The sequence below is a fragment of the Adiantum capillus-veneris genome, chromosome 11 (genome assembly GCF_014529385.1).
Source record: "Adiantum capillus-veneris isolate H3 chromosome 11, ASM1452938v2, whole genome shotgun sequence".
NCBI lineage: Eukaryota > Viridiplantae > Streptophyta > Polypodiopsida > Polypodiales > Pteridaceae > Adiantum > Adiantum capillus-veneris.
The window spans coordinates 137,367,538-137,439,626 of NC_140941.1; the positions used below are offsets into that span (position 1 = coordinate 137,367,538).

The window sequence follows — 72,089 nt, forward strand, 5'->3', positions numbered from 1 at the left end:
GCATGCCCAGCTCTCCAATAGCGACGAAGTTCTCCCTTGCAGATTTCTGCTTGATTCTCTGACGATGCAATTTGCCAATTGCGGCATTTAATCTTGTGTTCTTCTTGGGAGGAAGGCTTAATGCACTTCACAGTATGACGGATCATGGATTGCTCCCAATGGAACACACATGATCGTTCCTTGGCAGGGATAGCCATATTGGGACCTCCAAAATAAGCGGTTTTGACTGCTATCCAATTTGCATTTGCTTCATCAGTCATGAAACCTCTAAACTCGGGCTTATCATACCCTTGGACTTCAACCACCTTATTGAGCATCCTCCAAAACTCTATTTGTGCAAACTTATTCTCCACAATAAATTCACATGTTGCAATTGTTAGAAGTTCACGAACAAACGGATCATAAACATGTGCAGACATTGTTGGCCATCCATGCACACGATGCACATGATCAAAGTGCACCCACATGTGTTCCAAGTTTCCACCCGGGCGCATTCGATTAACTAGATCAACCCCACTTCCCGGACCAATGGTTGACATCTTAAATACATGTGGTTGTTGTCCATCTCCAAGTTGGCCAGGAAAAAGAACATCGTGAATGTATGGATACCTACTCTTGCTCTTTAGATCAAGCACAACTTCTAAACCTTTTGCACTTATGTTTTTTTGATCGTTTGGCACATTCCAAGCATTCAAGAACGTCTCCTATCAATCATGTAAAGTTCCATTTTTTCACGTCATGTTCGAGTTGGCCATTTTTTTCTTCAAATTAACTCAGATATTTTTTATGATAGACAGTCACTCTTCTTATGATAGACAATCACCACGATATTTGGGAAATTTTTGAAAATCCAAGCAGCATTTACGACATTTATGACAAAATATTGAAGGTCTTTAAAGAACTTTGAATATTTGAGAGTTTTTTTGGGAATTTTATATAAATCAAAATTGCAGCACAGAATAGTCATGAGCGACTTGCAGAACTAAAAAAAAACCTATGTTTAGTGTATTCCCACCTTCAAATTTATAGATTTACCTCTTAATTTTTTTGTGAAGGTGAGAATACCTACAAAATGCTAAAAATTAAATGTAATTTCGTGTAAAAACCTTCAAATTTAGTCCATTTAACTCAAGTGCTTCTCATATGTAGGTTTGCCAAGTTTTTAAACAAAAAAAATTTTGTCGAGAAATGCTTGAGGCGAGCTTCAACCCCCATTGCATGACAGAGAGAGCATGACAGAGGGCACACGACAGAGGGCACGAGGGCTCATTTCTTCTCTGTTGCAAGTAGCACGCGCCGGCGTGCGCTGGTTGTGATAGCTACCGTCTCTTTCCCCTGCCGCCGTCGAGCTGCCAACACAAGTGCAAGAAAAATAGAGGACTCATGAAAAAAATCCAATAGAGTCACCTCTATACGAAGATCAAAATCTCAAGCAAAACTGAGCAAAAACAATTCATAAACCAACAAAGAGTATTGACTAGGCATAAACGGACATATATTGATCAAAGAAACCGTTGAATGACTATCAACTTGGCATCAAAGCACCTATAACCATCTATACATATCCTATGGTGAGGCCATGAATGGGGTTCTCCAACAACCTAATCCATCTCACACTTGGTAACCAGGCCCCCAATGGTTGGCTTCAAAAAATCTCGCGCATATTGGCGGTTTATAAAAGCTTCACTCACTTGGGAGTCTATTGAGGCATCATGTAGCAAGTGTAATGCGTCCCACTCCCCAAACAAGTTCTTTATGTCTTGCATCCTCAAGATCTTGCTTCTATGTGTCTTTTGAACTTTTTCGCTTGGTTCCCATGCAATTCTAAGAAGTCAATGTAAGGGGTTTTTACACATCTTTATCGTATAATCCACAACCCTTTCCATGCCCATAACCTCAATTGGAAGAGATCTATAGTTACTTCACTCATCAAGTTTTGATATTGTATCTTGTTTCTCAACACAATATCAGAGCAAGACTCTTTTTTAAGATCCTTATCTTAAGCACTTAAAGCTTAATCTCATTTTAGTTATTTATGCCTTGAGCCCCGATCAACACACCAAGCCAAAGGAAGGTTCATCACCTTAAGCAGGGTGGCCTTCACAAGCTCTTGCCTATCATCAACACCACGATCGTCCTCTCACAACAAAGTTGTCAATCATCAATGCCGTACTTGGTTGCCATGGGTGCCTCCTACAAGGCGAACTGCCTGAGTTTTCTCTTTTGTGCCACCAAGTGGGCTTCCTAAAGGTGCCAAATCATTCCATTCATGTGCCTTGTGAGCTCATACACACCCACAACCAACATTTGCGTAACCATGTTCTCTGCTTATTGTTATAGAGACTAAAAGTGTCTCTCTTAACCTTATAAGAGGTTCTTTTTTTTAAAGGTTTTCAAAAGGATGTTCTCTCATGCATTTTTTCTCAATATGACCAATAGTGGACTTCCGAAATATGGCATTACAATTGAGAATTTCTCCAACAAGGTTTTTCTATATATAAAACCAAAATTTAGCTTTAGGCATATGGAAAACCATCATAAATGACAAGCTTGAGCTTGTTCGAGGTGATCCACAATGGGTCAAAAAAAAAAAGAGTCTTCTCTTGCACTCATTTGTCTTTGCTTAGCAAAAAATATTCTTTATCATCTTGACCTAAACAAGACAGCAAAGGAATCATGGCAAAATTTGGAAACGACTTTTGGAGGTAATATCAATCACTCCAAACCATTTCATAAGATGCAACATTACAATATAAAAGTTCAATCATGTGAAACCCTTAAGAATCATCTAGAGACTTTCAGTCTATTATTACAATAGTTATCTGCATTCAAAGCTTCCCGTGATGATGATGATAAGAAGGGGGTAAGAAGGTTGTGCTTTTGAACAATCTTACAAAAGAGGATAAGATCGAAACCGTCACAACACACATGACTGCCATCCTCTTGCAGAAAGATAGGAGAAAGACTTTCGAGATTGAGTCCTCCACAAAGACTTTTCTTACCAAGGGAAAATTGAAGAAGTGCAATTATTGTAAAATATTAGGCCATACAATTGATACTTATTTCAAAAAGCTTGAGAAAGAACAAGGTCAACATCATGCATAGTTGGTTTCTACAAAAATTGAAGGTGAAGACAAAGATCTTAAAGCATAGGCCATGAAAGTGCAAGTTTTCAAAGACTCACACGATAGTGAGGATTCTTGGGATTTCTAAAATCTCCCCAAATATCATAAAACTTCTTCATTTATATCTGCATATTCATCAATAACCTGAAAAAATTTGCCCATTGAGATTTACTTTGACCTTGTACATGCTCATGTAGATGGATTTAGATAGTGTCCCTATTCCTACTAGCATCAAATGATAACACCACCCATGTACTGCTTTCCCTAGAATTTGCATTGAGTTTAATTTATGAGAACGCTTTTCCTTTACGGTTCTTTTCCCTAATGATTTGTATTTAGGGGGAACTATGACTAGCCTCTAGCTAAGCCAAGGCTATATGTGGCCCAACTACTAAACACGAGAACACATGATTCTAAGCCATATTGGCTTTTGATCAGCCTCTAAGCCATGCATGTATATTTTATCTAGTGTTATGTTGGTGTACCGTCACCTCTGAGCCATGCATGAATAGTTATGTTGGTGCACCATCACCTCTGAGCATATGGAGTCCATGCTAGCTTTCCCATCTTTTCTTTTCCACTACAATCTCCTTTTTAGAGCTTTGTGTCATCTCATAGGCTAACTCACCTCTAAGTTAACAAGGAGAATGTAAGGTGTGTGGAACCCTCTTCTACGAGGTCACTATCACTCAACAAAGTGAGTGATGTCATTCTGCATTTCATGTTGGCTTTATAAGCCCTCACTTGTACATTCTTTGAAATCAATTAGTCCAATCATTGAGCTCCAAATACTGTTTCTTGTTTTTTATTTTTTGTATATTCTCTCTCTCTCTCTCTCTCTCTCTCTCTCTCTCTCTCTCTCTCTCTCCCCCATCCTCAACACATTATAAAGACAAACACGAGAATTTTTTCTTATGTGCAATTTATTTTCTCTAGCAAGCCTTGGAGGACCTTTCAAATCTAGAGAGTTCTTTAATGACCCTCCACATTGGAGTTGCTTCTAAGATGTACATCGTATTTGATGTGTGGTGGAGTTGTATTGTGAAGTACTTAGCACTAGTTCTATGATTGGACACTCACGTGTCGTGTTTTTCCAACCAATTGACATAATTATTTGGTGAAGCTAGAAACAAGATTTATAGGTCATGTTCATGCCTTAGGTTAGTTATGAGGTAAAGAATATAGTCAAACTTTTAATTTCACAAAATTAATATAATATTAAGATTATGGTTTTATTGCAATTCTAACAAAATTTCCATAAATTGAATATCATTTCTTATAAGAATAAGAGTTTACATAAATTTAAAGGTTTGTGGATAGGAAAAAACGACTTATAATCACTCTTGCTTCATAGCTTAGTTTTTAGACCGAATTTTTGCTAGAATCTAGAAACTTAAATCTTGTAAATGATGACAAAGTGAAAAAATTTGGTCTTCAAAGCCACTTTCATTAACATGACAAGATTATGGGACTAATTTTAAGGTTTGTAATGTATCTATAGGCCAACACCCATCCAAAACAAACATTGCTATGAAATACTTGATGAGAATGGGATTGTGCTAGATAAGGTGGATGATAGACATATATTATGCACACAAGTGAGTGTGTGTAGGCTAGATTGTTATTCAAACAAATTAGGTTCCAAGATAAATTAACTTGGACTCATAAACACGACCTTGAGTAGTTGGCTAACCCATCACAAGCTCACCATAGATAAGAGGCATGTAATGCAAATTTGGAATGATTGTTTATTTATGAAAGGAGCTTTAAGTAGCTCTTCAGCCTCACACCTTTACACGTGGGATAATTCCACCTCTTCTCTCATTCACTCACACTCTAGTGACTCTAGGACAAAGCCCATACCTTACAATCCTCCCCTTGGGGCTTGTACTAGGACAATACATTGAAGACTATATATCCACTAAGGATGACACATGGTATCCACACATGATGTCAATACATATCCACAAAGGATGACAAATAAAAAAGGAATCCTTCCCTTGAAGTAGAAATCTCTGTCTTTGAAACATGCATGTTCTCCCCCCTTTTCTTCATTCCACTCTTGGATTCTTCTAGACGCACCTTGTTGGTGCCAATGATGTCCATGTCTCCATAGCTTTGTCTTAAGCTTTATTAAAAAACAAGTGCAATGCTAAAAAAAATTGATGCGGATGCTAATGTTTCTGTTGCCGATTTGCCCTCCCCCTGAAGTGAATTTTTGAATTTCCCCATGGTGCCTTGAAGCGGTCTTTGCACTTGGAGACTCTCCAAGGCCACTGTCTAGAACTACGTACATCATAGAAGCTCTTTTTATTTTGCCTTGAGTGCATGCAAATATGGATGCAAGAATTTGTACAAGACGCAAAAATAAAATTTGTGCAAAATCATGTAAAATAAGTGAATAACACATGGACACTTCATGATAATCCTTTGCTCCTCCCCTCGAGCTTGTGCCTTGATAGGCATCTATGATGATAGGCATGTTATAACATGCCTTGATAGGCATGTTATACATAACATAAAGTTGTGCTTATTGAATCCTTAAAGTGGCCTTGATGAAGCTTGAAAAGCTTTTTTTGAGGCTCTATCTTGAGTTCTTGAAGCTTCGAGTGTGCTTGGAAGCTTTGGAGCTTGTCCAGATGGACATGAAGATGGATTTCCTTCATGAGGATCTTGATGACGATGTCCACATGAAGCAATCATAGGGTTTCAAAGTCAGACTTGAAAAGCCTACAAGGGTAGAATTGTTGTGTAGATTGTGTAATGCATTGCATCGCCTAAGCACGGCTCAAGGCAATCCTACATGAAGTTTGACAAGTACATATAGTCCAAAGCTTATGAAAGGGGCCAGGAAGATCATTGCTTGTATACTTGAAAGTTGAAGGATGAGTCACTTATCATCTTTATACGCTATGTTAATGATATTCGCATTTCCAGGAAGTCTAAAGATGAGATTGCCATCTTGAAAAAGTCACCTACCACATGTTTCTTTGAAGGATTTAGGGGATGCAAGTCACTTTCTTGGTACGTATATCAAGAGGGATAGAAAACATGAAATATTGGAGTTGTCTCAAGGAACGTATATCCACGAGGTCTTGCAACATTTGAATATGCATGGGGGGAAGGCTACATTGAGTACTCGAATGCAGGTATATGAAAAACTTAGCAAGAATGATGCGCATCTTTCCAAGTCTAATGCTGAGAAAGCAAAAATGTCCAAGGTGCCATATTCTTCAATAGTTGGCAGTCCTATGTACGCCATGGTAGCCAAGAGACTGGACATGGATTTTGTAGTGGAAGTGGTTAGCAGATTTATGGGGCAAATCCTGGTAAAAAGCACTGGGAAGCAGTGAACCACATCTTGAGATATCTGAAAGGTACAATAGACAAGTGCTCACGCTTTGGGAATATTGATGCATCCATTGTGGGATACACGAATGTGGATTATGCGGGTTGTGTGGATAGTTGAAGATCCATGTCTGGATATGTTTTCCTATTTGTTGGAGTAGTCATGTCACGGAGATCGTGTCTTCAAAATTGTATGTCATCTTCCACCGCAAAGGCAAAGTATGTGGCAGTTTTTGATGCTAGCAAGGAAAGCTATGTGATTAGCTTGCTTAGTGGGAGAGATTGGCATTACTCCAGACTCCAGTGTTGCATTGTGATAGTTAGAATGCGATTGCGTTAGCAAAGAACCCCGTGTTTCATCCTAAGTCCAAACACATAGAAGTCTATTATCATGTGATATGTGACATATTAGCTAGCAAGCATATTGAGCTAGTGAAGGTTCATATAGATCACAACCCTACAAATGCTTTCATAAAGAGCCTACCCTCAGATTGGTTGCACATTACATAGAGATGATGTGTGTAGGGTGAATCCACTTGGATGCTTCATAATTGTACAAGTTGTACATACATAAGCTGATGGGACCATGTTGGCCTTCAAGTGGGAGATTGTTAGGGTTCAGACCAACTCGCCAAACACCCATCACACTGACCGTACTAATTTATCTATTCCAACCCTCATGTTGAGCTTCACCAACACTTTATGTCTGCTCTTCTTCTCCCTCTCACTTCACACACACTGCGCACCCTTCATGTCATTGCCTAGTGGTGTATCATATACACTTTGAGATGTGTGTTATGTTCCTCAACTGAGACAAAGTTTGATCTCAGCGAGGCAGCTCGCACATTGTAGGTGTTAGATACTGCTGAGAGAGCAGTCTTTCTAGGTGCATTGGGGATCACTAGTGATTATTGCAAGGAGCCTAGAGTGGATTGGTCTACCTTTTGCATGTATTTGAGGTACAAGACGGTTTGATCTTGATTCTATTGTAGACATGTGGACCTTGCCCTTGTGAATCTGCTGATGGGACTGGTTGGGTTTCAACAATTTTTTGTTGTGTCTTGTCTGGATAAGTATGGGCTAGATCAATGGGTTGATATGAAAAAGTCCCTCGACCACTAGATTGTTACGCTGACTTGTTTGGTGTATGCTTTTTATGCTGAAATTCTTTAGCAGGGCCTCTATCTTTTGCTTCTTGGTGTTGTTGGTGCCAGTATTTCTGATGTCCCTAAATCAACATACGCTAGTGTCCTCTCGCAGTGATGACGATTGCTAGATCCATCATTGCATAGTCGTTTCCTATTGAGTACCCGACTCCTTTCCAACAATCTCACTGTGTCTCGCTCCAATTCCTACTACCTTAGTCCATACTTTGTCAGCATTGGGGTTGGGTGGGATGCAGGTTGCCCAATATAGAAATTGCAAGCATACCATACTTTGAATGAACATATTTTGGTTTTGAGTCTTTACCTTTGTTGTTTGTTGAACAAGACTGCCCTAAAGAAAAGTTGCAAGATTAGTCGTAGCTTTAGGGTCTTTTAATCTCTTTAATAGCATTCCAATCGCTTTTCAACTACAAAGTTTGGGTTGTGTTTTAAGCTAATGGCTTTAGCAACAAACTTGTAAACTGGCCCAAATTTTAGAGCTGTGACTAGGACTCCTTGAGCTCCCTTTTTGTGTTTCTTAAGGGCTTCAACATCTTCGTTTAGAAACTAACTTCATCTCATAAGTGAATGCCTTGGCCTTATCATGGTATGGCATTTTGAGAATGTGTTCGAGAACCGCTGCTGTGACTTGAATCTCTTGACCATTAATCTCAGTAGAACTATGTTACGGGTCAAATGTCAATTACTTGCTTGGCCAGACTAGCATCAAATCTCATTCTGGTGGCTTTGAGGACCACCTCTAAGTCCCAAATCTTGAGAAGTGCATGCTCATTCTGATGGAACACATACTTTCCAATTTTAGTGTGAGGTACAAATTCTACCTTCTTAGTAAGAAACTGTGTGGCTTCATCCACACTCTCTTCCATTTGTTCTGATAGTTTTTGTGTTTTCAGCATAGCTTTTTCCTTTGTTTTGTGAAGATGAAGAAGCTACTATGGTGGTTGACAGAGAAAAACCTGATAGTTGTTGGGTTTCAGGCCCCATGGTGGGGTTGTGGCCGGTGGCTGCCCTCTTACATTCTTTGTTCATAAAGACAATAAGGAGAGTGAGAGTTGATTCTCTTATAAGCTCCACCAAAACCCGATTCTTCTCATCTTCCCCTTACCCTTCTCTCCATCCCTTCTCTTACTCACCGCACAGCTTCCACAATAGCTTTGGAGTGTTGGGTTTATGTTGGAAAGGTGTAGTAGCAGATGGTGAAGACTGTGAGGGTGTGGAGCTTGTTGTGCATGTTGTAGATGATTAAGGTAAAGGATTGTATGCAGGAGAAGTAGAGTGCACGACAGCTTGAGATAGAAGTACAATGCAGCATACCTTTCGCATGGTAGTCTTTATACGCGCCATGAATGCTCCACGATGTTTCTCTCTTGGTTTTAGCACCATCATTGGCCACACATCACTCATGTATTTGTGAAGCCACCTACTTAGTACCTGACAGATTCTACGCTTGATTAATGATTTTTTATAACCGTTAGGGTTGTCAGACTTTATTGGTGTTGATTGTGTTTGATTCAGAGTCTAAAATTCTCATCAGGCTTAGTTAATGTTTGGCGCAGGGTTGTCATACTTTATTGGTGTTGATTGTGTTTGATTCAGAGTTATGCTCTCATCAGGCTTAGTTAATGTTTGGTACATCTCTTAAACTAGTCTGTGTAGAATAGGTCCAGAGGTTCATCTTTTGAGTCTGGCCGCATGTCTAGTGTTGGTTCCTTTGGGATTTCTTCTGATCTGGCATAGTATAATTTGATCTTGGACCCATTGCAAACCCTTAGCAATAGTAGTCCTGACAAGTCCCTTAGTTTGACTATGCCATTAGAGAATACCTAGTCCCAGTTTTGACTGATATAGCAACACCAGGTCATCCTTCTTGAACTCCCCGACCTTGATCTTGTTGTCGTGCCAATACTTTCTCCTTTGCTGGACAACCTCCTGTTCCATCATTGCCCTTTATCTGATCTCATCTAGCTTCAATAACGCATCTAACCTGTTATTTAGATTTTGATTAAAGTCCATATCGTATTCAACTGCCAGTCCATACTTTCTCCTTTGCTGGACAACCTCCTGTTCTAGCATTGCCCTCTGTCTGATCTCATCTAGCTTCAATAACTCATCTAACCTGTTCTTCAGATTCTTGTTAAAGTCCATACCGTATTCAACTACCAGTCTTAGACTAGGAACGACAAACTACATTGGTACTACTGCCTCTATTCCATATACCATTTTGAAAGGTGCCATTCTAGTTGTAACCTTATAGACAGTTCTATAGGCCCATAGCGCTCTCTAGAGTTTGGAATCCCACTAGTGTGGTTTCTTTTGAGCTATCTTTGGAAGAATGGTCTTGATAGTTTTATTGCTACTTTCAGTCTAGCCATCGCACCTAGGATAGTAAGGTGTAGATTTTTGGTGCTACAATGAGAAAATATCAATCAGTATCTGAATGATTTCATTGATAAAGTGTGTTCCCTATTCTGAGACAATCTTGATTTGCCATCCATATTTGCATATGATATTTTTATACAAGAATGTGGTTGTTGATTTGGCAGTGTTGTCTGGTAAGCCTTGGCTTCAACCCACTTGCCGACATAACATGTGACCATAACAATATACTTGTTCTTTTTCGGAGTGACTTTGTTGAATGGCCCCATGAAATATAAACCTCATTTCATAAATATCCCAGTGGATGTACTGGAGTTAATGGTGTCATATCAGCTGTTGTTGGCCTTTGGCAAATATCACAAGTCTTACAGAAAGCTTTGATGTCGATCATCATGGTCTACCACCACAATCCTGCCTAGAGGATGTTTATATATGTAATAGCAATCGAGAAGTGTCCTCATCCATCTCCATTGTGAGCTTCAGTGATTACCTACATTCATCCTTTTATTGGCACACATCTACGAAGTACACCATCAATTCCTAATATGTAAAGTGCTCTAGCAATGATTGTAAACTTCAGACTTCTTATGATCAATGCCTTCTTCTTATTTTGAGACCAATCTTTTGGAAAACTTCCCAGCTGAAGGAATTCATAGACATCTTGCCACTCTGGGTTTGGTTCCTCCTCATCTGTAAGTCTGAAATAACTCAGCATCTACTGACTCGTCTCTTAATGATTTTTATGAACAACTCTTGGTGCTTTTGGAAAGGAAGTTTGCTCCATAGTGTGTTTTTCCAGTCTTATGGAAAATATTCAATTCAAAATCCATTAAGAAGATCATCCATCCGATTAACCTTCCTTGTATAATGACCTTATTGCTCAGAAACAACAGAGAGTGGTGATCTACATAAAAGTGAAATAATTTACCCAGTAGATAGTGTCTGAATTTAGTAGTAATGAATACCATTCCTAGTGCTTCTCTCTCAGTAGTAGAGTATCCATGTTTAGCTGAATTGAACTTGGGACTAGCGAAGTAGAATGGGTAGTCTGTCTTCCCATCAGGTTGGGCCAGTATAACTCCCATTGCCATGCGAGAAGCATCTTCATGTACATAGAAAATCACATCCCAATTCGGTAGGCACTGGCATTCTGCTGATCGCATCCTTTAAGCATTGGAAACTCTGCTCACATTCTCTAGTCCAAATAAACTTGTTTCCTTTCTTGGTCAATTCATATAGAGGTAGTGCCTTGGCTGCAAACATGTGCACAAACCTCCTGTAAAAATTGATATATCCCAGAAAGGAACTCAATTCTGATATTGTTGTGGGAGCTCTAGCCCGCTAAATAGACTTGATTTTATCATTAGCCATATCAATCCCATTTTTAGAAACAACATGTCCCGGAAGCTGTTTCTTTCAGACCATAAACACTAACTTGAAGGGATTTAGATAGATTCTCTTTTCTCTTTGCACCTCTCGAAGACCATCTTATAAATAATAAATGTATTTCTTCAGACGAGAATATGGTAAAGTCATCGACAAATATGGTCAAAAACTTATGCAGAAACTCACTCAAATTTTTCATCATGGATCACTGAAGCATTGCACAATCCAAATGGCACTACAAAATACATAAAGGCTCCCCATTCAGTGATGAATGTAGCCTTGGCCCTATCTTGAGCTGCAATTTTGAGTTGATTGTAGCCATTATATCCGTCCATGAAATTATACATTTCATGGTCTGCAATCTCATCTAACATCATATCTATAAAGGGCGGTGGAAAAGGATCCTTAATTGTTTGTGCATTCAACTTCCTATAGTCCACACATACCCTTAGTTTTCCATTCTTTTTAGGGACTATCACTATGGAAAACAACCAATCATTGCTTGCTACTTCTGTGATGAACCTAGCCTTGAGAGATTATCAATCTCCTCTTTCACTTTCTTGGAGTAATTGGGGTTCATCTTGTACCTCTGTAATCTGGTTGGTTTGGCATCTGGATTTTTTCAGCGGTATCTATGTTGGCACACCTCTAGATCCACTCCTTTCAGATCCGTGTGTTCCCAAGCAAATATGTATTTGTACTTCCAGAATAGTACCTTGGCTTTCTTTTTAATCTCTAGCTTCAAATGTTTGTTGATTTTGATCATTTTGGGATTTTCTTATGAGCCTAGATTAAACTCTTCAACTTCTTGGTCATCTAGGAGTAACCAGTTTGGCCCTCTTTCCTTCTGTTTAGCCATGGATTCAACTTATTTCTCTCTTTGAATACCAACTACATAATCATTAAAGGGATTACCTAATTCTAGCAGGCTATTCTGAATCTCAACTTCTTGAGTTGTTGGGTTCCCCTCTTCAACATTTGCTTAACTGGTGTCCCCAACTAGTCTGAAATTGAATTCATCTTGTGCTGTTGTTTTGGTGGTCGTCTGTCCAACTGAACTGTCCTCTCCCTAGAGTTCATCTCCATGAACTGGTCTGTGTATCGTCTCTTTTGTCTCTCGGCTTGATCCTTATCCATCAGCACAACACTAAGGTCTATCTCTATGAGTGGGAAAATATTCATTGAAGCAAAGCATCGTTTCTATTTTCTTTGTTCCATATTTCTTGCATAGTTCCTCAGGCCTCAAAGCCTTCTTCCAACTTCTAATATTGTCAGTTTTTATATGAATCCTTCTGCTAGCCCCTTGGATAGTTAATGTTTGATTTGCATAAGCATGTATTGCACCAGCAATTCTGAGCCAAGGTCTGCCTAGCAATATCCCGTATGCTCCTTACACGTCCAATACTAGGAAGCTGGTCTGAAATTTCTCCTTGCCCACTCTGATTTGCATGTTGCTTCTTCTCTTCTCTTCTGTGTGATAAATTTTACAACCTCTGGCAATGTGCATATGATGTCATGGAGTTCCACTGTCAACTTCTGAATGCGTTCACAGACCTTCGCATAAATTTCATCTTGTTCATTCCTAAAGCTACTGTCTAAACTGGAAGATTTCTCTTCATGACTATCTTCACAGTTCTATTCCACTTTCTTTTGCTTGAGATGGATCCCCTGATTAGTCCTTCTTCAATCTAGTGGTTCTAGCCTTGACCAAGTCTGATTTGACTTGCCGTACCTCATTTTTTAAACTCTACATTGTAGCAATCATGGACTCTGGTCTAGATGTTGCCTTCTCACTCTGGTGCTCCTGCACCTCTAAAAGGCGGTAGCTTCTGAATTGTGCAAGCCTCTGAACATTCTGACAGTTTCTTAGCTAGATTTTCAGTGATTTTTGCTGCAAGCTCATGTTATTCCTACCATTTGTCTACTACCTTCTCTTTGCCCTTGGCCGTCCAGACTGCTCTTTGATGCTCCCACTTTTTGGTCTCAACAGTCTTCTTTCCCTCATTCTCATAAGGGGTTTCATCAATGATCACACCCTTACTTCTGTTGACTACCCTGACTGGCACTGGCTTTGGTGCCTTCTAGTTCGTTCCTTCTGATTTCGGAGCATTTGGACATTGGGCTGCAAAGTGTCCATACTTTCCACACGTGTAGCAGTTCAGGCTTCGTTTTGAAAAATCTCCTCCGCCCCTACCCTTGCCCTTGCCAGCACCTCGTTGGTATGTATCTATGCCAGTACATGTTCCTTCAGTACTTATGCTAGCTTCATTATCCTTGGCCCCATTGGCCCCATCTACCTTGATTGCCTCAGGGTTTGTCAGTGCAATCATTGATAAAAACTTACCTTTGTTGAAGTGATGGAATTCTGATGCCATAGTTGTTCTAAACATGCCCATAGGCTTTAAAGTAGGTTCATTGAGAACACTCATCAAACCTACGATCTCTTGACTTGCACTTCGAGCACCAAATTTTCATATATCTTTATTGATGGTCTTATTCTTGCGATTTCAACAATCTGCTTAGACATCTCCTCTAATTTCCTCGTTCCAGATCCTTTCTTCTTCCCCTTGCCCTTATCATTTGACTCAGTTTTAGATGAGCTGGGATTGGAACTCTCTTCAGTGGTGGTAGACCCACTATCACTGGACTGTCTCTTCTTGTGACCCTTTTCTTTCTTAGCTTGATGTTCCAACTTCATAGTTCTTTGTACCAAGTCATTAACTTCTTCGTTGGCGCTAGGACCTCTTGTCCCTTAATTTCTTAATTCTGAAGCCGTTTAGAAACCAAGCTCTCATCCTTTTTTCAAAAGGAGGTTCTTGTAATTGTGTGGTCAGTTCTTTAATCTTTTCAACATAACTTCTAACCAACATCTTCTCTTGTTTAATCTTGTCAAGCTCACTTAAGATGTCTTCATCTCCTCTACTATCTACATACTCTAGTCTGAAAGCTTTAATGAGCTTGTTGTATGATCTAAGTTGGCAAGGCGGGTAATGGTAATACCATTTTCAAGTTGCCTCTTTCGATGTTTGTGTAAAGTACTCCCTCCTTCATCTTCATCTAAATCTTTAAGTTCTTCATATTGTTCAAATGCTTGAATATGAACATCAAGATCATCCTTCTTTTCACCTTTAAACATTGGGAAGGAGATTTTTAGATTATTGGAATGCTTTTTGTGAGTGGTTCTGGTGAACTTGCTTCTTCTCTTTGGACCTTCTTTTATTGTAGTAATCCATGTTAGTATCCCAATCATTGTCTTTTTCAATTTTAGACACTGCATCCTCTGCTTTCTTCTTCACTGGTTTATGCCTTGATCGGTGACTTCGTTTATTGCCTTTGCTGTCTTCAATACATTTTCGGCTTCGCTGGGATCCATGGGATTAGTTTCTACGTTCAACCCGTTTGCCTGTTTTCTCTTGGAATGAATTGAGTGATGGGAATCCCCTGGATTTGTCAACTGTTCTTGGATCTGGGGGATCATCCGTCTCATTACTAGGTTCTTTTTACTTTCAGAGTCTCACTCTGATTCCTGTTGGATAGGATTGACATGGTTTGGATCATCCATGAATTGGATAGCTGGCCTTCGACCTCGTGCAACTCCTCTGGGTGGCATCTCTGATGTTTGATCGCTCTAAATCAACTAGGAGATAGTTCGGTTGTCAAGAGAAAATTAGCTCAAGCCACGTGATCGCCAAAATGGCATGACCTGCTCTATTCTAAATTGGTAGTTAGAGTTAGTTCAAACCAAACAATAGACTTCATATTAGACCAGACAAAAACTAGAAATAGAAATGAATACTGAAAGTGACAACTCTGATGTCTGATCGCTTTAACATCAATTAGGAGATAGTTCGACTTTCAAGAGAAAATTAGCTCAAGCCACCATGATCGCCAAAATGGCATGAGCTGCTCTATTCTAGGTTGGTAGTTAGAGTTAGTTCAAACCAAACAATAGACTTCAGATTAGACCAGACAAAAACTAGAAATAGAAATGAATACTGAAAGTGACAACTAGAAATAAATGCTGAAAGTAAAGAATGGAAATGGACACTGGAACTGAGATTGTATATTCATATAAATACAATTACAATGTTGAGACATGCTCAATGTGGATGTGATACAAAGTTAGAGTAACAACATAACAACGCTCAAGAAATTGAAGCAACGCTCAAGAAATAAGGGGAAGGCTCAAGCTTGTGGGCGGATGTATGTGAAACCTGCAGCATCTTACTATAAGAACCCTATTCTTCTGTCTCAGTCCTTTGTTCGGAGAATTTCAATGGGAGGATCAAGATGAAGTAATTGAATTTAGCAGGTAGTTGCGCTTCTGCGTCAATGCCATCTTCTGTGCCTTCCAATCATTGTATTCAAGAAACCTGGTGCCTCGTACCTAGTCGAATATGCTTTAACGGTCCATGTGTTGATTTGTGGTTACATGTCCATGAAACCTGCGGATTTTGATTTCTATTTGTGTTGCTGGATTCAGATACCACGCACTCAAAAATGGCAAACAATGGAAGCTCAGAGTTGCCGCGGGAGGTGCTTGCAGTGCTCCCCTCTGATCCTTATGAACAGCTGGATGTTGCACGCAAGATCACAGCCATGGCAATCTCATCTCGACTGTCAATGCTGGAGACAGAGTCAGGGAAGCTGAAACAGAGATTACAAGAGAAGGATCAGATCGCATACTCCTTACAAGAGCGTGTATCCGAGCTTGAACAGGCTCTTCAAGAGTCCTCTGTCCGCCTATCGCAGGCTCTTGATGAGCAGGTATTGCAAAACGTGTGCTTCAATGGGCATCGGACAAAGGTTTCCAACTTGTGGGATGCAAAGTGTATGAAGCAATGTGTATGAAGCAATGTGTTGCATTGCCTTCTCAATCTATCCTGTAACGAATGAGAGTTGCATTGGCTGTCCAGTAGAATCCTTAGATCGAGAACAGGTAAAAAATCTTAATGCCAGAAAGATTGTATTGGCCAATGTTTTGGGTTCTCTTGGGCAAGAATGCATTGGTACAGCAGCTATTGTGCTGAATGGAGCATTCAGATAGAGCCAAAGTTTTTATGCCCTTTCTACTCGGAGAGAGCCAATGTGTTGCATAGCTATGACGGAGTCATTTGAGCCAGGGTTTTCAGGCCTGTCTACACTTCAAGCGGAGTTTGCTGCTCGTTACAGCACGAGTATCAATATGACTTGGTAGGTTTATTCATGCAAAGGTGTAGAGTCAATGCAAGTTGTCAAAGAGCTTTAGAGGTCAAGGGCCATGGAATCAATTGAATGAGTCAGGAAGAATACATGCATATTTAAACACCTTGTGCTAGTATATTGAGAGTTTTGTTCGCTCGAGTGGCCATTTGGTGCTGCATTCAGGGTTGAAATTAGTTGGGGTTACAAAGTAATGCTCTTGCATCCAAGATCTTAAGAAGTGGAAGTTGTGATTCTCGTTGCATATATACTCAAAAGAGTGAGAGATCCTTCAGGTGGAAGGCCGAGCACCAAAATATAGCTCTTTGCACCTTCTACTCTCAAATTGCAGCAATGCATTTTGCAGGCTTTTTTCAATTATTGTTGACATCAAATAGTCTGTTACACTTACAAATAGTCTGTTACGCTTAGATGGGAATAGTACTTGCATGTGAGATTGACGAAACACCACAGATTGGATTGGATTTTTCTTTCTCCTTAAGGTCCTAGTTGATGTTCTTATATGTACTGTAAAGTTTTCTTGTTCTGACAATTTGATGTGAACTGATGGTAATTGATGTAGCTTATCATCTATGTAGACAAAGCTAGCTTCAGAGAAGAATACTCTTGCTACTTCAGTCAAGAAACTTACTAGAGATGTGACGAAGGTACATTTTTGAGTGTCATTAAGATCAGTTTTTTATATTGTATCATGCTTTTGAAAAGTTTGTTAAACTTAAGTTCACAGCTATGATTGATCCACAAGTTTTATCACTAACAGATCCCTTTCAATAAGCTGTTGATCTTGTTTCTCTCCAGCTAGAGACTTTTAAGAGAGCCTTAATGCAGTCACTTCAAGAAGATGATGATGCTTCCACGGTTAGTCCATATACTGGTTTTTCCATGGCCTTCTTTTTTTCTTGCAGTGTGCCTGTATCTATGCATGACCAACACCTGGAATGTGGGAGTTTTGTTTGTCAGATTCAAACTCAAGCGACACATCTTTTCTGGCTATAAATTTTTTATCAAAACATAAAAGACTTGAAATGTGATTAAGTTTCTAGTCGTACTATGATGAGGCGATATCTTGCACTTTCATTCATGGTTAGCTATGGCTTGTTTCAGAATATTATGTCTATGAAACTGACATTATTTCAGCAGAATCTATTTATTAGAGAATGTAGGTCAATGTGTGTGTTATCAACAATGGCTTTTCTCTTAATTGTATATCTGAATTTCCCTCTTGCAAAAGTTACGAGTGAGTTCCAGAACAACTGCGGCTTTTGTATCAGAGTATGTGTGTAGACGATTCTTGCTTTTCAAAAAAAACTTCTGTTTCATTGCAGCCATCTGCAAGTGCTGAGAAACCAACAGCAAGCCAATTAATGTCATTTGACAGCTCTTTATCAACCAGCAGCTCACTTAGTGGTGTGAATTTTTCTTCTTTTATTGCTTCTTTCTTTTTTCTGGTCCATGTTCTCAGCTATTTCCTTGAGCATATTTATTGGATTTTGGTGAATCAGAATCTGATATATTAGCCGCTAGAGGGCAGAATACAGAGTATAAGCCGGCTGGGATTGGAGTGGGGTCGTCTCGTTCAGTATCTTTGAAGTATTCTTCAATGCAAGGAGATGAAGCACAAGTGGAGTCAGGTGGCACGTTCTGCTTGTGTTGTGCTTAGGTCTATTTTGTTGCTTTTTGTTATGGGTGGCTCTAATCTGTCCCCTTGTTTCTTGTAGCTTCAAAGAGCATGCCCTCCCATACATATTCTCTCACACCACCGCGCTTGACACCACAACTTACCCCCACGGGATCGCCTAAGCAGTCTGGTGCGAGCTCACCCATACAATATTCAGCATCGGGATCACCAAAGCAGCATTCTCTCAGTGATAGTCAAACATCTTTCTCTTCATCTCAGCCAACGAGCAAGCGAACAACAGCTCCTAACTCTCCCCCGAAGGGCTCTTTCTCAGGTAATAACTGGTCTTATAGATGCAAGGATTAGAACGCTAAAATGGCTAAAGTTCCATGGAGTCACATGTGATGCAAGCATAGATAAATATTGTTGAACTCTTTGGACAATGGAGCCACATCTGTTCACATGTATACCGCAATAATTTGCTTTTGTGAGTGTGTGTGTGTTCCATGTTGTGGTGTACATTTGTGTATGGCTGCATACGTACAAATTACTATCTAACTTTGTGTGGCTGAAGAGGCTTACTGGGTTTGCAACGAAGGGTGAAAATGGCATTGCTACATACAGTGTATAATCAAAAAATAAGTTACGCAGACACGCTGACCCCAATTTCATTACCTTCAGACCGGTCTCCAGCTTTTTCTTGCAATGCTCTTGTGCTTACGTGACCGATTTGCTACATTCGATCAGTCTCAGTCTTGTATTTAAGTTTCAATTTCCCAACTCCATTCTTATCAGTTGTGTCAGCATGCACAAGGTATGTCAATAGAAAATTCATTCATTTTGAACGTGATTTACCTTGTGGATAGTGACCTTTTCTGGCACTAAATCCATACCTTTACTATGTCACAAAGATCTGAACTAGAAGTGGAGGTACCGACTCTTCTCGACTGCGTTCTCGTCTGTTTTCAGCTCAAAAGGATTGCTATTCTGTGTTCTGTAGTGTCAACATTTGACACGCGCCACCCAGATATGCCAGTGCAAGTGATAAGTTCTACTAGGAAGGCTTAGTTGATCAGTTTTGTATGGAAGGAATGAAGCATTAGAAGGTGCATTTGTAAGTATTAAAGTGCTTCTAGGTTTGGGGTTTTTTGAATTTTTGTGGTGTTCAAATGTCATGGAGCGTGTTTCCTTCGAACTAAACTGTAACCATATTGACTCATGAGCTTCATCCTGATGGCCACTCAAATCATAGCATCTGTAACTCCAAGTATACAACTTCGACTTAAATTTAATTTTGGTTTTATACAAGTTTATTCACTCTTCAAACTCCTGTCTCATTTTCTCCAGCATCACGCACTCCTCGGGTTGATGGTAAAGAATTCTTTCGACAGGCCAGGTTTGTGGGACTGCGCATTAACTACCCCTTTATACTTGTGTCAGCGACTATTGTTTATTAATGGCTATCTTTCGCAGGAACCGACTATCTTATGAACAGTTTAGTGCGTTCCTTGCAAACATAAAGGAGCTTAATGCTCATAGACAGTCAAGAGAGGTCTGTGAAATTGTGGAACCTTGTTTTCATCCCTGGATATGACCAGTGCATCTAATCCTACCTGTTTTTGATGTCGCAGGAGACATTGCGGAAGGCAGATGAAATTTTTGGAGCCGAAAACAAAGATTTATACCAGTCTTTTGATGGTCTGCTTAGTCGCCATCTTCCTGCTCAAGGGTAGATTCTGGTGGTGATGAGCTTAGGGCCTCCTTGTTATCCCGTCTGAGCGTTCGAATTCTTATCATGGGGGTTGATCATCCTATTTGCAAGATCATCCCATCATTGTAAGTACGAGGTGCGATTAGGTGCAGAAGAAGCATGTGCTTGCATTCAAGGTTGAACACCTTGCAAAATTGTGCATTAGCCCTTGTCACCATTGATGGGCCCAAAGGCTGCATATTAGTGACCAATTTTAGTAGGAAGTGGTATGGTCAAGTTCAATCTTGGTCATACAAGTAGGAAGGGTGCTAGTTTTGTCAGTTGCAGTGAGGGCGACAATTCAGCTGTGGCAATCATTCTGAGCTCAATTTATTCTTTAGGAAGGTGTGTTTCAAGGGACATACCTGATTTGTGCAGAGCTATTTATCTAAGTCCCAGGTGGTTTGAGATGGCAGAAGAAGTCTTTCATTTTGCAGAGACGTGGAAGAGGTCAAAGACTTCCGGTCGATTATTGGATTATGATCAATCAAAGGTTTTCCTTTTGTAACAAGTGCTTTTGTGAGTTGACCACCAGAATGTTGAGAAAGTAGAGTGTGCATTGTAGAGCAATTTTACTTAGAATTTGAGTTCCATATCTATGATAACAAGCGATTGTTTTGGGAGTGCTTTCCATCCATAAGTGTGTAATGTTTTGCCGCCACTTTCAATTCTGTTTTTCAAACCTATTATACAAGTTGTGAGTGTAGCTATTTGTGGCTCTTTAATGCAGCCACTTCAATTCTGTTTCTCTTAAGTTAGAGATCCGTTGGATGGATCTTTGAGGTCTCTTGGTACGGTTCCTATGACCTTAAAGAATTCTCCTCTCTTTTGTGTGTGTGTGTGTGTGTGTGTGTGTGTGTGTGTGAGAGAGAGAGAGAGAGAGAGAGAGAGAGAGAGAAAAGATTAACCTCCTATCACTCAAGTGTGGTAATCTCTTCTTCTTGTACAATGGTGGGCTACTCTACTTCGTCAGTGACAGGCCCCAAATACTTGTGTAGTAGATTTTAAGATGTTGAAGAAAGCTTTCAAGAGTCACCTTTGATGTAAAAATCCGTAAGTACAAAGTTCACTTTACTGTTGAGGAGGAAGACACATTTCAGGCAAATTGGTCACTCTACTGAGCAAATGGAGTATTAGTAAAGTGGCTGTCCTCTGAACTCAAGGGACATTGTTTCAAACAGAAGGGTGATGGCATACAAGGGATGGTGGTGCTGCCTACTCATGATAGTTATGCCTTTCTCGCTGGCACTTTGACCATCGGGACTGCATAGACTACTACCTCAATGAACAATCTAAATCCAAGGAGCTAAAAGACAAACACAATAACAAAAGTAACTTTCAAAAAAGGTTTGGATGAGAATGCTCAGCAATGGAAGTCAGAGATCAAGGGACTGATTTTCTTTGATAATGAGTGAAGGTATATCTCGTCTTTCCTGAGGTAGTCACAAAGCTGGGCTTAAAGCCCGAGGAGATGACCATAGTTGGATGTAGCTTCTGCAATACTTAGGCATAATGTAGCGTTGCTCGTTTGATCGGCGTTTGTTAGGAGCAACATGAGACTTGCCACCTCTATGGAATGTTCATAATGTAAGGAGTTTCTTGCGTTTTATCCGGATGCTTGTAGAGATTGCAGTGCCTTTGCATGACTTGACCAAGAAAGGTCTTATCTTTGATTGGGAGCAAAGAAAGACTACAACTTGAATAACCGTAGTCGAGAGCACAAGGTAACAGTTAATTTTCACTGTCGGTGTTGAAGATCACAACATAGTCCATACTTCCACAAGCAAAGCTCAGTTTGAGGTTGTTCTTCAGTGGCGAAAACTCCATTAACGTTGTGCATTAAAGATAAAATCTTTGCAGCAGACCCTTCTGGGGATTTGGCTACATCTTTTGCAACGGTCAACGAGGTTCTCCTGAAGTCTCAAGACAAGTATAAGAAGGCCACAGAAAAATATCAACGAGCCTTGAAGCTTGAGGAAGGTGATTCAGGGGCACCCACATTAAGGAACACGACTATATCAATAGACCCTTCCGAAATCACATTAAGTTTTACTGACCTACCTCCAAAGACTTTCCCAGAGGGAGGAGATCTGAACAAAAAGCTTAATCGCTTGATACCGAGTGATGCAGCCAAAATAATCAACTTTTGATCGAAGAAAAAAATTGCCTGCAATAATAAGGGAAGTAGGACAGTCATGCTTATGTCTCCCTTACCTTCTATTGAGCAGTGTCTTGTTTAAGGGGGACTTAGGTTAGCAGCATGAAAATGCTTTCAAATTCGATGGATCACCACCCTCTTTAGCACCGTAACAGAGCCAAGAAAACTCAGCTGGTAATGGTCTTTAAGAGAGTGCATGCCGAGACAGAACCCTCAACACTTTGATTCACATGGACCCCTCCCCCCCACTGCTTTCAAAGAGCACCATCTAAACCGCATCTTCCATTACCATAACGTGCGCTTAATGTTGATTTTGCAGCAGGTCATCATACTCATCTGACTTTTTCTCTTAATGCTGACATCTCTTAGCTAGCCATCGACATGACCTTCATAACACCAAAAACCTGTTGAGCTGCTTCTCTACATAATTCCAGATATTCTAGTTCATATAGTGAACGGCAAAGGATGTTTGTTTGTTTTATCTTCCCCGCCTTGGCCATGCATTTTGCAAATTGGAAAAATGCTGAACTTTGCATGATGGACTTAGTTCTCAACATACTGCTGAGAATTTCAGGGACATCAGCTACCATGCCAAGCCTACAAACTTCAGTTAAAAGTTGATTTTGAATGGCTGCACTGCTCTCACAGCCATGATTTACCATTTCCTGAAAGCACTTCTTCGCATCAGCAATGCGACTCGCATCCAGCAGAGCATCGATAATGGGGGTGTAACAGAAGGCATTAGGTTTAACACCCCTATCCTTTAATTCTAAAAGGAGTTGCAATGCTCTATCAGGCATCTTCAATCTACAGTAGAAGCTGATCATTGTCGTATATGCTGGCAGACTAGGATTCACTTCTGCTAGTACAATGCCCTTAAACAGACCCTCTGCCTCATCAGTCTCACCCCGTGAAGCGAGATTGTAAAGGAGCGCATAGCAAACTTTTGCACTGCCATAGCCATACTTGGTGAAAAGACCTTTTAGCAAGCCTTGTATCTCCTTAGTCTGAGGACACTGCCGTAACCCATTCATCAGATATGTATATGTCCATTGGTTTGTATGGCCCTCTTCTTCCATCAATTGGAAGACATCAATAGCCTTGGAGACTTGTTTACATGACAGCAATCCATTTAATATGATATTAAATGTGCGCGTGTTAAGAAAACACCAGGCTTGAACTCTATCAATAAATTTGATGGCATCGTCGAATTTTCTCTCCTTGCACATTGCTTCAACAATTATATTCATTTCCGTAGCATGTGCTCTAAGATAAGTCCCCCCTATTTCAAAAAAGGCCAAGACCGCTTTGTCAATTGCATGCACATTGCAGTAGGCATAAATTAGAGCCCTGTAAGACCTGATCGTGGGTCTAATCCCTGATTTCAGCAATACATCAAAGGACTTCTTCACATCCTCAATGCCCGAGGTCAGTCCGAACCCATTAATAAGTGTGTTAAATATACGAATGTTAAAGCTCATACCCTGTCGAATCATGCTGCTGTACAATAACCTGGCATCCCCGACTAAATTCAATAGGAAGAGTGACATCAAGAGTTCTTGGTGAAGGTCAACATTTAATTCAATACCATAATCAGGAGCTCTTTTAAACACTTCTACTGCCATAGCTGGTACTCGGGCGATCCTGCATGCTCTGATCATAATGCAAAAAGCAATAAAACTAACCTCAATACCATGCGCTTTCATTTTTGTTAACAAATTCCACATTTCATGAAATCGCTTTGCCTTTCCAAGGGAGCTGAGAGAAGCATGATAGACCGAGACATCATGGCCCATATGTTCACAAACCCATTGAAAGAGAGAAGAAGCCAGCTTTACATCTTTAAGATTGGATATAACCCTGGAAACAACAAAAAAAGAGAGTTCCTGTTGAGAGAGCTTCTCAAAAAGAAATCCATTGGTAGACTCAGACCAGCCCTTTTCCGCCAAATGCTTAGCTAGTTCCTTCTCAGTTCTTGGTTCTAGTGGACTGGGGACCTTTCTACCCATGGTTTGGCCATACGATTCTAGCTGTTCACTCTCCTCCCCAACTTCGACATCACTTTCATCCGACCTCTCTATAGCTTCATCCCCAACATAATCGCCATCTTGAATTAAGGAGGTGTGTTGCACAGCATGACCTATTTTCCTTGCTTTGTCTGCACTTTCACTGGTCCATTCAGAAGATAACCTGTTGCTACTCTTCCTCTCTATGTCTTTCTTATATGAGAGTGAAGGCTTACGTAGGTCTGCATCTCCTCGCTCAAGAGAAGGGGTTTTGGTACAATTTGCATTGCTGTTAAGCATCCGTGCATTCGTAGTGCACATCCACCGTCCAGTGCTTGCGTAACATGAATACTTTAGGCGCCCCACGTTTCTGCCAGCAGAAGAACACTCTCTGCGAAGGGAAGCTGCACTACAATCTTGAAACGAGAGACGGGCAAATGCTATAGAGCACAGTTGAAGCTTTCTGCACCGCAGCCATGGCAACATATTCTCGTGTGAGGCACATGTATTCTCAACTCCACCTAGAAATGTAGAGGGGAGAGCACATCACAAGAAGTTTTGAACAAATTCTCACAATAATTCCCACATTGTGACTTACCTCAACATCATGAGCTTCTCTGAGGGAGGCACCGCATACCTAGTCAGGTATGATTGGGGGCAGGGGACCGTCGGGCTGCACACTATAAAGATTGCAAGCGAAAGGAGTATATTAAGTGGAATTGGACATACAAAGTATGCACAAGGTGTGCAGGGGATCGTTATAGAAATTGTAAAGTAGGGAAATACAACATAAGGCTATGCCTTTCTTACTAATGCTTCACATAAGATAGTCTAAGGCTTACTATGAGATATGCTAAGCTTCACTCGAGATACACTAGGGCTCACTTGAGATACTTTACAATGAAGGGGAGTCTCCCTTTTATAGGAGAGTGGGTGGCTTCCTTTACAAGCTTCATGTAATGCGCATTCTACAAAGTGGACACGTGGTCTTCCACTAAAGAAAAGTGGACATGTGTCTTCCACTAAGGTGATTATGTGTATTCCACTAAAGTAGAATCTTCTTATGTGTTCCATTATGCTTACACTTTTTTCCAGTCACTATGTGTTGGCACAACCGTAGCATCGTGGATAACATCAGTGCTTGTGTCACTGGGAGATAGTGGAGAGGAAATAATATTATTCCACCCGTCTTTTATGATGAGATGTCATAGGATGACAGCCAGGACGTTGTAGGTATCATACGTGGAGTCCTGTACAGATTGTAGCTGGATAGGTAGTTGCTGGTGGTGAGGTTACAACTTCAGGTTGAGTTATGTTAAACTCATTAAGATATACATTGGGCCATTCATGGGGAGGAATGGTATACTGAAGTTGGTGCAGGAGTTTTGTATGATGCCGTTTTGCCTTCCATCGGAATTTAAAATATTTATTATTAAATGTGATGGGCTGCAATTTATCCAGAATATCATTGCCGATGATCATATCATAACTGGGCTGAGAACAGAGATAGTCATTCTGGCCTTACCAAGCAGTAACCATAATCTGGCTTGATTTTTTATCGGTTCTTCGGATTTATTAGCACACTTTATTAGAAATGGTTCATCTAGTTTTTTCCAATAGTTTTCAGGGACAAACCTTTCATTTAGGAGAGTTAGGTTGGCTCCTGTGTCGATTATAGCATGAAGGGAATTCTGAAACTGAGTATTCAGAATTATTGTAACGGAGACTCCTTTTAGTGGTGAGAGACTGTTGTCTCCATTTAGTGGTTCCTGAATTTCTTCTTGTTGTGAAGAGATGAACTCTTTTACCTGTTTGGTGATCTTCTTAAGGCTTTGATGATTGTTCAGAATCATCCTTGTGTTGTGACACATGGTGGTTTGGATGTCATCAATGTCTTCTTGAAGTTTTTCAAGTTTGGAGAGAATCAAACTTGAATGGTCAAAGGTTTTTGATTGGGTGCTCGTTGGAGAGAACCAATTTTCTAATGGTTGCTTTTCTTTTCTTTTTCTCTGTATAGATGATTCTCTTGAGTTTTGCTCATGGGTAAGTCTATCATCTATTTCTTGAGGAAGAACCTGAAGTGCTGTAGGATCATCAATCCATTGCTGAACCTGTCTGTCGATTGGATTGATCCATGCTTTCTTTATAGCTTCTTGGTTAATTGGCCTGATCTGTTCATCATCCAATTGCTTTGGAGGGTCAGCTTCTTCAGATATTTCAGCTTCTGAATCAGAGTCTGCAAAGCTCATATAGAATCTTCTCCAGTCTCCATACCATGCAGTCCAAAGTATGGCTACTTTAGTATTGATCCATTTAGCCTTATCTTGATCAGTTTGTGGGCTAAGAGGGTATTCGGGATCTAGAATAGTTTCTTCTTTCTTATGAGAATGATAGATAGAGGAGTCTATCTTTTCTAGCTTGGGTTAGAAATGGTAGATCTTCTGCCTGAATACCATCAATACTTATTGCTGGGGATTCTAAAATATCTTGTCTCTGTCCTTCAGTGATTTCTTGAACTGTAATAGAGACATTATTTTTAACTTTAGACTCTTTATCTTTTGTCGGTGAAGAGCTTGATCCTATCTCCTTGGTCGAAGAAGCCGGAGGTAATTTTCTTTTGAAAGGGGCCTTACGAATTACCATGATATTGGCTTTTAGAGGTTGGATATTGTTCAGGCCGCTTTCTACCATAGTCATTTCTGTGGACTCTTTTGTTTCTTCGAGCTGAGACTTCGGTTGCTTGAATAGGGTTCAGATTCTTAATATCTTCTTCAAATAGTTGATTACCTTTTGGAGTTGGCTCAGCTGGCTTTTCTTTCAGAAGTAAGATATCCCATGGAATTGGAGCAGGTGGAGTTGGAAAGAACTGAGAAGTCTGAGAAGTCTCACCCCCCCGAGAAAGGAAAGTGGTTTCTCTAGCAGTTAAATTGGCTTCCCATTTATGGAGAGCATGCTGTTTTTCTAACAAAAGCTCGCGTTGACGCAATTCCTGCTCTTTTTTACACAATTCTTTATAAGAGTGATCCTGTTTAGAACGGGATGTCGATGGAATATCCTGATGGAAATCAGAAGTTGCTTCATCAGAATTGGAAGAATTGGAAGGTGTTTTTCCTGGTGGCAAAGTTTGGAGAGGTCGAGCTTTGATTTTGCCTGAGACCAGATTACTGATGAAGTTGTGATCGAAGAGAGGCTGACTTGCTTTGATTTGCTTTAGCTTTATTTTGGTGGCTAAAGCTGGAATGACCATTCTTTCTAAAGCTGGTGCTTTAGGTTTGTCAGCTTCACGTAGAGCATTTCTAAGTTGCTTCTGATAAGTAGATGCTTCTTTAGAAGTATGTGGAGAAGAGGTCTTCTTACCTGGTTTTTCAGATTCGAAGAAAGAATCTGAATTGCTTGAAGCATAGTCATCTGATTGGAAATGTTGTGTTCCTTTGGAAAACCTTTTCCAGTGTTGAGGGTTGAAGGGAATAGGCATGAAGTCTTTTAGGCTCATGACATTCATTGCAATAGGAAAATCTTGAAAGCTTGATTCGGAGTTGAAGCTGCTTTCTTCTATTGAAGACACTTTGCTTTCAAGTTGTGCAATACTGAACTCAAAATCAGAGATATCAGAGGAGGATATCTCAGAGTAGCTCTATCCATCTTCAAGAATTATATTGTTGAATACTACTGATTTTTTCTTCTTTGGACATTCTGAAGCCCAATGACCTTGTTTTCCACAAATAAAACATTTGTTGTCATTTTTAGAAGATGTGGACTTACGTTTCTTAAAAAACCTGTGCTTGGGTTTCTTTCTATAGTTTTTCTTCTTCTTTCCCTTCTTTGAATGCTTGCAAGAACATTTTGTCTTTTTGTCCGTGCATCCAAAATCTCTGGAGTAGTAATTCTGTTTGCAGAATTTCTTTGAAGGTTTGGAATCCTTCAATTCCTTTTGTGCCTGCTTCTGCATATAGAGTTCCTGTATAACCACATGTAGAGCTTGGATTATATCTCCAAGAGTTGATGTTTGGAGATTTAGATTTTGATTATCCAGCTTCTCAATAAGGAGCTTTGTAATTGCTTTTGGTAGCTTGTGCACAAATTTTGCTTTGATTTCTCCAGAATGGTATTTCCTGCTTTATATATTAGATTTCTGCAATAAATACAAAAATCCCATATAGAGGAGAAATTACAGATCTGAGCCTCATGAAAGGCTTGTAAGGCCAGCGATGCTTGATCTTCTTGATGTCCAATGAATTCTTTGTAGATGCTCTCTATTAGTAGTAATAGAGGCGACGCATTACCAGCAGGTCGTAAGATAGAGTTTTTGATCTCTGGAGGTAACATTTCCCACCACCTTTTGAGGATACCTGTAAAACCATTTACTGCAGTTTCTACTGTAGTTTGTTGTCGCATTCGCCCAAATAGCATTTGCTGATAGATCCAATTATGCATGTATTCTAGAACAAGAATGATGTCCTCTTGTTCTAAATTATCAATGTTGTAAAAGGTAATGTCACCTACCTTTTTAATTCCTTGCACAAATTGGGGATGTTTAGAAGCTTGGGCTGCACTGGTAGAGGTTTCATCCATAGGTTCATTTTTTTCCATGTGTAATGGCACTAGAGGGATGTCGGCTTGCGAATCATCAATCTTTGACTCTTCCTGAGAAAAAGGATTATCAATTTCTATTGGAGGAGATGGAAGATTGTTAGGAATGATTTCTGCTTGAAGACCATTGTAAATTCTTTCATCATAGAAAGAATCGAACTAATCCCAATCACCATGGATCAATGCTGGACCATAATCCTTGATTCCAACTCTATGTTTTGCATTGGTCATATCCCATATTGGCTCGAGTTGGTCATCATTCCAATTGGTAGTCGATGGATTCTATGGTTACATCTTTGGGTTTTGTGGATGGAGGTTTATCTTCGTTATCAATTAGTTTGTTGCGATTTTTGTGGCAACAAGCTAGAGTGTAAAGATCTCTATCATCTTCATCTGATAAGCCACTTCGTGGCTGGTAATAAAGCTGCTCCGCAGCTTTCCAGGCTTCCCACCCCGGTTCAATGTGTGAAGAACTATCCCGTTCTTGATCAACAGTCATGACATTAAAGGAAATTTTTTTGCCAGAGTGACCAGAGAGATTATGCTTTGAGGGCTTATAAAATGAAAAGTAAGGTAACTCAAGGGAAGAGGGAACTATTAAATCTGTATGTACAGAGGAGGGAGAATTGTCAAGCATTTGTTGTAATTGAATTTGCATATGAGAAAGTTTATGAGTTGACTCAATAACTAACTTATGCAAGTCATTCAATTGCTTTTCTAGGAAATGCAACTTGACAATCTGATATTTGCTTTGAAGCAATTCAGGGCGGGGTTTTGCTTGATCAGGCATAGTGACATAAGGAGCTATAAAGATTTTATCTGTGTCAGAGACAATAAAATCTTTTCCTTCGATCATGCAAAACTGAATAGTAAAAGCAGAGGAGGAAGAGTCTAATCTTCCTATGAGTCTTAAGCAATGCTTGCAAAAGGTTTTATCTTTTTGCTCAAAGGTTTCCAAATGTTGGCAATCCCTTACTTGCATAGCTCTAGACTTTGTAAGGGCTTTATGCACAATAGCAGAAGAAATGGGCTTTTGTGAATTAATTAAATAATTAGAGTAATCTATACTATCTATATTTATTTGTACACAGCCAAGGTGAACAAACTGATAACCTTTTTTTAGGGCTTCTGCTTTGTCATGTTGGAGGATCTCAGTAAGCTTAATAAAATGCATTAAGTTATCTGAGGGAATAGATGCTACTGACCTATTATCTAGATAGACAGTGGAGGCTCTAAGTTTAAATAAATTTTTATGTTTATATACTTGATCGGGTTTAAGTTCTGGGATTTTCCATTGAGCAGAAGGTTCGGCTTCTTCTACAACCATAGAGAGGTGTGCAAAAGACTTGGTCACTTTTGACAAAGATCTGTTCAAGAATGCCATTGAATGTTTACCTGAAATTGAGTCGTGCGGTAGGAGTTTACTGCGGGAATTTACTCGAGGATTTGATGCCTGTGGCGTTACACTCTTAGATGCCTACGGCGACCGTCGGACATGCGACCACGCGACCTTGCCTCACAACACGATTTCGGAAAACACCAATTGATTCTTTGGTAGTCGTTGTTGAAAGAGAACAAACACTTTGCTAACCTTCTTGGTAGTATGAAAGATAACCTTTGCTTAATGATGGCAAGAGATTAATTAATCACTGATTAATGATACTGAAAAATGACTATGAAAATGGCTATGATACCAAAATACGCACACTATAAAGATTGCAAGCGGAAGGAGTATATTAAGTGGAATTGGACATACAAAGTATGGACAAGGTGTGCAGGGGATCGTTATAGAAATTGCAAAGTAGGGAAATACAACATAAGGCTATGCCTTTCTTACTAATTCTTCACATAAGATAGTCTAAGGCTTCCTATGAGATATGCTAAGCTTCACTCGAGATACACTAGGGCTCACTTGAGATACTTTACAATGAAGGGGAGTCTCCCTTTTATAGGAGAGTGGGTGGCTTCCTTTACAAGCTTCATGTAATGCACATTCTACAAAGTGGACATGTGGTCTTCCACTAAAGAAAAAGTGGACATGTGTCTTCCACGAAGGTGATCATGTGTATTCCACTAAAGTAGAATCTTCTTATGTGTTCCATTATGCTTATGCTTTTTTCCAGTCTAACTAAGTGCTGGCACAATCGTAGCATTGTGGATGACATCAGTGCTTGTGTCGCTAGGAGATAGTGGAGAGGAAATGATATTATTTTGGCCCGGCGGTCCCCTGCCCCCAATCGTACCTAGCTAGGTATGCGGTGCCTCCCTCACAGAAGCTCATGATGTTGTTCATTGTATGAAAAACATTGGAAAAGACTCCGTTTTCCTACATTAGAAAATTTCTAAATCTTCTTGTATGCGAGAGAGAGGAGTTGCATCCATCTCTTCTCAAATTCATCATTTACCATGATAGATAATTCGATCTAAGCTGTTCTCCAAGTAGTCCATACATCCTCAAATTTGAGAACTTGCTTAGCTAGGCCTTCCCATGACAAATGGCCTTTTTATTTTGGCATGAAATCTTGTAGCTTCTCACCTTGTAGTTTGATGTCATTGGTGGTGGCCGTGTGTGCAAATTCTTGCTTCTTTGACCCAATGTTACAAAGCCATTATGATTACTAACCAAAGAGATAAAATTCACATTATGATTATTCCGATGTAACTTGTAAGCAAGCTTTGGATAAGCTAATGATGAGTGACAAACATTTTAAACCCATTCTATCACTACATGTAACTTGTAAGCAAGCTTTGGATAAGCTAATGATTAGTGACAAACATTTTAAACCCATTCTATCACTAATCACAGAATCGGTTTTGGGACATCATAAATTGATGGCTAGTTGGAACGTAAGATCTTCCTCATTGGGCAAGAGATAACAATTACATGAAAGAGAATAATAATCATTTTCGAGTTCAAGATCTTGGACCAATCTTTAAGGTCTCTTGTAATCGTTTGTACAACATTTAAAATTCTTCTTCTTCTTCGCCTTCTCTGTGTGTGAGCGCGTGCGCGCATGTGTGATGTAAGAGGAAAACGCAATGTCTCCCAAGTGTGGTAGGCTGGTTATAGCATTTCCCACTTGAATAACATTTCAAAACTTGTCGGACAGAACTTTAAGGTATCTTACCAATGTTCATTAAACAATTCTTCTTCTTCTCCTCTCTCTCTCTCTCTCTCTCTCTCTCTCTCACACACACACACACACACACACACACACACACACACACACACACACACACACACACACACACACACACACACACACACACACACACACACACACGCACACACACAAACAATTCTTCTTCTTCTCCTCTCTCTCTCTCTCACACACACACACACACACACACACACACACACACACACACACACACACACACACACACACACACACACACACACACACACATGCACACATGCGCACGCGCGCGCACACACACACACACAGAGTGTGTTATTTACTAAAATGTCACATTCCACCCTTTGATTAGTATTCAATATGGAAGGGTACTAAGGTAACAACATAATCTTTCAATGCTAGGTGAAACTCTAATGTGTGTTCTACCCTCCCAATCTTGAATGACTCATTGAGCCTTGCTTGCTTCTCCTAATTTAAGGCATCTCTCACTCTTATAAACTAATTGCTCCAACGGTGTGAGGCCTAAGGTAGGATTGGGGGGGGGCAATGCCCTAATCTACACATGTATGGTCAAGGGGGCTCCTAAAATAGGGATCAGGGGTCTATATGGGGGCAAGGCTTGGTGTGGTGAAACTCTAATGTGTGTTCTATCCTCCCAATCTTGAATGACTCGTTGAGCCTTGCTTGATTCTCCTAATTTAAGGCATCTCTCACTCTTATAAACTAATTGCTCCAACGGTTTGAGGCCTAAGGTAGGATTGAGGGGGCAATGCCCTAATCTACACATGCATGGTCAAGGGGGCTCCTAAAATAGGGACCAGGGGTCTATATGGGGGCAAGGCTTGGTGTGGTGAAGGCTGACACCACCCAACCTTGACCCTATAAGACCCTTGGTCCCTATTTTAGGAGCCCCCTTCATTGGTATCAGAGCTCATGGGAGAGGGACAATAGGGAAGAGGCAAGGAGCTCTTTGCATGAATCATGCATATAATCAATCTCTCTCTCTCTCTCTCTCTCTCTCTCTCTCTCTCTCTCTCTCTCTCTCTCTCTCTCTCGTTAAGTTTCCCATGGTGGGCCCGCTGGGAGCAGTCTCTTGCATGGAGGAAACGGGCCGGGCTGATTGCACCAAAGCCGGCGGGAATGGTTGGATGCCTTGAGGTGCTAGATATTTTTTGCTTCTGCATGGAATCCACCCACGACCTGTAGCGCCTCCTACAAGCATCTGTGTGTGTGTGTGTGTGTGTGTGTGTGTGTGTGTGTAGGCGCTCATGGGAAAAACACCCTTGTTCCCACTTGTGTTTGATTCTCACCGTGATTCTAAACAAACAAGGCTTCAAAGCAAGACTTGACAAAGAGAAACTCTGGCATCAACCAAAGCTATGAGCCGATTTCAAGCAAGGTTTGAAATTTAAGCAATAGGTAAATTTTCAATGATTGGATGGTTGTTTGAAGAAGGTGATCAATCGCAGCAAGCACGGTAAGAGGCTCAATTTTTTTATATATGGTTTACTTTTTCCACTTTTTCCATGTCGTACATGAGCCGATAATCACAGGATGTTCAAAATTGGCATGCATAATTTGTTTGTATTCATTTTGATGTCATTGAGTCATGCAGCTATCAATTGTTATTGGAGCAAGGCTCAACGCTAAAACATAAATAGATGACCTGGTTCTTCTTTCCTCGAGTATGAGGTACACTTCAATTTCTACATTTTCTTTGTAATCCTAAGCTTTTGTATGAACCAATACAGTAATAAACCGCACTATAAGCAAGTCTACACTCCTTACAAGATGGCTCTCACGGCTTTGCCCTTGAAAGTTTATCATGCATGACATGTGAACTTAGAAGGCTATGAGCACAGTAGCTGGGAAGGATGCGTTATGTCATTAAGGGTTTGCAATAGATATTCTATTCATTTTCTCTCAACACTCGGCAATTTAAGGTATCCTTTGTCAGTGCAATCATGACATGCATTAATTGCAAATAATTTTTATGCTTTCATTATGACATATAATTCGACAAGGTTGAGTCTTTGTTAATGATCGACAAGGTCGCTTTTATTAGCAATTTGCCACACTTGCATGAAGTGTAGTTATCACGATTTGACCCTTAAGCTTTTTATCATGCACGACATGTGCATGTCTCATGAAGACTCAAAACACCATTGAGCACAGGAGTTCACCAGAGTTTGATTATTGTGATGTCACCATCTGAAGCAAGGCTTCCCATTTTATTACTGTGCAATAGTACCTTCCAAACTCCGAGCAGGTAGGCTGTAGCTTAAATTAGCTTCATAAAGCCTTCAATGTTTGTGCAAAGGTCTTGCACTAAGCTAATTAATTAAAGGGTAAGTTTATGGGTTTTAATAAGTGAAAGAGAAAGGCTAAATTTAAGGTTAGATCATCCCTTCCTTATTTAAAAAGTTGACTCTAGTCCTTTGTTAAACTTGGCTAGGTCACATGCCCAAAATAGCACATACTTGCTTTGTGTGAACTCAACAAGTGTGTCTACTTGCCAAAAGAAGTCCAAGAGAAGGGGAGGCGAGTTGTTAAGCTTAGAAAGTGGGAACAAGTGTTTGAGTATGCATAAGTTGCATTTTTAAGTGCTCACTTCTCATTAGAGGAGTCATAAGCATCCCTTTTTAAGTTTGTTAGCAAGTTTTGCATAAATTAAAAGAAAGGGGTCTTTGGGAATTTTTCTCTTCTCTTCACCCTCATTCACACACTCTCAAGTGCTAAGTGTGGACAAGAAAACTCTCTCTCTCTCTCTCTCTCTCTCTCTCATGGAAGCTCTAGAGATGAACTCTATGCTGGAGAGCTTGGCTATGATCTTCTTCTTTATCTCTACTATTCTTATTATAATAAGCTATGCTAAGAGCTTTCCCATTTAGTAAGCATATGCAGAGTACAAATTCTTTTGCTTGAAAATACTTATTTTACCCTCGTGGTTCTTTCTCCCCGCTTGAGTTTAGAACTTGGGAAGGAGGATTATACTATGGAATCTTGAAGAACACCATGTTTTTGGTTCGAGAAAAGTTCCACAAGAGCACAAGTGTTGTAATCAAAGCTCTCTTGAGAGAGAAGTATAATACAAAAGACCTTTATAAGGGGGATTGGTTCCAAGCAAATCCACTCGTCATCAAGTCGTCAATCTTAATTGTGGTATTCTCTTTGAATTATGTGCATGGTTTTTAATGTTTCAATGTGTAAAGAAATCAGCCCAAAACAACCTCTTGTCTCCTCTAAGGAAAAATCTTTCCTTTCATAAGATGAGATTTGGTTGAATTTAAAGTAAGTATCAGTTTCCCTGACACACAATTCTCAATACATGAGAATCCATGGCTATGACACACAGTCAAAGTAATATACTTGAGAATTCATGGCTATGAGCCGAATTCAATCACAAATTGCAAAATGAGAAACCTTCTCTCTCAACCGAGCATTTGCTTCTAGATTTGAGGACAATTGACGATTTTGAGTTCTTCTGTGTTTTTAACCTTTAAATTGGAAAAGATATTATGCTTTGCAAAGCAAAGTACCTTGAAGGCCATGCCAAGAAGCAAGGCTTCTACCCCATGCCAAGGTACCGATCATTGACTTAGGATCAAGGACAAAGCACACATGTTTGGAGAATTGGAATATAGGCTCATATTTTACGTATGGCAATGTTAAATTGTGATGTATCCATGCTAGTATAGATTGTGCAAGGCACTTACGATATCCACTCAAACTATTGAGGCCGTCATTATAGCCAAGGTTTTATCAATCTATTCCTCGCATTTGCATGCATGGTGTGCCAATAAGGTGGAACTAGTTCCACTCAATCATTGTTTATGCTTCCACTAATAAACCAACTACTAGGTCAAGGACATCATTATCTGCCTAATGATCATAGTGGATTCCTCTCAATGTGATGTCCACATGCACTGGACTCGCACCCTTCTTTGAGAAGAGCTAAGATCTTGTTTGTTTCCAATGTTTTTTATTGATGATTCTCCTATTGATGTTGCTGCAAGTTACCCATAGCTAGGTCAAGGAAATCATTATCTGCCTAATGGTCATAATGGATTCCCCTCAATGTGATGCCCACATGCACTCGCACCCTTCTTTGAGAAGAGGTAAGATCTTGTTTGTTTCCACTTTTTGTTATTGATGATTCTCTTATTGATGTTGCTGCAAGTTACCCATGGCTATGAACTTCTACTCAATAGAAATTGAGGCTAGTTTCTTTGCTTTTATTTGTTGCATCTCAATGCATCTACATGCACTATATATCATTGGTTATATGCACCAAGTCCATGCACTACACATATGATGGTTTCCATATGTAGAAAATAGGCATGGCCTCAATATCAAGCAACTAGTTCATGTGATAACATGATTCGTTAAAAGAGCCTCAAGGTAGGCAACCTTTTGTTTCAAAAATAAAAGAATACTCAATATGACTGACTTCTTTTTTATTTTGGGAATCTTTCTCTTCTTTCAATGGGGAGATATGATTGTTTCAAAGATCCAGTGAATAAGTGTCCAACTTAAGAGGATCTCCTGCTTAGTCTATAGCACAGATTGTGTCTATAGAAGTGGTATTTTTAGGGATATGACCCATCCAATGACAAATCACTTTATAAGTGTTGATGGTCATTAATTGGCCTCTTCACAATTGCACTTTCAAGGAAAGAAGTTTTCAACTACCAAGGGGTCGTATCTAAGTCCACTTTACCAAATTGTTTACAATCACTATTGGTAGTACGTTAACCTATGTTGGTCTTGACTACCTAATGGTTTAAGTAGTTTCCTTTTAGAATTTGACCAAGGGGTTCATATTACCAAGGCAACACGAAGGGTTCTTAGTTAAATATTTGTTTATCTTCACTACTCTCTTATTTAGTGTTTAGGAGGTCGAAGAAATACTGGAATTTTGGTAATGTACCTTTGAGGCTTGAATTTGTCCTTGAACTTCGGGTATAAGTATACATTATTTTTCACCTCATAGGAAGCATTTACTTTGATTTTATTCCTTTTATGAATATGCTTTGATTGAGCTTTAATGGTGGGATGCATATTCATCCACTTAACTCTTTAGACACTTGATAAGGTCATGTAGTAGTGAAGGATTTTGGGAAAGTGGTATACTAGGTGTCTTCTACAACCTGTAACTTTCTCTCTTGATTGTTCATTTTGATACAACCAAGGGTTCACTCCCTATTGAAATGGTTATAGGGGTACCTAGTAGGGTTTTGTTTGGCACATATTGTTAGTTACAAGGTGTGCAACATGGAACTCATGGAGTTTGGTTCAGCTAGTGTGGAACAAGATTTATGAGGGTCCCTCTCACTCCTGTCGCTGAGTGTTTCCAGTTACCTCCACACACAAGTACGAATTGTACTTGATGGATGCCATATTTTTTGACATCATTATATGATACATATTCCACATGTAGAGAATACGAGTCTTTGGGATTTACACTGGTGCATTTTTCTTCATTATGTGTCGCGCGACAAAGTCCCTAAGTGCTAGTCAAATATGTTTTAGAAACAATTTTTGTGGCAAAAAATTGTCAGATACCTAGTAAGACTCATTAAGGCTACAAATATGCTTTAGAAACAATTTTTGTGGCAAAAATTGTCAGATACCTAGTAAGACTCATTAAGGATACAAATATTGTCAAACAACATTAACAGATGGTTGTTCATGCATATAGCAAGGCTATATCCTGGTTATTAGAATGTTTCATTGTTTGTACCTAGACGTGATTTGTTTTTCCACATTGTATTATGGTTCAAATATTTTAGTAGGCTTTCAAGGAATTGCAATGGGATGTATTTAGCTTCTTTTTGTAGAGATATTTACACATTTTATTCCCTCCTCTCCTTTGTGTGCTATGGGAATAACATCTTCCATAAGCATTGGCAACAATAGTAATGAAAATGAAGGCTTTGATAAGTTTTTGCTAAATGCACGCACACTAAATTTTATGGGCCCTAGTGTTTTGCAAGGCATATTCGGAACGGCATGCAAATTCATTAATTTGATAGATTATGAGGCTTTCCGCACCACAAGTGCAATACCTCTATGGAATTTATTGTGGGTCTACCAACCACCATACGAGGTGATGGATATGATCATCCGAGGCTTAATACAATAAAATTCTCAACTAATTAAAGGACCAGGTATCAACTATGGAATAGTTTGGTATCCATTACAAATTAGGTGTTTGGTGTACAATATGAACTGTCGGTACATTCAAACTTTATACTATCTTATCAGTGTTCAGAAAATGCTCTGTAGCATGGTTTGTTTCACCAAGTATGCAATGTAGCAGGAGTGGTTTTGAAAAATTGAATCTGGACTTGTTTAAATAACACTTTCTCTTTTAAAAACACTGTACGACCCTGAGACCAAAAGGGAAAACTAAATAAAACTACCCGAAGGGTGGTTTATCTCTCACCTTTTAGTATACCAAGAGCCTATCATATGGCTCGGGGGAATTATATGACTATAGACTCAAGGCCGGTTGCAATCACTCCGGCTGGGTGGAGACTATGGAAATGCCTAGGTAATTGGAGGGGCCATAATGTGGCAGGGACTGCCAGTCCTTGCATGTAACTTAAAACTTTACCTTGTATTAGGGTAAAATTGGGAAATAGAGTATGGTGGCTTTTTATCTGAGTAAGCGGGCCTCCTACTACATGCTACCGCCTGTACTGAGAGGGGGGTGTCTGTAGCCGATTAGTGTAAGCAAGATTAACGCGTAAGGTTCCTGATTCTGTCAGATCTCGTGCTTGATTTAATCCCTAAAGACTTGCCCGCATAAAGTGACCTTGATGGGAGGGGCTGGTACCACTGTGGGTCGCGTCGTCTGCAGATGACTTCAACTTGTATAAAATGGTGAGTACTCATACTCACTTAGCAGGATGATTTTAGGTTCACTTCTCTGCGTGTGTGAGGTCATTACTGTGTGAGTGAGTGTCTGCTGAAGACTGTGGTCGCATCAAGCCGAAAAAATCCAAAAAATTGATTGTGGAGGTTCCCTCGGCTCCTAATCTACAGGTTAACTTAAAATCTATTCTGCTCTTTTTATATTGGTGTATTGCTGGAAGTTCTGGCTGCAGGCAGGTTTTCTCTGCTAAATGGAATTTTTTGGATGGTGTGGAACTTAAAGGGAAAGTGGTTTATGGTGGCTGATGATGCGTTCGTTTGTGGAACTCCTACGCAGTAGGTGTAATGAAAAAGGATACTGTTGGTTTTTTGAAATAAAATAAAAAATTCAAATTAAAAAAAAGGGGGGTGTGCTGTATTGGGTGTATAAGATTGGTATGGAAATTGTTTGGTCAGCTGTAATAATACAGGGCTCGGTACCATGGGTAAGTGGATAAGACCCCGGACTGTTTTGGGTTCTAGATATGGTGCATATTTTTTGAATCGGCTAAAGAGGTCATTATGTACTGACTTTGGAAATTGGTGCCGTGTCTTTTTGAATCGATGGATTTTTAAGTTGTAGTACATATCAATTCGTTCAATTTTTATTGCTGGGTTGCATCGGCTGACTGCTGGGTTTCGCTTCATCGATATACACCCGCTGAGATATTCTAAGTTACACCTGTGATGAGTATTAAAATTTTAATAAACCCGGCCTTGTTGGGTGGTTATAGACAGATTTTTTGAAGATTGTTAAGATAGAGGTCCTTTTTGGAATTCAAGACTTCCTTGCTTCTTGTTTGGTACTAACTGCTTACATACTTAGTCTTCCTTTAAAAAAATTGCATCAAGTCTCACATACATATGGATAATATCCTGTGTTTTGATAACTAATGATGGTTGTAAAGAAAAAGCTTGATGGTTTGGCTGGTTTTTTAAGTTGTTTCACCTTTGGAACATTGGTAGAATTATACTTTTGGGATTATCCGTAGTAATAGCAATTGGTTGGTAAAAACTCAACACTACTAAGTACACATCAGTAGTTGATTCTTTCTGCCTAGTATGGATTACATACACTCACTCTGGTCTTGTTTTTGGTTGCTTGACATGAAAATGGCATCAGGTTACTAAAACATGGTCATATAAGGAAACTGATCTAAACTGCCAAATCACTGGATGATACTCATATTTATTTTGTATACTGGTGGGGTATGAGGAGATTCATGGAAACTTATCTCGGAAAACTGATGCTTTTAAAATTGATACTTAATGAGAATTTTTTTGGTATTATTGGTTATGCCGCCAAATTCTAATAAATGCAGATGTTTAGAGAAAATGGAGTTAGTACTTGATGATCTGGTCAGGTCTAACTTTACACCTTCTGCTTGATCTTAGGTGTGGCTGACCGAATCTGGTTTTCCATTTTGAATCTGGTTTTCAGTCTGATTAAAGTAATTTTTTTTTAATCTACCTAAAAAATCTCCTATAAATCTTAAGTTTGACAAAGAAAGTTATACATATATATATACATATATATATATATATATATATATATATATATATATATATATATATATATATATATATATATTCAAGAAATAACCTGATATATAAGTGCTCTAGGGGGTTTTTTACTCTCCTTTTTTCAGTTTGGCAAAAAAGCCAAGGAACTTTTTATAAAAACAACAAAATACAAGTTAAGAACTGTGGGTTTTTTTTATGGTGACATGGATAACAAACTGGGATGCCCAGCATCACCTGCGTACAGTCACGTGCTAACGAATTGTTTTCTTGTGGCTATGGGTGCAGGTGAGGGCTACCTTCCTTGATTAAAACGTTCTGTTCTTAACAAATGGTGGGTCTCTTATTGTGATGCAAAATTTCCCAGAATTTGGGTTTGAGGATTCCTGAGCTTTATTTTGTTATCTTCATTACCTTGTACAAAATTTATTTCAATAGCAAAGAGATTATTGTACAAACTCATAGTACTTTTCTAGAATTGTTGGTCTGTGAACAATTAGTGTTCGTTTACGTATATATATAGATTTAGAACTGCTACACACACACACACTCTCTCTCTCTCTCTCTCTCTCTCTCTTACACAAAGGGAATGAGGGACACATGTCAGCTCCCTAGCCCAGATGCCCACATGGTGTACTCAAATCCTATTGGATGGCCATGGAGGTGGACCAATGAGAATTAGGCTAGAGTAAATCTAGTTTAATTAATTTAAAAACACTTAATAAAAGAACCAATAAGAATTAAGCTCTCTAGAAGACTATTGCCGTCTCCCAAGGGGTCCAATCAACATTTAGCAGCCCAATGGCTTGCCTGATTCCTATTGGCCAGGAGACAAAGGGGGTCCAATGAGAGTTTAGTTGCATTAAGTAATTGCCTAAAGCTCTCACAAAAGGGGAAATGGGGACACATGTCAAAAGGCTATCACTTATGCTACTTAACTTTCATTGGCTAAGCTGGGAGAGGTCCAATGAGGTGCTAGCAAGAGCAAATAGCAAGAGGGGTCGACCAAGAGACAGAGGGAGGCTGAATTTTACAAGGCATTCTTTCATACACACTCATGCTAACTCATGTGTGAAGCAAGAGGACTCTCTCTCTCTCCTTTTCAAGCTTTAATGGAAAGCTTATCACCTACTCCAAGCTTGTGAGAAGGAAGGCCTACACGAACAACTGTTGGCTTTGTGATGCAAATCCAACCAAGATCCAAGCTTCAATGCATGCTCATCTTCCTCTACCATGCTAATTACTAAGCTATGCTATGCTAATATGAGTGATTATGTGAGAAGATGTAAATCTTTCTCATAAGACTACTCCTTCTTCCTCTCAATCTACTCTCATACCGTGCTAGCTCTTACCATCTTCGAAGGTGTGTGAGGTCTTAGGTCTGAGACCGTGAGGGAATTGATGTTGTGTTTTATAAGTGTTCTGCTTAGTGCTTGAAGCTTCCATCTTCATTGCACTAGCTAGTATTGAAGGAACACAAAGAATTGTATTGTAAAATGTCTCTCTTGATGGGAGATACCATAATACAAAGCCTTTTGGAGAGGGGACCGGCTCCATGTACATCCGGTCCTCAACTGTTGTCAATAGCTTAATTTATCTCTCTTTTGAAGTATTGTTCATGCTATCTAACTAGGTGTTATACTTTTTGTTGCTCTCTCCACCCAGGCACTCTTGTTATTCTCATTAGGAATCTATTCTAATGAAATGCTTACTATGTTCATGCTATTTTCCGCTACACACAAGTTACTAGGCCATTAAATGTTACAGGCTAACACATGCTACACTGATTATGCATCAAGTAGGAGATGTGCTATGGATGTGCACAATGTTTCCTACTCACTTTGTATAAGGTCTTGGGCTCATTTGGAGTTCCAAAGTTGTATATGCTAGCTAGAGGGCTCAAACTTAAACCTATAGTAGAAGGGATTGTGGTGCAAGCCTTTATAAGGAAGAATTTATGCAAGGAGGCTTCATTCTTGAGTATCCACTCTTGAGGATCCACTTTTAAGAGCTCTCTCTCTCTCTCTCTCTCTCTCTCTCTCGTGTTCACTCTATGGATGACCTAGCCTTGAGCTTAATGCCCATGCTTAAGAGGATAGTGCTAATGCATTGTAGTTAGAGAAGCATTCTTAATCTAATCTCTACTTTCTCATTAGCCTTAATTCTTCTATTCCATTATGTCATGAAATAGTTTCACCTTTTTCATTATTCTAGATTTGAGTGTGTGTGATGACTTCTTACTTATTAACCACTGATATCCTTCTGTGAGCATTCGATTTGCAATATTTAACACCTCTAATTAGGTTGATTAAGTTGTTTCTTAATCTTGTAATTAGTGTATGTGCCCTATTGTTTGCTTGTGTGTGGATGGGTTTTATGAAACTCTAGTACCATTCACCTTGTGTGTGTAGCTTTTGATGAAGTGCCTTGATTGGCATGTGGTGATTGGAGAGGCCAACACCAATGCAATTAGCATGTGTTTATCATTAGTGTGTTTAGAGATTCTAGTCTATGGTAAGTCTAACTTTGGTGGGCTTAATGTGTATAGGTGATGCTTGATTGATTATGTGATTAGAGTTAGTGATTAATGACTAATGTCTATTGCATTGGATGAGCATACTCTTGAATCCTCTCATTTGATACATCCGATGCTCGTGCTTCTATGTCCTATCCGGGTTGCCAATCCTAGGATTGATAATTATGTTGGTCTTGGGTTTATTATGCTATGCTACGATTGTCCCTAACATTTGGCGCCGTTGTCGTGGATCGATAACCTAAGCTAGTGAGTATAGGATGTCTAGAATTAGAGTAATTTCATTTGTTTTGAGTGTGTGTAATTCAATTTTGGTTTGATTTAATTGAAGCTAATTTTTGAGTTATGAATATCCCAATTTCACCCCCAATTTCACTAATTTCATATTAACCCTTATTAATTTCGCTTCATTTTGATGCTAATTGTACTAATTTCATGCTAATTTTTATTAATTTTTGACTAACTTTGCTAACCGCTAACATTTGATGTGTAATTTATGATTAATCCTCTTATAAGAGGTGGAATCATCACTCTAATCAAGTTAATTGTGCTAATTTATGCCTAATTTGATGATTTGAGTGTTTGATTTTTGACCTACAATGGTTAATTTTGGAGCCGATTTGATGGTGCACACACTTGTGTGTGCAATGATGCATCTTTGCGTGGAGCAAAGAAATAGCTTGGAGTGTGATTACGATGTAAGTGCACTCACTTGCTCATGTCAATTCTTGATTGATTAATGTGGTTCAATGTGTGCTAATTATTTGCTAAAATTAGGTGTGTAAATCAATTGACTTACACTTTGCACCTAATTTGATTCACTTGGAATGAAATTGATTGTCAAAGTTTGACTAATGAACTTTGTGTGTCAAGATAATGCTTAATTCTCATCAAGAATTCATGTGTGTGCATAAAAATCATTGTGTGTGTAATGCACCAAAGAGGGAAAAAACTGCCAAAAATTTAAGTGTGTGTGCACCTAATCTTGAGTGTGTGCATGCATAGAAATTGATGGAATTGATGACAGGTGAGTGTGCAATCATGTAATGATATGTATGTTAGGCTAATTCAATCATTGGATAAACTTAATTGCCAAAAAAATTGGGAAAAATTTAAGTGTGTGTGCCCATCCAAGACCAATTGATTTTCAATGATGGATGGTCAATTGGGGCACCCAAATGTTTTTTTATTGTGAAATGTGCATGAAAAGTGTGTGCAATCATTAGGTATAAGCCTAAATTCATTGCCGATTGTGCCAAATTTTAACTTTTGTGCTTAATTTTTGAGTGTGTGCATTGCTTGATTGGGACAAAATAGTGTTAATTTTTGAGAAATTAAGCATGCAAGCATTCATTTACGCTTGATTGAGTTTGCAAATTGTCCATTGCAATGAGAAATTAATGGAGACTTTGCATATAATTTCGGTCTAAATTTGGGTGTGTGTGCCTAGCCAATGGCATGATCTATCCAATGAGAAAATGAGTGATTGGTGCCACCACTAATCATGATGATTGAAAGACCTAAAAGGTTGATGTGTATGATTGACTTGGGATGATTCAATTAATACTCAACTGAAATTGATTGTATAATAATGACCGTTGTCGTGTATGTCTATTTGCTTGGGTATGGTAGAAATTTCATTGATTTTTTACTTTGCAAATGCCATAATCAATTGTGTGTAACCTTGCAAACCAAAATGAAAAACCTAAAAGGATGTGGATGATTAGAGAAATGGAATATGAGCAATTCAAGATTGCAATGATTGATGATAGACTATGGAATCGCAATTGGGACAAATGCTCTACATTTTCTGTATGTCATGCTTGATCGGTAGTCACCTTTAATTTTTTGAGCTTGTAGTATGATTTAATTGGAAAAGTGTGTCCTACTTGCTTTGCTTGTGCACTATGAATCGGACTAGAATTGAGTGGATCACTAGTGTTCGCAATTGTGTGTTCAACCAAGCATAATAGTAGCAAGAGGAACGATAAGTCGAGCTTTTGTTGCATAATTGCTTCTTCAATTTTTTCTTGAATGCCTTATTAGATAATGCAAGCATTAGAAATGCCACAATGGCTTGGTGAAAGCATGATTTAAATTATGATGTTGCACTTGAGAACAAATAGTTGTGTTTGAGTGTTGAGAATTAAAATTTTGGACCTCGTTTGCATCATGCCTTATAAAGAGGGAAATATTGAGCAAAAAATTTGCTGCAAAATAGGACATTATTGGGCTATATCATGGATTTCAATTCTACTAAACAAAGGGCACTATGCACAAGGAAACAAACTCACTCACACACTATTATTTATCATGGGAACAAGTCCCAAGAGCATTTTTCCAAATGCTATTTAAAGGAAAGGAAACACACACACACACACACACACACACACACACCCCTTTAAAAAAAAAAACAAAAAGCGACAAGCTTGTCTTTCTCTCGCTACATGATTTCAGGCACACTCACTGAACCATATGTGCATGCACAAGTGGCACAACCACTTGCCATCGGTCTCAAGCGTGCACTCTCTCTCTCTCTCTCTCTCTCTCTCTCTCTCTCTCTCACGTTCTCGAGTCTGCAGCTGCTAGTCAAACCCGATTTTGAAGCCATCAAGAGCTGCCCACCTCCAGCCAATATAATTGATGGTGCTGGCCAATGGATTCTGAATGGAATCACACACACATGCACGCCTTGATGGATGGATTGATTCTGTGGAAAAAAACAAACCACACAAACCCACCATCAATGCTTAGCTGGTGGCCTAGTGCTGCTGCCTTGGAGCCAGTTCACATGGCGCCTGGGTTGCGAACTTGTTGGCAATCGGCAACTCGAAACCATTTAGTTCACATGGGACCTCTAAATTTGGAACCTAAAATAAATAAACCCTTTTTTTCTTACTGTTTGGAGCGTCTTGCCAAAGAAAACGAGCATCGTGCCACAGTCTGCGCTTGTCGCTTTGCACGGTTCTCAGCTCGCTCCTCCTCTTCGCCTGGAGCCAAAATGCAACCAACTGCGAACCAGTTGCAGGTTTTCATTTGGAAACTACTCACGGGAACCAAAAATATTTGCAACCAATTTGCAACTAGTTACGAATTGGAGGCTCACGTGAACTGGCTCTTGGTCCACCATCGCGATTCCCCAGCTCCCTCGCTACCTGCCCCACCTGTTGGCCCGCTTTGATCACCATTTGGCCCCTTGTTTGCTACTCGACATGGCCGTTGGAACCGACCATCTCACACACATTGCTTCAAATGTGGAGATACACCCTTTTTAAGTATTCGGCCCCACAACTCTTGCTTGCAAGCCTCACCACACACACCACTTGCCCACCTTCTCGGCCTCACATTAGGGCATGGTCACGCGAGGCTTAGTTTTCGGTAATTCGCGACAGCATCTGACCGCGGCAGGTACGGCAGCTCAGAGGGTGACGGGAAGCAGCCTGTAGTGAGAGGGAGCGTGAGGCGCAGACAGGAGAGAGAGAGAGAGAACTCACCGGCACGCAACGGGTTTAGTTTGAAAACTATGCCAAAAAAGGCATAGTTACAAATTCTATGCCGGTGGAAAGCTGCGTCCTGTCAGGCTTTGTCGGCGGTTGTCTGTGGAAACTAAGCCTCGTGTGACCATAGCCTTAGACTGCAGCCGTGCCGTTTTGTAGGTGTATCAAATCGAGCTGCTACACAAGGGAGGTGGATTTAATGACTGCCAACATTAAGGGTGCCTCCATTTCCTGCATGCTGCCCACTTCTCATGCTAGATTTCAAAACACACACACACACACACACACACACGCATGCACACACTTTGCTCCACGCACCTATGGTCCCTTACTCTCTCTGTGAACCAGACTCAGCCTACCCGGACTCCCTCTCTGGCCTCGTCCAGTACTCTTGCCCTGCTCAGTACTTCCAAAATAGGGCCTTGCACTTGACATACTCCCGCCATCAATAAACACATCAAAAGTCAAAGCTGCATACCGCACAAACAAGCTGAGTAAGAGCAATAGTCATTCTCCCTGCACTTCTATAGAAGTTGACCTTGCGTCTTCTAGGCAACATGTATCCATAGCTCCCATTGATTTTATTGATAGAATGAAGTCTCTGGACGTGATTGATCGAGTAGACAACATTTGAGAATCTTCAAGAGTGCTTACACATTTGGAGCCTGCAACAGCACATTGTGCTTAGGACGCTTTTTCAAGTGGCGCTTTGGTAGCTCTAGTCGCGATGGTCTTTTGATGAATGCAGCTGCTACTGCTTCGCCAAGGGACCAGAATGAGAGAATCATAATCCCATGTTCTTTGAAATATTCTACCACTATACATACACGCTACCAATACCTTCACAAATCTGCGTGTGACAGAGTTCGAGTGATGTCAAGGATGGTAACACTATGCTGGCCGACATGTATTTTAATATCTTGGCTCTATTGTAGCTTACCTATTTTTTTAAAGCCGAGGCACTGCTTGATACAGATCAGCTGGAGACTGTACCAAGATGCCAAGCTCATAGGCTTACACCACGTTGACAATGATGATTGAGGAACCTCTACAGAGGTTTCAGGGGACGTGTCTTCTGAGGTAGAGTGGATTGTTTTTCAGCTTGGTAAGAAGGCATTCCTGCGGAAACAAAGCATTGCTTCCATAGTATTGTTAATAGCAGCTTCCGAGGGCAGCATTTTTTACAACCAAGGTGAGCTTTTATTGATTAATGGAAAGGGAGATGCAATGTTTGGCTATGCCAAACCAAAACATCGTCATGGCTAGCATTTGTCAAAATCAATTCAAAGCTATGCTGGCCTCGGTTGGTTACTCATGATGAGCTCACATTCTCTCTCACTCCTTTCTTTCATTTGTGTTAACCTACCTTCTACATGAGAGCATCGAATCTTATGCATTCATTGTACATTGAAATTGAATTTTTTGAATGGACTGCATTAAACCTTGAAGCTCATGATCGATCATGCTTTTCCAATGATTAGTGTAAAGGCAATTTCTTTTCTTGCACCAAAGATTGAGACTTGGGCCAAAGCACAACATTACATTTTGATTTCCTCAAGAGAGCAAAAAGTCGCGTCCTTATGCTTCTTCTCTCTCTTCATTTGTATGCCATACTCACAACATAAAAACAAGCATGCAAAGCATTGATCGTGCATGATGATTGTATGAGTATTTGGTTTATGCATGACCTGATGCTTGGCTTTATTGTAACAAAATCCTACAAAGAAAATTTCTTTTTGGCATGCATGAGAGCTTCACTTTTGAAAGTATCATTGACATTACATTGATGCTTGGTCGAGACTTTGAGCTTGAATTGGGTATTGTTTGTGCATTTTAGTGCTTGCTCCAAATACCAAAATCACTCATAGCACTAACAATTGTGTTGGTGTTGAATGATCATATGATTGCATAGCACTAAAATTGACCTTTTTGAATGATCAAGAGAGAGCATGAGACTTTTGGGTTTGTGATTGATCTTGAGTTCTTTTAGTGCTTGTGTTGAATTTCCATATGCTTACGAGCACTAATGATTCATTCCTTGAAAAGGTGGGAGAGGTCTTCACTAGCCATTCTACATTGAGAGCATCTATCCGGGTCAGTTCCCTTGGCTAGAACCTTCACCCTAGTCGATAAGGCTCCCCAAAATACCTTCCATAGAAAGACCTTCATATTGAGTGGCCACTGTGGGGCACCAGATGCTCTTAGTGACTACCTCCCATCTTGAATCTGCCCAATTCATGCCCCACTGTTTGTTCAATGGGAAGAACCTGACTTTGTCTTTGAAGAGTTGTTGCAAAGAGGGATTTCAATGATCCAAAGTGGGAGTTGACATTGCATTAACCTGCAATATGTGGCTATTTAGAGCCATTGATCCATTTCATATGACTAAAGTTGCAGTCATCTCTAGCTCATAGATTACTCTAAAACTGTAAAATTTCATGTGAGCCAATTGTTTACCCAACTTTTTGGAGAGCTTTAAAAATGTAAAATTTGGCTTTCAAGAGCCACTTCATTTCATCAAAGTTGCATTATTTCTAGCTCTTGGATTGTTTTAAATTCCATATTTCAATTGAGCTAGCACTTAATCAACTTTTTGAATCATGCTTGAGAGGTTTTAACATTGCAAAATGTGCTTATATAGAAGCATTTTCTCTTTCATTTTTGATGTGTATGCATAAATTTGCTACAAAGAGCACTATGTGCATAACCAAAGGCACTTTTTTCCCTTTGGCAAATTCAGGTATGCAAGACCCTAGCTTTAGGTTTTCATTGATGTTTTTTAAGTGCTTTTGGATTTCAATAAGTAGCTTTTGGAGCATGTGTTTACACTTAGTTTCAATCATCTTGGATTGTGAATAAAAAAGGATCAAGAGACTTCCCTACAAAGGGGATGCTTGCTCAAGGATGCCCAAAAGAGTATGGATATGTGAAATCCTTCCATGATTTTTCTCTTTTGTTCATCTCTCCATTCTCTATGCTTGGCTTAAGTAATTTTTTCTTCTAAGCTATGGTTCCTTCATGGGCATACTAAAGTTTCAACACTTTTTCTTTGTGAATATTAACTAATCAAAAATTTGGTTTTGTGTGCTAATCCTAGGTAATTGGCCTTGACCTAAGGTTAATGTAAATTCATTGCTCATTAGTCCTAGAGTCTTAGTGATAGTCTTAATATTCCATTCATTTTTAACATGACCTAGGGCTATGATAGACTTTAGTCCTTTAATTCATTTGCCATTAGCATCTCATATTGGAAGCCATAAAAAAGTGCTAAAAAAATGAAACAATGAAGCAAAAAAGTGTCAAGAAAAAGTAGCAATGCTACTAGACACAGGAAAAGAAAATTTCTATGTTATGTTGTGTCTATGTGAGGCCTAGCGCCTTATTGGCACTTGGCAGGGGAGGGGAATCACCCTGGCTCACTTGGTCAAGGCCCTAAACCAATTCCCTGGGCTGATAGGGGTTAGCCGTTGCTTTGGTAGGCTAGTAGATTCTTGGAACACCTTCTTGAGGGTTCAAGGATCCGAGAGTCGTACCTAAACTTGCCTTGGGGTGGTAGACTTGTATTGTGCTTTACTTTTTTCTATGAAATGTTAAAAAACAAACTTCCATGAGCTTCAAAAAGCTATGACAATGTACTAATAGATTAAGAGTTTTTTTATAGCCCGTAGACATGATAGACTCGAATGCCTTATTAAGATTAGTCATTTAGTTTTTAGGCTAGTAGGTTTATGACCTTGCATTAGCTTAGGGTCATAATTGATTGCTTGTGTTTCATGCATAAAACTGAAATTTTCAAGTGGTTTAATCTTCATGATAGTCTGAGTGTTTTTTTGCTTTATGTTGTTTAGTTTTTGACTATGATTCACCCATTTTTTAGAAGCAAAAAATTCACTTTGCATGATTGTTCATTGTACTTCATGTTTTTCTATCCTTGTTGGCCTTTGATGCTCATTACTTATTCTTATGTTTTGCAGCTCAACATTTTTCCATGGACTTGCTTTCTATCATGTCACCGTGTTTTTCTTCATCGGCACACGAGGACGTGCCCCAAATTAAGAAGGGGGGAATGTTATCAATTGCTAACACATGCTACATCGATTATGCATTAAGCAGGAGATGTGCTATGGATGTGCACAATGTTTCCTACTCACTTTGTATAAGGTCTTGGGGCTCATTTAGAGTTCCAAAGTTATATATGCTAGCTAGAGGGCTCAAGCTTAAACCCATAGTAGAAGGGATTGTGGTGCAAGCCTTTATAGGAAGCTTGTATGAAAGGAGGCTTTCTTCTTGAGTATCCACTCTTGAGGATCCACTTTTGAGAGCTCTCTCTCTCTCTCTCTCTCTCTCTCTCTCTCTCTCTCGTGTTCACTCTATGGATGGCTTAGCCTTGAGCTTAATGCCCATGCTTAAGAGACTAGTGCTAATCCATTGTAATTAGAGAAGCATTCTTAATCTAATCTCTACTTTCTCATTAGTCTTAATTCTTCTATTCCATTATGTCATGAAATAGTTTCACCTTTCTCATTATTTTAGATTTGAGTGTGTGATGACTTCTTACTTATTAACCACTTCTATCCTTTTATGAGCATTCAAATTGCGATATTTAACATCTCTAATTAGGTTGATTAAATTGTTTCTTAATCTTGTAATTAGTGTATGTGCCCTATTGTTTGCTTGTGTGTGGACAAGTTCTATGAAACTCTAGCACACTTCACCTTGTGTATGTAGCTTTTGATGAAATGCCTTGATTGGCATGTGTTGGTGATTGGAGAGGCCAACACCAATGCAATTAGCATGTGCTTATCATTAGCGTGTTTAGTGTTGGGATGTAGGCTACGTGGCCGTGGGAAACCACCCTTGTACACTTGATTTCACCTAATCAATATAGGGAGAAAAAGAGAGAGGGTTGACTCTTGTTTTTCTTCTTCACTAACCCAACACAGGCTATCTGTGTATCATCCCCTTCCCCATTCTCTTCTTCCCCTCTCTTGCACACACTCCGCACATGTGCTACGCGCGCACAACAATTGGTATCAGAGCTGCGTCGATGAACCGTGCGCGCGATCGCTCTCTAGCGATCGACTCGGAAGCGATAGAGCTTGCCGGCTATGGCGGAGCTCGGAGCTTGTGCTTGAGCTTGGCGGTGGCAGCGGATCCGACACGGATCAGAGCACTCGAAGGAGATCAGATTGTTTCTCGGATTCTTGACGCGTGCTGCCCCTCCAAGGCGGAGGTGGAATCTTAAAACAAAATGTGGATTTGCAGATAGAGCTTGAAAAAGCTTGTGAAAGGGTCTGTGTGTTGAGCTAGTAGAGCCCGACACTAAGCAAGCCGAGCAAGGACATTCAAAGTTTTTTGTGTGCAAAGGCATTGAGGGCTCAAAGGGCACATTTGAAGCTTGTCAGCAGTGCAGAATCGGGCAGGGGCAACCATTCAGAGGCTTGCTCGATTGGAAATTGCAAGCAATGCAAAGCTTGAAATCTCCCGAGGTAGGAACAAAGGAGACTGCTTGAAGAAATACAAGCAGAATCGAGCTGAGCCATTGAAGGGGAATTGGGTGCTTAGGAGATTGACAATCGGGCAACTTGGGGAGATTCTACAGAGAAATGCAAGCATGACAAGGCAACCTTTTGCAAGCGAGAAGCAACAGGCAACAAGAAAAACCGGCACCGAGCAAGTAAATCGAGTTCGACACAAGACAGAGGGAATCGGGTGCCGAGCTGCAAGGCAAAAAGCAAAGGCTTCAGATGGTGAGCACTTGAATGCAGCCGAGTACAATCGAGCAGAAATTGGTAGCTTGGCTTGGATTTTGAAGGCTTGCAAGAGGAAATTGGCCGGAGAGCAGGTCACCGAGCAGGTGATGAACAAGCCAAGGCAAGTTTGGCATCGAAGGCAGTCGAGCAGGATCAAGAAATCTACAGCAAGTCGAGCGTAGGAGGGCGAGGTGGAGGTGCAACCGAGTACCATATGGCCAATTTCGATGCTGTGAGCAGTGCAACAGGCTGGCAACCTTGATGGTTTGTCAACACACACACACACACACACACACTCACTGTGTGTGTCCTATGGCTCGCCAGCGCTGGCACAAGCAGTAATAAGCAATAAAAATCGATTTTTTTTCTTTGAGCCTTAAAACTTTTTTGTGTGCAAGGGTTCATTCCCACAAAGAACCCTCGACAAAGCCCATTTTTTGATGCTCTGACCCCCTACTCCTTGACCGGCTCACATACATGCCCCAAAAACAAGTGTGAGAGAGAGATTGGAAGATACCAAAATCTCATCGTTGACATCAATGATTCTCCGACTTTGTCATTGGCTTCTTTGACATCGTCATCTGACTTCGACGTCCACACACCGAGTTCGACAAGCTTCATAGCGATCTTGACAGATCGAGCGAGATTTGCGATCAATATCGATCCGACTCGGCCTTGACCGTTCGATACCGGCTTCAAGCATTGGCGTTTTACGGCTACTCGGCTAGCCACTTTCGCCCAGCGGCGGAAGGCGACATTGACATCGACACCGCTCATGTGCACCGGCTCGAGACTCCTCATTGCAGCGGATCTTCGACATCCGACCTAGACACAGGGCGCTTTCCCACACGAGCGCGTTCCCGCGATCGACGACCATGCTTGCGACATGCGCGGGTGAGGTACCTCTATCATAGACGAGTGACACTCGGCATCGGCACCGAGCGCACCGATCGCCCTGTACGGCAGAGTTTACGGATACGACACCTTTAGTGGCTATTCGACTAGCATATTTCTGACCGGCGGGGCAGAAATTGGCACATAGCGACATCGACACGCAGGTTACAGGCTATAGGGGGGTTTTTCAACCCATTCTCTGCGGACACATGCGTTGACAGATGTATTTTGTTGTGAGCACACCTAGTGCTACTGAGCTCTTTTGAGAGCAGATATCCCCGCAGAGATCACTTTCACTGCATGTAGCAGTTCTTGGCGCCTGTTTGAGCGCGGTTTTACTCATGTACGTTGAGTTGCGGACACTGCCCACTGTACTACGTGTGGAGCCATTTTTGGCTATTTTGGCAGTTTTTCGCGGCCGTTTCTGAGACTCGGACCGGAAGAGCCCTTTCTGAGACTGTGGCCAGTCCTTTTGTGTTTGCATTAGCCTTTGGAGGGTCGATAGCGTGAGGTTTTCTTTGAGCTGGGGTGTGCTTGAATGTTGAGACACCTTCGGTGATACAGGTAGCTGGAGTTCCCCTTTACGGTACCCTCACCATAGGATATGTATCTGGACGGTTTTTTATGCTTTTGACACCGAGTTGGCAGTCACATAGCAGTGGTTTTGTGTAGCAGATGCCCAGTTAGTGCAGTTGGCACATTTATGTGCATTTTGAGTTGAGTTTTGACTCCTCATACAAAGGAGACTCTGCCGAATTTCCTTCACGTGAGTCGTGACTTTCATTGTTGGCACTTTTGAGTCTATCTCGGTTGAGATTTTACTCCCGATACAAAGGTTACTTTGCCCAAATTTCTACAGCTTCTCGCCATAGTTTGGCACCTCTCAAACCCTCTTGTCAACGATGGCTTCTTCTTCAGAAAAGGAGGAGTATTTCATTCGGAAGTTCGATGGCAGAAACTTCACCATGTGGAAAGAGCGCATGAAGGATGTTTTGATAAACAAAAGCCTCTCAGAACCGTTGAAAGAGCACGCAGAGGATGATGATTATACACAAGCTCAATGGGAGCTTTTGTATGCAAAAGCCATGGCTACGATACGTCTACATCTACCCAAGTCAGTCTTCTTCACTATTATAGGGATGAAAACAACCAAGGAACTTTGGGATAGCTTATGTTTAGCATGGGAGAGCAAAAGTGTATCCAACAAAGTTTTTCTAATGAAAAATCTTATGAAGCTCAACATGAAAGAAGGTAGCATAGTTTCCGGTCACTTAAATGAGTTCAATTCCTTGTTTAGTCAGACATCTCAGGGCTTTAAGGAGTTTGACGATGAACTCAAGTCTATCTTCTTGATATGCTCTCTACCTAGTTCATGGGATATCCTTTGCACAGCCATTAGCAATTCAGCTCCGAATGGCAAGTTAGAGTTCAATGCTATCACAGATGCGTTGCTCACTGAAGGGATTCGTCGTAAATCTCTCGATAATGCTAGTCATGGAGATGCATATATGGATGGCAGTTCAACAAAGGCAAGAGGCCGCGACAGGAACAAATACAAAAGCAAAAGTAGAGAGCAAAATCCTTGTAGTCCTAGCAGACACAGGAACCAAAGTAGAGACCGCAATGCCAGAAATGTCGAGTGTTACTATTGCCACAAGAAGGGTCATTACAAAAAGGATTTTTGCAGTTTCCTAAGAGATCAGAAAAACATGCAAAAGGAGAATTCTGGCAAAGGCAAAAGTACAGTAAAGATTGAGGAGCTCAATATTGTTGAGTCTCCCATACCTACCACTGCAGTAGAGGATGCTCCTCCTTCAGTGATGCTCATTATGCCCACAGAGATTCATCCCGAGGTGATAGCAGATGCCTCAGATGTTCTCATTTTCACTTCAGATCTCACTCCAGATGATTTGGTTGCTCAGGATGAGGGTTATGCACAGAATTGGATCCTTGATTTTGGTGCAAGTTTTCATGTCACACCGCATAGAGAGTGGTTTTCCTCTTATGCATCCATGCATAAGAGTGGTTTTCCTCTTATGCATCCATGCATGGAATAGTCAAGCTTGGTGATTCCTATAAGCTTGACATTATTGGCATTGGTGATGTGAAACTTCAGATGCATAATGGCACTACTTTTGTGCTGCAGAATGTCAGACATGTGACCAAGCTTACGAAAAGCTTGCTTTCTATAGGGCAATTGGATGATCTTGGCTACACTACAGTTTTTGGTAATCGTTCTTGGATGATCCACAAGAACAACCTTATCATGATGAAAGGTAATAAAAACGGATCCCTGTACTCTTTGCTTGTTTCGAGTGTCGACGAACACGCTATCTATGTTGCCGAGCTGCCATCTCCTGAGTTGTGGCATAGCTGGCTAGGGCATATTAGCCAAAAGGGAATGAAAACACTTCAGCATTTTGGCTACTTACTTGTGTTAGATTACACGGACTTTCCATTGTGTGAGCATTGTCTATATGGCAAACAGACTAGATTGACATCTTCGCCATTGAATAAGAAACTAGGCGAACCTCTAGACTTGGTGCAAAGTGATTTGTGTGGTCCAATGCCACATAAGACTCTAGGGGGGGCGAACTACTTTCTCACGTTCATAGATGATTCTACCAGAAAGGTGTGGGTGTATCTCCGTAAGCGTAAGGAAGAAGTCTTCTCGACATTCCAAAAATTCCTCGCCATGGTTGAGAACCAATCAGGAACAAAGCTCAAAGCTTTTCGCACGGACAATGGTGGAGAATACGTCTCCACAGAGTTCAAGGATTTTTGCAATAGAAGAGGCATTCGGCGGCAGTTTACAGCTCCATACACACCTACACAAAATGGGATAGCTGAAAGAATGAATCGTAGGCATATGCACATGTGCCCAAAGAACTTTGTCGAAAGTTAGATCCCAGATCACACAAATGCATTTTTATTGGCTATGGTGCAAACGGAGAGATGGGATATCGTCTCTGGCACCCAAAATCAAACAAAGTCATTCGTAGCTCACATGTGATTTTCAATGAATCCAAAATGCACAAGAAGCCCATCAAAGATGTTGAGTACAGACGTGTTCGTTTTGAGGATGTAGCCTCCGAACCAACTCAGTTCAGTAGTGTTGCACCTACTCCTCAAGTGCAAGATACTACTCTTGCTCCGGAGAGAGCAGAGTCCAGTAGTCAGGCACTGAGACACTCTGAGAGAGTATCACGTGCGCCCGAGCGGTTTGAGCCGGGTATACACCACATTTTGGTCACTGACAGTGGAGAGCCAACCTGCTACAAAGAAGCTATACAAATGGATGATAGCGTTAAGTGGGAGCAGGCTATGCAATCATAATATAATTTGATTGTGGCAAATGAGACATGGAATTTGGTTGAATTACCGAAAGGAAAAAATCCTTTACCTTGCAAGTGGGTATACAAGAAGATGTATACAGCGGAAGATCCCAAGCCTAGATACAAGGCTCGTCTAGTTGCTAAGGGTTTCAAGCAACAAAAAGGTGTGGATTTCGATGAGATTTTCTCTCCAGTAGTCAAGATGACTACACTTCGCAGTGTGCTTGGCTTGGTTGCTATCCAGGACATGGAACTTGTCCAAATGGATGTGAACACAACATTTCTTCATGGGGATCTAGATGAAAATGTCTACATGAAACAACCACAGGGCTTCGTATGTGAAACCCAAAAACCAACGAGGTCAGAATTGGTTTGTAGACTTAAAAAGGCACTCTATGGCCTCAAGCAAGGTTCAAGGCAATGGTATCAAAAATTCGACAAATTCATGTAGTCTCAGGGTTACATAAGAAGTCAAGAGGATCACTGCTTATACACAAAAAAATTGAACGATGGTTCTTTAATCATCTTGATCTTGTATGTAGATGATATGCTTATCGTAGGCAAATCAATTGATGAGATCAATCAGTTGAAAAAGATGCTAAGCACTCAGTTTTCCATGAAAGATTTGGGAGATGCCAATCACTTTCTTGGTATGCACATCAAGAGAGACAGGAAACGTGGAATTCTTGAATTATCTCAAGAAAACTACATTCACAAAGTCTTGCAACGTTTCAGTATGCAGAGGGGGAAGTCATTGAGTACCCCAATGCAAGTAGACTCCAAACTTAGCAAGGAAGACTCTCCCAAGACAGTGGGGCTGAGAAAGAGGAAATGGCGAAAGTACCATATTCTTCAGCAGTTGGCAGTTTGATGTACGTTATGGTAGCCACAAGACCAGACATTGCACATGCAGTGGGAGTGGTTAGTAGGTACATGGAAAACCCTGGCAAGAAGCATTGGGAAGCCGTGAAGAAAATCCTCATATATTTGAAAGGTACAACTAGCAAGTGTTTACGCTTCGGAAAGAGTGATGCATCTATTGTAGGTTACACGGATGCGGATTATGCGGGTTGCGTGGATCGTAGAAGATCCACATCTGGCTATGTGTTCATGTTTGCTGGAGCAGCTATCTCTTGGAGATCGTGTCTCCAAGATTGCACGTCTTCATCTACCACTGAGGCAGAATATGTTGCTGCGTCTGACGCCAACAAGGAAGCCATATGGTTGGCTCGTCTAGTGGGAGATTTGGGCATTCACGAGGTTCCAATACTACATTGTGATAGTCAGAGTGCCATTTCTTTGGCAAAGAATCCAGTGTTTCACTCAAAGTCAAAACACATAGAGGTCAGATACCATGTCATACGAGATGCATTGGCTAGCAAACGTATCGAGCTTGTCAAGGTTCACACTGACGACAACCTTGTAGATGCTCTCACAAAGAGGCTAGCCTCGGAGCGATTTACACATTGTATAGAACTTAGAAGTGTAGGATGAAGCCTCGGCAATGCTTCATCAATTTTGTATAGACTAACTATACTAATGCCACTAATGGCCACCATGACCTTCAAGTGGGAGGTTGTTGGGGTGTAGGCCAGGTGGCCGTGGGAAACCACCCTTGTACACTTGATTTCACCTAATCAATATAGGGAGAAAAAGAGAGAGGGTCGACTCTTCTCTTTCTTCTCCACTAACCCAACACAGGCTGTCTGTGTATCATCCCCTTCCCCATTCTCTTCTTCCCCTCTCTTGCACATACTCCGCACACGTGCTACACACGCACAACATTTAGAGATTCTACTTTATGGTAAGTAGGACTTCAGTGGGCTTAATGTGTGTAGATGATGCTTGATTGATGAGATTAGAGTTAGTGATTAATGACTAATCTCAATTGCATTGGATGAGCATACTCTTGAATCCTCTCATTTGATACATCCGAATTGGATGAGCATACTCTTGAATCCTCTCATTTGATACATCCGATGCTTGTGCTTCCTTGCCCTAACTAGGTTGCCGATCCTAGGATTGATAATTTTTTTGGTCTTGGATTGATTAGGCTATGCTACGATTGCCCCCAACAAGGTGGTATAATTCCCATTCATAGTATAGAATGGAATTTATACTTAAGTACAAGAAGAGTTAAGAGCCTAAAGATATATAAATCCATCATCTTCAATCCAAGGAACTTTGAAAACCATAGTTTAGAAGGTAACTTTAACCTTAATCCATGGAAACAACACAAATTTCAGTTAGCATTGGCACCGTATGCAGGTGATGCATGAGTATCCCACATGTTATAGATGTCACCCAACTTAATTGCTTTCAAAGAAAAATAATAAGAAAGGTAAATCTAGTTATATATTTGAATACAGTTTCAATTACAAGGTGGACAACCAACTAGATCCCCTTGTGCTCTACAAGCTCTCATGAGATAAGGCCGGAGACGAGTTTTTTGAGGCAATTTAGCCTCGAAGTGGGCCACATATTCCTGTGTTTTGCCTTTACAGAGTTTGGCATTAATTGTTGCTATTTTTTTAGGGTTAGTGACAATACTCATATGTGCGGTCAATCTATACCTTGGAGTCACTTGTAGCATAAAGTGTAACATTTAATGGTCTAAAAACTTATGTGTAGCGGAAATTAGCATGAACATAGTGGGCATTTCATTAGAATAGATTCTTAATGAGAATTACAAGAGTGCTTGGGTGGAGAGAGCAACAAAAAGCATAACACCTAGTTAGATAGCATCAACAATACTTTCAAAAGAGAGAGAAATTAAGCTATTGACAACAGTTGAGGACCGGATTTGCATGGAGCCGGTCCCCCCTCCAAAAGGCTTTGTATTATGGTTTCTCCCATCAAGAGAGACATTGTACAATACAATTCTTTGTGTTCCTTCAAGACTAGCTAGTGCAATGAAGATGAAATCTTCATTCACTAAGAAAAACACTTAGTAAACACAACTTTAATTATCCCCATTCTCAGACTCAAGACCTCACACACCTTCGAAGATGGTGAGAGCTAGCAGGGTATGAGAGTAGATTGAGAGGAAGAAGGAGTATCTTACGAGAAAGATGTACATCTCCTCACATAATCACTCATATTAGCATAGCTTTAGCTTAGTAATTAGCTTGGTAGAGGAGATGAGCATGCATTGAAGCTTGGCTCTTGGTTGGATTTGCATCCACCACAGGCCAAGAGTGTGTCGATGTAGGCTTCTATCTCACAAGCTTGGAGTAGGTGATGAGCTCTGCATTAAAGCTTGGGAAGAGATAGTCTTCTCTTTCTTCACACATGAGATTGTGTGAGTGTGTGTGTGATAATGTCTTGCAAAAATCACCCGCCTCTCTCTCTTGGGCGAGCCCTCTTGCTAATTGCTCTTGTAGGCTCCCCATTGGACCTCCCCAAGTCAAGCCAATGGCTATTATGCGGCATAAGTGATAGCCTTCTGACATGTGTCCCCCTTTCCCATTTTGTGAGAGCTTAATCAATTAAACTTAATTGATTTAAATGAATTAAATCCCCATTGGACCTTTCCCCATTCTGACCAATAGGAATTAAGTAGCCCATTGGGTTGCTCAATTCCTATTGGACCCCTTCATAGGCTGTCCAATAATCATCCAGGAGACTTAATTTTCATCGGTTCTTTTTATTAAGTGTTTTAAAATTAATTAGGCTAAATTTACTCTAGCCTAATTCTCATTGGTCCACTTCAAGGGTCATCCAATAGGAATTGGGTACACCTTGTGGGCATCTGGCCTAGGGAGCTGACATGTGTCCCTCATTCCCTTTGTGTAAAGGGAGCTTGTGTGTGTGTGTGTGGCCTTCTCTCTCATCCCCTACTTGCTAGGCTTGCCCCCTCCTATGTAGGGATATTCAAAGACTTTTTTGGTCACACACAAAGCATCCAATTTCCCTAGGGTTGACCTTTGGACACAACCTTTGAATTTTGGAACCTTAGCATTTTGAAAGTCTTAATGGGCTGAACCTTAGGGTCTTTTTAGCCCATTATTTCACATGGCTCTTTTGTAGATGCCCCCCCCTTTGGATCCCTATTTTCCCTCCTTTGGATCCCTACTGTGGCCGGTCTGCTAGCTTAACCAATATTCTAGCTTCTTCTCCCCTGGCACTTCCCCATATTAAATGATCAGTTTAAGATGAGAAAATCATTTAGGAGAATTAGATATTGATTATTATGACATCACCTCTCTCTTGAAATCATAGTCGTCCTCGACTATGGTGTAGAGAAGATAAAGCATATTCATGAGTCCTTTTCTTAGCGGGTAGAGGATCCCTATGTTACCCTACGACATCATTCCACAATGGATGACTAGTCCATTTGGCGCTTGAGAGACTGAGGCTGCCGCAAGCATGTCTGCACATTAGTCCTATCAATCTCCCATAGTAGAGTGACAAGCTCTACTTGGTGTTTGGGAGACGTCGTCTCTGCAAACTTGATCTAAGCATGCATACTACTTCATTTTTGTGCACAATAAAGAAAAAGAGAGTCTTATAAGACAAAAAAAAACTTTGTTCATTTTTTAACATTTTGTACATTTGCTTACTCTTGGGAAGCATTGTAAGCATTGACAAGGTTTAGGTTATCCTTTAATTGTATGCCTTGCATCCATCTAGCATCTTCAAAAGGATAATCCTAAACTTAATAAGATATCGTTGGATAATCTTACCGCCTCTTAATACCTTGTCTTCATGTCAGAGAATGGACTCGGGCTGCAACACCTCCTCTTGGTCCTCGATCTCCGGTGGGTCTTCAATAGTTGGTTCTTGAGGTGGCTCTCCTTTGTAAGGCTTTAATAGGCTCACATGGAAAGCATTGTGTATGAGCCAATGATTGGGCAACTTGAGTTGATAGGCCATCTCATTGATTGGCCTAAGAATCTGGAAGGGACCATAGTACCTTTTTGCTAGTTTAGCATAGTACTTTTGGTGGCCCGTAGGATTCTTGCCCGTCGTGTGCCTTAATCGAGCCTTGGGAAACTTTAACAAGACCCAATCGTTTTCTTTAAAGGCTTGGGATCTTCTGTGCTTGTTAGAAGCGACCTTTTGCCTTTGCTGTGAGATAGAGATAGCATCCTTAATCTTTTGAAAAGATTCTTGTAGGTCTCGGCTATACTCATCTGCAGCGAAGATCTTCCCTTGTACTTAAAGTAGCAAGGGACTTTTTGATCTTCCCTCAATTACCTCAAAAGGTGCTTTTCCCGTGGAAGTATGTACAGTGTTATTGTAAGCATACTCCACTAAGGGTAAGTACTTCTCCCATTGGGATCTTTGATCTACTTCCGTTACATAGGCTTTTAGTAGATCGAGAATGGTTAGGTTAGCTATTTCACTTTGGCCATCCGTTTGTGGATGATAGGCCGAAGAGAAGTTTAGCCTTGTCCCTAAATTCTCAAAGAGACCCTTCCAGAAATTACTGGTCATTCTAGGATCTCTATCCGACACTATAGACATTGGTAAGCCATGGTACTTGAAAATTTGTGAAATGAAGAGGGTTGCCATTTGATGGGCTTTGATAGTCTTTTTGACAGGTATAAAATGAGCTTGTTTACTGAACCTGTCTACTATCGTCCATATTCCCGTATTCCCACGGATAGACTTAGGCAATCCAAAGATAAAATCCATGGATATGCTCTCCCATGTTGAATTAGGGATTGGCAAGGGTTGAAGCAATCCAAGTTGCTTCCTTCTATCAAATTTTGTCTTTTGGCAAACCACACATTTAGAAACATACTCTGGTATGTTTACTTTCATGGTAGGCCAATAGAAATATGTTTCAATTCCCTTTAAAGTGGACTGAATCCCCCTATGCTCCGCATAAGGTGGAACATGAGATTCATACATTACTTTCTCACGTAGTGAGTTAGTAACACATAGTCTATTGCCATAGAGAAGATAACCATCTTGTAAAGTAAATGGTTCTTCTTTCTTCCCTAATGCAAGGGCTGAAATCACATCTCTAAAATCGGGATCAATAGCGTACTCATCTATCATTGAAGATAGATCATTGTGAGTGGCTATGGAAACCGCATTCACTCTCGGTCGTCTTGAGAGTGCATGAGCTACTTGATTATGCTTGCCAGCAATGTGAGTAATATGAAAATGAAATTGCGAAAGGAAATTTGCCCACCTCATTTGTTTGTCGGAGAGCTTGGTCTGCGTCATGAAGTACTTAAGACTTTGGTGATCCGTTCGTTGCAGAATGAAAGGAGTCCCCAATAAATAGTGCTTGCATGAGTCTAAGGCATGTAGAACTGCAAGGAGTTCCTTTTCATATATGCCTAGAGCTTGCTCAACAGGGTCAAGCCTTCGACTCTCATAGCCTATGGCGTGCCCTTCTTGGAGTAAAATAGCTCCAAGGCAATCACCACAAGCATCAAATTGGACCTCAAATGGTTTTGAGAGATCCTGTAGTGTAAGCACAGGTTGAGAGATAAGCTTTTCTTTAAGCTTTTCGAAAGCATTGTTCTCCTTAGCAGACCATGTGTACCTAACGCTTTTCTTTGTTAGGTCATGTAATGGTCCCGCAATTTGTGAGAACTTTTCTATGAAGCGTCTATAGTATGCACACATACCTATAAAGCTTCTTAGTTCATGAAGATTCCTTGGTTTAGGCCATTCTTTTATTACCTCTAACTTTGATGGATCCATTTGGATGCCATCTTGAGAGATAATGTGACCTAAATACTGAATCTCTTGCAAGAAAAATTCACTTTTCTTTCGATTAACATAAAGTTTATTCTCTCTTAAAACTTGAAATATTACCTGGAGGTGTTGCTTGTGTTCGTCTAATGAATTAGAGTAGATGATAATATCATCAAAGAACACTCCAGTGAAGGTTCGATGAGGCCTGAACAGCTTCTCCATCAAGTGGTTGAATGTGGCTGGTGCATTGGTCAAGCCAAAAGGCATGACAATGTATTCGTAAAGACCAAATGTGGTGCGAAATGCGGTCTTTACAATGTCTTGATCAACTATCCTTATTTGATAATAGCCACTTTTTAGGTCAATCCTACTGAAGTAGGTCGATCCTTGTAGCTTATCAAATAGGTCTTCTACCCGTGGAACGGGAAACCTATTCTTGATAGTGATGCTCTATAGTCGACACACATACGATATGTGCCGTCTTTCTTTTGCACTAATAGCACAGGTGAGCAAAATGGAGATGAGCTAGGCCTAACCATGCCCTTCTCAACTAACTCATGCACTTGCCGCATAATGTCCTCTTGTTGAGCTTGAGACACTCTATAAGGAGGTTTGTTAGGCGGTGAACTTCCTGGAAGAAGTTCAATTGCATGGTCATCATTACCTCGTTTAGGAGAATTAGATATTGATTATTATGACATAAAGAGACAATAGAAGATAATCCCAACACCATTTAGTCAAAATCTGAGACCATATGTGGTAGTGAGTGTTAAACCCTATATTCATTATTTGTTCAAAAAAGCCAGGGATGTGTGCCACAAATACCCATATCCTCTATGTAATATGCAACCGTATACACCTTTATGAACAACTTAATTTACAACCAAAATTACCATAATTCACAACGCATCCTAACCATAACCATATTCGGCCACCATCCATTATAACCAACCAGTCATTTGGCGCATTTAATCAGCTATGCCCAAGAATCATAGACGCAATAGCATGGACCTTAACTGAACAAGAGTAAAACCCTTGATAACCAACCAGAGTCACATTACCTTAGTATAACCACCACGGCAGAATTACCAGACCATACAAGCCGATGTCTATTACCGCAGAAGTAGGTTACCCCACTATTTAGGGTCATACACCAATCAACCCCTCTATATAGGTATTGTAGAATAACCACTGTGGCCACCATCATTCATAACCCAGTACACAACCACCCAATCATGGCTAAGTGAGCAGAATTTGAAGGTATATACCAGAATTGAGTGTGAGTGGTAAGCTCGGTTTCTAACCCAGAATCACCCTCTGCACAGACGATATAGACCATATTTGAGCAAGAGTAGTAAGTTCAATATCCAACCCAGAATCATCCAATATAAGCATACCTGTTGCGGTAATTTATAAAAATCAACCAAATTTACCAGGTCATGGTTTATTACCTACCAGTAGGCTAACTTTATAGGTTCTATCACCAAGCAATAAGTAGGACTTCAATCATCTTATTTTAATCAAAACAAAGGTTCAAGTTAACAATCAACGAGTTCTATAAGAGGAAAGCTTTATTCAATGATTTTTATTAAAAAACCATGCCTATGATGACTGGTTTGTACCCATGCCAGGACAATGATTATTCTCACAAGGTAGGTCAACATTACCATATAGTGCCTTTCACCAAGTTTGAAGATTTTTAAGACACCATTCATCCATTATAGGAGGCTACTTTCCTTCCATGTGAAACAGCCTGAGCTAATGATAGGACCAACTATATGCATTGATAGAACAAGCCCTACATTTTGACAAGCAATCACAAACCAAGGCTGTTGATACACACTATTACACTTCTTTAAGATTTACCAATAAAAGGAAAGCATTTCCTGCAAGAAAATAAACCAACCAACCATAGAAAAAAAAATGCTCAGTAGAAGTTACATTACAGTACAAGTATGAGGGATGGTGCCATAGCATCAAATGAATCATACCACATCAATCAAAAAGTAGTCCATAACTCACCTAAGATTGAGTTGGAGCGGCCAATTCTACAGTAGCTTGCTTATTCTTGCCTTTAGCCATATAACCGAATATTACTAAACTCGACACCCTTGCAAAAAAAAACCTCACACTCTCAAAGCACACCAGTACTCACACACTCACAGAAGCCACATAGTACTAATGCTAAGTGAGCAAAAAACACTCACCTTTATAGTTATGGGAGCCCATGGCCATTTCCCTTTACAGTAGTGTGATAGGCCAACTTCAACATGAAGATGATACAGTAGCACCACATCATTAAGTGGCCGCATTCCTTTTGAGTTAGTGAGGCGGCGAGCCCAATTTCTACAGCAACCTCGTCTCGTACAGACTCGAACGAGAGACGAGAGAGATAGAGAGATAAGAGAGGGGCCACAGAGAAGGGGAAAGAGGAAGGTAATGTGCAGTATTGCAGATTTGTAGTAGGTCACAGAAGAGGGCAAAACTGATAGTTTGAGCCCGCTCGCCCGCCTTCCTTCATAGCACTTTAATTAGTTACTAATGGTTATGTGTTTATTAAAGGTACCTCTAAAAATATCCCTAATGATTTTACTCCAATAATTTACCCAAGGCTCCTTAGGTTAAATAGTCCCCAGTTAAAAAACACCACAAGAATATTAACACACTATCCCTGGTAATGTATGTGTGTGTGTGTTTCAATAACAAAATAACATATACACCAAAGAATCCTTTCAAATTACAAAAGACCCTAGAAACTATGTCAATGAAAAGGTGGTATTATTCCCATTCATGGTACAAAAGAGTCTTATACACAAGTGCCAAAATCAAGAGCCAGAAGATGTAATAATCCACCATCTTCAAGCCAAGGAACTTTGAAAACCAAGTTCAGAAGCTAACCCTCACCTGCACCCATGGAAACAACACAACATTTAGTTAGCATTGGTACCATATGCAGGTGATGCATGGGTATCCCACATGTTATAGATGTCACCCAACTAGGTTGCTTTCAAAGATAAATAATTAGAGAGGTCAAAATAATCATATATTTAGAGATGAAATCATTGTGCTTTACAAGCTCTCATGAGATAAAGTTCAGTAGAAGAAGCTAGGCAAGTGCCTATACCGGCATATGCATGAGGAATACTCACAACCATCAAGCAGTCCATTTCAATGCAAAAAAGTCACTTGAGATTGAGAAGTCAACTCCATAATAGCCTGCTTATCCATGCCGTTTGCCATAGATCCGACACTTAACACTACCCCTTTGCAGGTAAAGTTCTCACAATCCTAATGTACAGACACTTCTCCCAAATACTAAGCAAACAATGCCAATACTAAGTGAGCATGTGAGCTCACCTTTTATAGTGTTTAGAGCAAGTGGCCATATTCCTCCAACACAGTATGGCGGGCCCATCATCAATAGGCACAACGAATACAACAATGCCGCCTAGTACAAAGAATGGGAGAAAGCTAAGGAGAGGGAATGAGCTAGCACTTAGAGGGTGCTGTAGCGCGGACCCATTAGGAAAAGTTTGGACTCAAAAATGGGCCTTGTAAGAAATGCCAGGTCAGCTTAGAGAGAGATAATAAAAAGTCCCTAATTTCATTTTTGATATTCACTTTCAAAAAAACTCGGATATGAGATTTGGGGGGTACGTTTATTAAAACTCTCAAAAAGTGTTCTGACAATGATAACATACGACGGCTCCGAATTGAACGCCGATTGTCTCAATCTTTTGGATTTTTCAAAACTAAGATTTGGTGCTCAACGAGGTGCATTGAATGTTATTCTTCTTCTCATTTTTGCGTCTCTCTTGCTTTCCGCCTGTGCGTAGTCTCCTCCTTTGATCTCTCTTCCATTTGCTTCACTCTTGCACTCTCCTCTATTTTGAGCTTTCTCATTCACCAAGTCATCTTAATGTCATTATCATCTTCACATAGAACTCAGACGAGGAGTCAAAACGATGTGTATCATATGCATATCGAACTGTCAAGAGAATACGAGCCCCTCCACAAGAAGAATAAGCGAGGCATCCTTTCCGAAGCTTCAAAAGAGAACTTCAGATTTCAAGGTAAAAAAAGCGTCGATCTTTGGGTGGATGGTAGGATATATCCTGAGCATCCTATCACCAACTCAACTCCACCGTTCAAAAACATAACGTCATTGTTGAACTATGTAGGAGACGGTTATTCTCGTTTATATGGCTACACCAAGCATTTGGCGGCCAAAAGTGATATTCTTAAGCTTGAGAGAGACCTTGCACACAAAGAAAACTTTTGCTTGAAGCAAACTGTGACAGAGTGCGCTCAACAATTGAAAGGCAAGGACGAAAGCATCACGCAGCTCACGCAGGATCTCAGAGAAAAAAACACTGTCTTGGGTCCTCGGTTAAGAGAACGACGCTTACGAGACATTGAATAACTGAAGGTTGGTTCTGGGGGTTTGAAGAAGAGGGTTAAAGCAATCAAGTAAGATTATCATTCAAGCAGGTTTAATTCATCTTTACATTTGTAGTTTTATATCTTAATTTTCATATTTATGCTTAGATCGTTGTTACATCCTCAGTCAAATATTGACAGCAACACACCAACTTCTTCAATTCTTTATGGTCTCATACTAAAACACAAAGATGTCGCCGAACTTTTGGACGATAAGCGCTACTGCAAGATTGTTGCTAAGCAACTTGACACTCTTTTGAAACAGAATCAACTCCAAACACGTGATGTTCAGTCAATTTTGGATGAAGCCGGAATATCCAACAAAGGTTATTCTGCAATTTTTAGGTATGTTTGGTGTTTGAATCAATTGTCTTCACCTGTCAAATCAAATGTCTGCAATTTTTAGGTATATTGGATATGTGTAGCATTTGAAAACTTGAAAATAGTCCATTTACTTAATTTTCTGTTTACAGAACTATGTAGCAACAAAGTAAGAAGTTCAATCTCAAGCACACGTTGCTGCCAAATCCTTTCTCCATTCGAAAGACAAGACTGGAGGTCAACCAGGAAGTGCTTCAGACATTGGGCACTCCTTTTCACATTGAAGCAATGTACAGATCGCCATCAGCAGAGGAAGTGGTCTATGACAAATACAATAATATATTTTATGATTTAGTAGCTTTGCAGACATATATTGTTCAATTGTTCGAGGTTTCTCAAGAAGAATGCAATGGAGTCTTGAAGTTTGTGCTTAAACTGGATGAGTGCGAGCTAGTGAAAGAGACAAAGGTTGAGCGTGTCACAATAACACTTATGAATAGAGCATTAGATGAAAGCATTGCTTCAGACGAACCTAGAAACTTTAGCGTGCAATCCGAAAACAATATTTTCTTATTAGACACATTCAAGGTTTGATATCAACAAGTTTTTGCTTTAAAAAATGGTTAGACATGTTTCATTTGATTGGTTTGGTTTTCTCATTTCAGGTGCCTGGAGAGAATTTCGATATTCTTAACTCGGTTTTCGATCAAACAAGTTTTCCTGAAGTCATAAGCAAACAGAGAAATGGAAAGACACTCGATGTATTAGGCATGGGTTCATACACAGTAGAGTGGCATATGGCTGGAGATCTCAAAACCCTAAAGTGTATGTACAACATCTCAAAAGGAGCAACAAGTAAAAGCCCTTGTTTGTATTGCATGGGAGGAGTCATTGGTCTTGACAAAAGAAATTGGAGGAGAGCACCGGACAGGCACTTGCAGGACCTTAACTTCCGCCCAGTGTTGGATATTCCACTATCCAGAGTACATATTTGCACGATGCATGCACTCTGCAGAATCATTGAGAAACTTATGTTTCTGTATATTTGTTTTGCTTGGACCACTCGGCCAGCATCAGCAAAACAAAGGGCTATATTATCATTGGAAACAGTTTTCTCAGATATGGGCTTGCATGGAGGACATGTGAAAATAGAGCAGGACGAGAAGAGGTCTAAGAATGGTCGAGATGTGCCAAAGAAGTTGTCTATTGGCGGTGTGAAAGCCCGTCTCTTCTTGTCGATGCCAACAAGTGGCAGACAACGCAAAATCCAAAGTGCTCAGGAAAGGTTGACATTGAGATACAACCGGTGGAGAAACGTGCACAATGCAGTGGTTGACCACGCAAACAATGGTGCAGCAAGGACTCGCAAAGCGAACGTGTGGAAAAGTTTGGATTCCATATTCAAGTTTTGTGAGCTTAATACTTGGAGAGATACTGACTATACATTGTTTCAAGACGCTCTGGAGACCTTCCACAGGTCTTTCATAGCTGCATGGACAAATCAACACATAACTCATTACATGGTATATTACTTTATTTGATAAAATTGTGATTATATATTTACATATAAACAATAGGCTGGTTTTTTTTTGCAGCATATCATATGCAACCACATGCCTTGGTTTGCTAGGAAGTATGGTAGCTTGGCTATATGCTCTACACAAGGTATGGAGAAAACTCACTACCAAGCCCGTACTGGCTATTTCAGCCACACTCGTCACGGAGGTGGTGTAAACAAAGCCAACAGTTTGGAGGAACTACATCAATGGACTTATCGAAAACTTATGCATAGAACACACCGAAAGGAATGTGTTAAAGACAGTTAGATTGGCCAAGCAATGAGATTAGCAAGCAAACAACGGAAGAAGGAAATATGGGAGGCATCTTCTGCGGCATCGCGACATGCAGAGTGGCAACTTCAAAAAGAACGCACTGGAAAAACTTGGACAACTCCGACCCAAGTTGTTTGAGACTTCCTAAACATAGCGCATTGTAACACAATATAATTTTTTGTGCCAAGAGAAGACAACCAGTCACAAAAGTGAGAAACATAATGTACTCATTGTTTTGATAGAAAATGTACGATTTTTTGGCATCGACAATATACATTGGAGCTTCTCTATTTTCATCTTCATCAAGAAAAGTTACAAAATATTCTGGCCTTTTTGCCTGCTGTGTGGTATCGTCTTCTTCTTGCCTTGGTCTTTTGCAACCTAGTCCTGCAGGTTCGTTTGTCGACAGTACGTTTGCCTCCACCTCCACAGCCACAAGATACATTTCTTCAGTAGGCAGATGCGCAATTGGTTGTTTATTACGAAACATAACATGCTTGTCATACTCTAGTAATTGCGTAGGGTCAGTGATTCCGCATGCCAAACCATATGCTGCTTGGGTCAAAAAATAGCGACTACGCAAACCATACATTCCTGGCCCTTGGCCAAACATATACAATGCGGCCTTTTTTTCTAAAAGCATTATTTTATCTACGTTCCACCTGATGACAGCCCCTCCTAAATATCTTGAAAGTGTCTTCAACGTCATCAAGGGTAGCTCCGCGTTGTCATTGGAGAAGGACGAATGGAAGACCAAAAAACTCGGATACTTAAGATTCTTTAAGTATTGGCCGAGAGAGGAATTCTTCCCTAAATCTCCCATGCCTCGTCCACAAGGGCGAGGAATGAAGGTATCATCATAGACCACCAACTGCAACAAATTAAAGTTATGAAATGAGATAAGTAGATATCAAAAAGGTAAGGCAAATAAAAAAAGATTACCTTCTGGTTTTCATCTTCCTCAAGTAAGTCCTCATTCCATAGGTTGATGCCGCCCTGATCTCCAGTGGGCGCATTGGAGGTTGAGGCCAAAGATGATGAAGAAGTGCTTGCCTTACCCATTTCTTCAATCCCTAGCTTTTTTTGCACTTCCATGAACTCCTTTTCTGTTGGAAGCGTGCGCTCATACCTAGCAACATCATTGTAAATCATCACAAGTGCACTTGCGGGGTCAACGAACTCATCGTCATTTACATGGGCATCTATAGCAGAATACTTGTCGTGCTCAGGGTCAATGACAGCATCATCCTCTTCGAGATTCTGTGCCACAATGGCAAGGCAATAGTCCTCTCGAAGGTCAAAAAGCTCCATAATGTCGTCAAGCAAGACATACTGCAAATCACCAATAGGTATGGTAGGTAGAACACTAGTAGGCAAAGCACCCTCCGGAAGCTGCATTCCCTCTGAAACCTGTAAGGCAAGGCTTCCCCGAGACTTGGGCTCTTGACCCTCCCCAGTCTGATCCTCTAGCGAGGCCTCTGCAGCATCAGCATGCTCATCCAAAATTAAATGCAAATATAAAATAAAACCTGCATAATATTCAGCCACTCGACACTTGCGGTTATGAAGTGTACACTTGTGGTCTGTTATCCGCAAGTGCACTGGTAGCTTAAGGCAACTCCTAGAAAATATGTGTTTCTTGGAGGAGTCCGAATTGATATCCTTCATGTGAACAAAACGAACTCCTTGTATCTCGACAATGCCACCAGACGTTTGCTGCTGGTAGGTCTGCTCAAAACCCGATAGGTAATGTTGCGTGGAGACAATCCACTCATGCAAAGAAAAATCTGGATTGAACATCGGCCTGATCTCTGTCTCGCGCTGCTGAAGCCCAATGCGGTATAGAAAATGAGATAGTTTGTCTTGGGGGGCATCCTCAGAGCAAGGCACTTCCTCCTCTGCTTCAACATTGAAGGGGTCCATAACGGAAATTCAAAAGCGAAGATAGACGAGAGAGCACAACATCCAAACAAAGGGGGATCAAGTCATATTTATAGGACTCCCGAGGTCAATGATGACATTGATTGACGTGCATCATGGGGCCAACGTGCATCATGCAGTCACCGTGATGATTACGCCACGTGTTAGCCACCGTTGAACGGTCGTGCCACAACGCGAAATTGGTGCCGCCATACAAAAAAAGCATCGCTATCGCGTTTTGGCACGACAACTTGTTGTCGCGTCATAACGCGATACGGCCAGTCAAGAGTACTGCGGTCTGCCTCCTCGTGTTGTGCCGCGATGCCTTTTTTGTCACGCCACGCGTGCATCATGCGATTATTATGCCACGTTCAGACGCCGTGGAATGGTCGCGCGACAACGCGAAATGGGTGCCGCCGCTATACAAAAGCACCGCGATCACATTTTGGCGCGACAGCCAGTTGTCGCGTCATAACGCGATACGGCCAGTGCAAAGTATTCTGGTCCGCCTCCTCGCGTTGTGCCGCGATGCCTTTTTTGTCGTGCCATGCGTGCATCATGCGATTATTATGCCACGTGTCAGACGCCGTGGAACGGTCG

The 72,089-nt window shown here is 40.5% G+C and overlaps 2 protein-coding genes across 2 annotated transcripts; one reads left to right on the forward strand and one right to left on the reverse strand.

Moving 5' to 3' along the window:
* The first annotated feature begins 15,558 nt into the window (after positions 1-15,558).
* LOC147448092 (uncharacterized protein At4g15545-like) lies at positions 15,559-20,594 on the forward strand. Its single transcript, XM_086523959.1, has 10 exons — positions 15,559-15,713; positions 15,885-16,168; positions 17,182-17,250; positions 17,402-17,461; positions 17,929-18,010; positions 18,106-18,234; positions 18,322-18,555; positions 19,569-19,617; positions 19,695-19,773; positions 19,853-20,594. The coding sequence occupies exons 2-10, from the start codon at positions 15,902-15,904 to the stop codon at positions 19,952-19,954; spliced, it is 1,071 nt and encodes a 356-aa protein (XP_086380085.1). The 5' UTR covers positions 15,559-15,713; positions 15,885-15,901; the 3' UTR covers positions 19,955-20,594.
* Positions 20,595-20,848: 254 nt separating this feature from the next.
* Positions 20,849-25,000, reverse strand: LOC147448093 (uncharacterized). The gene is made up of 2 exons (XM_086523957.1): positions 24,734-25,000; positions 20,849-24,656 (listed from the first exon to the last, which is right to left on the reverse strand). Exon 2 carries the CDS (start codon positions 24,619-24,621, stop codon positions 22,495-22,497), a length of 2,127 nt encoding a protein of 708 aa, XP_086380083.1. The 5' UTR covers positions 24,622-24,656; positions 24,734-25,000; the 3' UTR covers positions 20,849-22,494.
* Between the last annotated feature and the right edge of the window lie 47,089 nt (positions 25,001-72,089).

What these genes read in the sequence shown, in the direction of transcription:
- LOC147448092 (XM_086523959.1), top strand. Translation starts at nt 15,902, where the DNA reads ATGGCAAACAATGGAAGCTCAGAGTTGCCGCGGGAGGTGCTTGCAGTG. An exon ending in AAGATGATGATGCTTCCACG is followed by an intron (nt 17,462 to 17,928) that starts GTTAGTCCATAT and finishes GTTTCATTGCAG; the next exon opens with CCATCTGCAAGTGCTGAGAA. An exon ending in AACCAGCAGCTCACTTAGTG is followed by an intron (nt 18,011 to 18,105) that starts GTGTGAATTTTT and finishes TTGGTGAATCAG; the next exon opens with AATCTGATATATTAGCCGCT.
- LOC147448093 (XM_086523957.1), bottom strand. Translation starts at nt 24,621, where the DNA reads ATGTTGCCATGGCTGCGGTGCAGAAAGCTTCAACTGTGCTCTATAGCA.